At 35.1% G+C, this 72089-nt stretch overlaps 1 protein-coding gene across 1 annotated transcript; it reads right to left on the reverse strand.

The window, feature by feature from the left end:
• Nucleotides 1-2913: 2913 nt before the first annotated feature.
• Nucleotides 2914-26458, reverse strand: LOC149949802 (zinc carboxypeptidase-like). Its single transcript, XM_090169298.1, has 11 exons — nucleotides 26352-26458; nucleotides 22733-22808; nucleotides 22232-22368; nucleotides 21718-21805; nucleotides 21543-21644; nucleotides 20848-20952; nucleotides 20686-20781; nucleotides 19436-19538; nucleotides 14774-14979; nucleotides 7128-7212; nucleotides 2914-3523 (listed from the first exon to the last, which is right to left on the reverse strand). The coding sequence occupies exons 1-11, from the start codon at nucleotides 26456-26458 to the stop codon at nucleotides 3342-3344; spliced, it is 1287 nt and encodes a 428-aa protein (XP_090025424.1). The 3' UTR covers nucleotides 2914-3341.
• Between the last annotated feature and the right edge of the window lie 45631 nt (nucleotides 26459-72089).

Consider the following 72089-nt stretch of genomic DNA (forward strand, 5'->3'; position numbering starts at 1 on the left):
CTTAAACTACTGAGCACCAGATAGTCAATTCCCCTCTCTTTGATGGCCGAATTACTACCACGCTATGTAGATGACAATAAATACGACCCGTAACGCATTTTTTATGTGAAAATTCAATATAAATACCTTCAGAAACGAAATAAATGTTTATAATAGCTCATTTTGAGATCCACCCGGCCACCTGAATTAATGGCTTCAAAAGTCGTATGATGACTTAGGCCTAAGGTGGTGCCTTGGGTATTAGCCTAGCTGATTATTATTATTATTATTATTATTATTATTATTATTGATCATTTTTGAAAACGTTATAATTGTTAATAAGCCTTGGCTTCTAGTAATCAATTAAAAGATTAATAAATTAATAAATTCGATTGTGGGTGTATGAGACTCAAAACGCGAAGAAATTAGGCGTAATCTTGGCGTTTTAGCTTCACGTTTTTATTTTCCCGCTTAATATCGTTTTCCCTCTCAATTTAGAAAAATGAGAATCAATTTATTTGAAATTTAAAGTCTTGAATGGATTCTCACGGCCTTTTTTTAAATGGGACCAAGGCTTCCGAAATTAGAATTGAGGACTAGAAGCAGTTGCTTTTTTTGTGGAACTGATACGAGCCAGTTGCTGCTGGTTTTCGCAAATGGAAGTTTGTTTGTTAAATGAAACCCTTCCATTTATTTAGGCTTATCTATTTTGCGAAAAATCCATTTATTTATTATTATTGAAGATGAAAGGACAAGGATATTGTCAAAGATTTTCTTTTTATGCTTTATGTGAACCAATTTCGTTTATAAAATACAGGTAACAAAATGAAATTTAAAAAACAATTATTGGAGCGTAGTTCTCACTGCAGCGAATCGTTGGAAAAGCGATTGTCTCATCAAAGAGTATAAAAACTACGTAACCTAGAGATATAATGACGGTCGAAAGCAGTAAAGGAAGTTGTAGCATCCGGGGGGGAAGTCACTCAGTGAATTTGCACTTCAAATTTCGGTACCGCAGCGCCACTACGGCAGTTTTAAGTGGCAATCATTTTGATTTAGTTCAACATTCTTGAAAATTCCTTAAGGAATTGGTTACCTTTAGGACTTGGCAACGTTAGAGAACAAACGCCTTATTCTTCACTTTTTGAAAATAAACACCGAAACAACGAATCCACAAATTCTAACTAAAAAAATCACGAAACAGTAACCAATTACTGTCACTTTTTTGAATTGACAGATATTAGACAATTAAATATCCAAAATGCCAAATTTAGCACCTCCGCAACACCGTAACTGCCATTTTTCTCCGGTTTTATTATTTATTGTACTAAATACTGCCGTAGTGGCCCTGCGGTACCGGAATTTGAAGTGCAAATTCACTGAGTGCCTTCCCCCCCCCCGGTTGCTACAACTTCCTTTACTGCTTTCGACCGTCATTATATCTCTAGGTTACGTAGTTTTTATACTCTTTGGTCTCATCGTTAACCGCCATGGGCGCTTGCGTGAAATTGAATTGATAATTAGCCTTTTCAAGTTACATCGAGCCACATATGGCGGCCAACGTAAAAAGCTCATAAACTACTGGATTTTCGTCTGCTAAGCCGAAGATTAGTCATTTTTAAAGTACGAATCGCCTGCTTAACCGATGAAAATAGTGAAAATAAAATTTCGAACTCCCGAAACCGATTTTATACTTTTTAATTTGTATAAATTTACACTGGAGTTTGAATAGGGGAATCTATTATCATTGCCTATGTTATTAAGAAGTCCTGTGCAGGCCTCTAGATAAGGTTTTACATTTTAACGACCTGACGACTTATTTCTGCGCTACTTCTTCACGAAAGATGGCTATCTGATCTAATAAGCGAGTTTCAATAATATCTGACACATGCGCAGTTTGACGAAAAAGCAAATGAAGATGGTACTTGACCTCGTTGGCCTATGACGTCAGCTTAGGCTTCCCTGTATTGTGAAAAGTACCCTCCTAATAGTTATTTTCGATCCGATAGATGGCGGTGCGGTTATTGAAACTCGCTTTTAACTAGAATACATTTGATTTAGAAAAATTGACAAAACCGATTTGCTTTTAAGACTGTTTTCTTTTGACTTTAGATCCAAGATCAGGAAATTATATACGTGTACACTTGGAATGTCAAAGGGCCTGTTGCTACTGTTATAGAGTAATCTGGAGACACGGGGTTGTTTGAAATTTTTCATTGGCTGGCCACCGTAGCTAAGAAACTATTGCCGCAGAATAAAATGTCGTCCAAAAATAGGACTGACGGAATCCCGATTGGTTTTCAAACTGATCATTTTAAATGTTTATGCTATAGTTCCTCATAAATTCAGGTATTTAGATGGTTAAAAGGGATATATGAGGTAAGTTCAGTGGTGGACTGGGTCTAATATTATTGGTTGCCAGGAGACAAAGGGCCCCCAGGATTAACAACTATAACGCTATCATGTTTAAGGGGCCCACTTCATGAACGGTCCATGGGGCCCACTTGCTATCGGGCAGGTTTACCCTATGGCCAGTTCGCCACTGGGTAAGTTAACTCGAGCTAAGTAAGGCTTAATATATAATGGGCACCTTGTTTACAGTACCGTTTTAAGACCTTCGGAGGCCCTAGACACTAAGACCTTTGTAGGCCCTATTTCTATGAAGAAATGTTTTTAAGTTTTCATACTCATAAACTTTCGTAGGCCATGGGCAGAGTGCCTATTGTATAAAACAGCCCGGCATGCTTGTTTAGCGTACCACGGTCACGGTGCGAGCTGAAATCTATTCCATAAACTCACCTTTTTCCCATTTTTACTTTAACCTTTGCTCAGTAGCGGCCCCAGCAAGTTTTTTTGGTGGTGCGAGATCTCATTGCTTTAAACAAGTAAATACAAATATGACTTTGCGCTAATATTAATTTAACACTGGCACCCAAACTTTTTTTTTAATTCAGACTAAATAACTTGTAAATACTGTATAGCACAGCTTTACATTTACAATATTCCTTCTAATATTACTTGTAAACGCTACACAATATCGTGGAATCTTTCAACAATTAGCTTTATTTTTTACTTAATTTTAATTTAAGTGGTTTACATTGAGTAGGAAATAGTACTGCTAGAGCTAGAGTTTAAATCCGCTTGATGTGGGATAATTGTGCTTAAACGAGTGAGATTTTATCATTCGCCGTACTACGAGCTTCGATACCATCGCGAGCTCGTGCTACTGCCTATAGACTGTCTATAGATGGCACCACTGAGTAATGATAACAAAGTATGTAGGTAGATAATTTGCAGAACTTGTGATGTGATACTTTGATTACTAAAGCCGTCTACGTAACTCTAGCAGTATTATTTCAAACTCATTGAGGTAGAACCTGTAGGACGGCTGTGAGACCAGCCCACGTTTCGAGGGAAATGTTTCTTATTTTCTCAGGAGGCATGAGGAATCCTTCGTCACCTTCGTCAGGTAACTCCAGGATGAAGGCGTAAGGCGTCTGCAAAGTGTCGTACACCCAATCCACCGATGAACCAGAACTTTCGTCTGCAAATAAAATCAGCTATAATACTATTTGGACGTCATCTTGGGGGCCAAATTTCCAATTAAAAAAACACTTCATTTTCGTGGTTAAAATTTTATCATATTTTCAAGACAAACATTTGAAGGTCAAGATTGCCATTTTCAAGGTCGAATTTTCCATTTGGACACCTCTTTAAATCAAAACTGGGGCGAAGCACCCTTTGCAATAAGCAAAGTAGAGATTGAACCTACAATAAATTTCTGTCATAGCAAACGATATTTTGTAATTACACTAGTACACTCTTAAAAATAAAGGCGTTATAAAGGTGTTTAAGGGTGTTATAATGGTTTGAAAGGGGTGTGAAAATGGTGTATAGCCTCTTTTTAAGGAATGAAAAAGTCTCCAAAGGGTGTTATAAAGGAGTGCGATAGGTTTAAACACCATTATTACGCCTTTGTGGGAGTTACACTACACCCTTAGGGCAAAAGTAAGGTGATAAAAGAGAATATAATAAAGATGTTTTATCTTACAAAAAAGGTGTTTGGGGACACCTTTAAAAGCGCCCTTGTAAAGGATTACCTCTACACCCTATACTACGAATATCGAAACATAAATGGTATTAAAAGCACCTTTTAGGAAGGGGTAGTTACTCTTTTTATACCGTTAAAAACACCCTTTTGAATATCGAAGTGACACCCATAAATGCTTAGATTACACCGTTTATGTTCTAATTAACACCTTTTAAGATCTGAATTAACACCTCTCGATATCCCAATTAACACCGATTTGCCAAAGTGTTAATACGCCTTTTTAAGAGTAAATCACACCTTTAAGAGTGTAAATAAGCCCTTTTGTTAGAGTAAAATCACACGTTTAAAAGTGTTAATACTCCTTTTTTAAGAATTAAATAGCACCTTTTGAGGTGTTAATAGACCCTTTTGTTAGAGTTAAATAACACCTTTTAAAGTGTTAATACGCCCTTTTTAAGAGTTAAATAGCATCTTTAAAGGTGTTAATAGGCCCTTTTGTTAGAGTTAAATAACGCCTTTAAAAGTGTTAATACGCCCTTTTAAGGAGTTAAATAGCATCTTTAAAGGTGTTAATAAGCCCTTTTTAAGAGTTAAATAACACTTTTGAAAGTGTTAATGCACCCTTTTTAAGAGTTAAATCACACCTTTAAACGTGATAATACGCCCATTTGTAGAGTTAAATCACACATTTAATACTACGCGTTTAAGCACATCGTTAACTAGGGATTTTTCATATTTATTTATTAACTAAAACATGATGTAATTGTTACCATTTTACACGGTTAGGTGTAGTTAATCAGAATAAGGGGTTTTCTAGAAAGATAACGTTTCTGTCAAAAATGAATTAAATGACAATCAAAAATCGAATAATTGCACATATCTAGCTTTATAATGTGCATATTCATTAACGCATACTGAGCCAAAATGTTTAATTGAGTGTTTAAAATATATGTATTTTATTTAAATATATATATTTTGTAAATATTTGTGAATAATTATCTGTTTTTAAATGTTATTGGAATTTCAATTTATTTATTGTTTAATTTGCTTATTGGTATAAGCAAGAAGTGTTAAAACTTCATTAAAATGCGAATTAAAGAAGAAATAATGACCATTAAATATCGTGTTTTTGATTGATAGTGACCCCTATTATCACGTTAAGTCGAAAGTTTCTGTCCAGCCTGGGCCTTAAGCCCCATTTTCATGCTCGCTGGTAGCGGGTAAAAATCGACAAAATCCGCTTCCGCTACACACTTTTCAGTTTCCGCGTCGATCTGTTTCAAACAGATATTTTAGCTTTATTTTCACGCTTACGAGTGGCGGAAGCGAATTTTTACGATTTTTATCCGCTATCAGCGAGCATGAAAATGGGGCTTTAGTGTCAATTTTTTAGTTCTACAACGCCTGGGCCAATGAAATGATCCACAACCCCAAATTTCCCAATTGCGCAAAGCGTATCAACAGAATTTTATATAACAGAGCTGTTCCGAGATGATCAGCCATTACGCCTAAAGTAATTAATATCTTCATCGAGGGTGATTAGTTAAATAAAATACGATAAAGATATTTTTTCGTGCTTATGCTATCAATAAGTTTTTTATACATATTTTATCTCTCCGTCATTCGGTTTTTTAACAGATAAGAATCCTTTTTTACACGTTTGGTTTTCGGTATAAAACACCCGGGCATTATTGTTCTTTGTCGCAGTGTTATTTACGCCTTAGGTGTAGCCGGTTCGTTGAAGTATTGCTTTAGTAATACTGACATTTTTAAAAATTGTCTCGATCACGGCAAGTGCTGTAAACTTTAACAACTTTTTCGAATTAGTTTAATTGAGACCATGTGAAATGAAAAATTATATATTAATTTTAAAAGAAATAACAATTTGTATTCAACTACACTAGTTTTTGTGTTTTCACTGTTTCTATTGGTAAAATAGTATTTATTAGAAACACAATTTCTTTAACAATCTTTCAAGGGTGTTTTTCAAACCAATAAAAGGTGTTATTGAACACTTTAATACGGCATACTAAAACCATTGCAATTGTTAGTGAGCTATTAGGTGCAATGTACATTTTAAAAGGTCATTTAAACAGATTTATATGTTAATTTATTTATTAAAGGTGTGATTTTACTCTGTAAGGGGCATATTTACACCTTTAAAACAGTGATTTTACTCCTTAAATAGGCATATTTATCAATCTAAAGGTGTGACTAAAGTCTTACCAGCTGCAACTAAACTGTTTTAAAGTGTGCATTTACGCCATTGAAAGTGTGATTTTACTCTTTAAAAAGCCGTATTTACACCTGTAGATGTTATTTATCTCTTACCAAGTGCAATTTATCTGTTTTAAAGTGAGCATTTACACCTTTAAAAGAGTGATTTTACTTTTTAAAAGAACCTAATTACACCTCTGTAGGTGCGATTCAAATCTTATCAAGTGCAATTTTTATCTTTTAAAATGCGCATCTACGCCTTTTAAAGTGTGTAAATTTTTTATTTAAAGGTGTTCTATAACTCTTTAAAAGGGTTTTGAACTCCTTTTAAGGCATGATTTAATGGTCAAAGGTGCAAAATGACTCTTTAAAGGTGTATTTTCGTATCCCAAAAGGGTGTACATTAAGTATTTGGAAGGTGTCATATTTGTGGCGAAGAAAAAGGTGTTATGAAGCACCCGTATTTTTAAGAGTGTACCATCTCTATATTAACGAAAGACAGTTTCTAGAAATAAAGTCTAAATAATCTAGAGATGGTGCCACCTAGGAGCACCAAACACCGCAAGCCACACAAGGAGAATGCAACCCGTCAAAAGTGGTGGATTTTCTTGTGTACATTTTTCAGGGGCTAGACGATTTAGCACCTGCTGCCGTCGGAAGGGGAAAATTCGGAAATTGTCTTCCCCCCGCCTGTAAAACGTTCAGCGTAAAGGCTCGTGACGCTCGTCCAATGAAATTCGTACACAACCCTTCGTTAGCGTGTTTAAAGGCTAGCTGCGTTCTCCTTGTGTTTGTTGCTGCTAGGTGCCACGGTAGCGGGTTGACGTCATGATCTTGAAATGACAAGAAAGGTTAATTGATATCAGCACTGATTACTTACAAATGGTGGAAAAAATCGACCCAACTGTGTACTTCGTTCCAAAAGGATTAAACAAAGCGTTGGCACCCGTTTCGGCAAGCTTTTTCTGAAAATAGGTAATTATTAAGATAGCATTATTGTCATAAGTAACAGAACAATCTAAAAGACAATTGAGTAAATATTTTACAGTATCTTTTCTTGAGTCTATCGCGTTTGCCCGTTTGGTGATACTGTAATTGTACAACACCTAATACACGCCAGCATTGAGGGAATGTTCGGGAAACGTTGCATCCAACCGGTTTCATTTCTACGGATATTCTTATATACTTCTGGTACTACCATATTCTCAAACTAACTTTGATGTAATATAATTAACCCTTCTATAAATTCCCATAATTTCATTGGCCAATACTTTACAACGGCTATACATAGGTACCAAAGGCGGCGTAAGGGGGGGAGGGGGGCGGTCCGCCCCGGGTGCCAGGGTAGCTGGGGTGCCATTTACCTGTCAAAAAGTTCAGTTGGGTGGCGGGCCACAGCTAGACCGGGGTGGGCTAGGAGGCCGCCCCGCCGACGGAACATTTCCGCCCCGGGGATCCAGCCATCTTAACCCATACCAAAATAGGAGTCTTGTTTAAGAATGAAATAAGGATGCATTTGGATGACGTCTTATTTAACAAATAAATAAGTCAGCAAAAAATATCGTTACCCAAATTTATTTGTTACGTTTAAATATAACTTAATCAAGACTTATGTTAACCTAATAAATTTAATGAATTTGGGAGTAAATGTCTCACTTAAATAAGATTTAATTAAATTCTAAAAATGTCTTATTTTGACAGCATCAATTTCGTTTAGATGAAATTGAAATATCAGTTTATTTGAGACTGCAATAAATGTAATTTTAAGGTTAAATACAGCCTTAAAATTAAAAACATGAAGGCTCTTCAATTAGGTTTAATACTGCAGCCTTATTAACCACTAAAAATAAAAAACAAATACTGGGTATAATATTATCATTTGAAATATAAAATAGTTTTCAAAAAGCATTAACAATACAAAGTTTTACTAAATTAGAGGAGCAAGAACACTAACTGAACTCTTATATTTGTTTCATTTTTCCAGTTATAATTCTGTTTAAATGAAGTCTTAATAAGTTTTAAATAAAATCTATAATGAAAGTAAATTCAATATAATATGTATATCTGAAACATTAAGTTTAAAATAACTTAAATCAGTGGCGGCGCCAGGACGTTTTTATTAGTAGATTAATAATTTTTATCAGTTATGGGGCCCCTTTTATGTTTTATAGGGAATATAATCCCCAACAAATTAAGAAATTCAATCCTCAATCAACCACTAAGGAGCATGTATCAGAATTTGTAGCCCGGTGTACCGGTAAGATTGAAACCACACCACCGGAGGTCTATCATCAGAATGCCCTACGCCAGCGTCTACAAGTCCGGACAGGTGACAAAACCAGCATGGGCAGTAGAACCCAACTACTGATGGTCGCACCCTTGACGCAAGCCGTTCAACCCAGCAGAAGGTGCAGCAATGGTTCGACGAGCTCGCCACTTCGCACACAGCAGTGGGATTAAGAGCGGATGCTGTAGCAACGCCGGCCGACACCCTACCTATGAAGGAAGAGAGTCAAACCCTTTGGAAAGAGCTCCTTAAGGGGAACGACGAGCACACAGCAGCCCAAGTAACCCAACACAGCTGGCACCGGAGATCCCGGTGTGGCTCCAAAAAGCCGGGAAACAGGACCGCCGTGCCCGCATTTGGAGGCCCGCCGCCCCACAGCAGGCTACCCAATCTGCCGAGGCGGCCAGTTTGCCTGGACCCTCTCCGTTATCATGAGCCGAAGATCAGTATCCACCCCAAACCTGACCGAAGTCGGAGGTGGTGATAGGATCATTTGAACGGAGCTAACATCTCCCAGTGCGCCACCGCCTTTATGGGTTACAAGAGCCGGACCCCGACTCCCCGGTAAAGCCACCAGTTATTGCACACTCCGACCCCTAAGGAGCACCGAGAATGTCAAGATCGAGAATGTAATAATAATAAAGTGTCATTACAAATTTCAGATACGGGGTCCCTAAAGTCGATTTGTGGGCCTCTAATTAAATGAAAATAAGCTACTGCCTGCCGAACGTACCCACTGCGCAGCCACTGCCTTTAATTCGACTGAAAAAAGGTCTAAATACCTTAGATAAAACATAAAATGTGCAGTGTAAGTTATCCTTATTTAGAATAAAATTTGAGGCTCAAATTACACTTATTTCATTCTTAAATGATCCTGATTTTTAGTAAACATTCCGTTTTACTCAAGTCCTAAATAACATTTAAAATAGTACTGTCAAAAAAGTATATTCAGTATTAAATAAATCAGAAAAGTTAAGCTTAAAAATGGTCTTGAATTAGGTTTACAATACAGCATTTTTATAATTTAATTGAAGGCTCAAATAAGACTTATTTTATTCTTAAAAGTGTCTGAGGTTTAAGTACACATTCGGTTTTATTCAAGTCTTAAATAAGATTTGAAATGGTACTGTAGTAAAAGCTTATTCAGTATAAAATAAATCTCAAAAGCTAAGCTTAAAACAAGTCTTGAATTAAGTTAAAAAATGTCTAATTACACTCGATGAAAACTAAATCACGCAGTGTAACTTATTGTTATTCCAACTTTAGTAAATTCTTAATTTAAGATATACAATATAATATAAATTACATTGGTCGTAAGTTTCGTAACCAATATTAATATTGTTGGTTGTTGGAATCGAAATTTCGTTTCTGAATTAAACATTACATTAAAGTTCCGTCAAATCTATCTTTTATCAACTTTAATTCCCTTCGATTATGTTGCATGGTTCGCCCTTACCAAAACAGGAGACTTATTTTAGGCTGTAATAAGAATCAAATGGGATTTAAGAAAGAATGTAGTCTGAAAATAAAATTTCAACAAGTTATATTTTCAAATACCAATTTTGACACTCAAAAAGACTTAATTAGCTCTTTGTTTGTTTTAAATCAAGGGTAAAAGAAGACTTGTATAAGACTGGAAGAGGAGTATTTTAGGCGAGGGGTAAGACACTCTGCGAACTCGGTGTACACTGCCGTATCTTTGACAGTGCTAAATGGAACTCGCGATCTCTTGAAAATATGTACCTTTAACAGTGCTAAATGCACGAAATCGGTTTACAGATTATATGAGACTGTCTTACCCCTCGATTTTAGAAATACATAAATCTTAAGAACGAACATATAAACAAATCTTGAATTCGTTTCAAAAGTAAACTTAGGAACCTGGATGAAATAAATATATATAGTGTAAAATATCCTTATTTTAAACTTAAATAAGATTGGCATTACAGCGTTTTTAAAAATAAATTTAAAACTCAAATAAGACTTAAACATAAATCTCAAAAGATAAGATATGAAAGAGCCTTGAATTAGATTTAAAAATACAGCCTTAATAACATAAATTAAATACAAAAATGGAATGTAAAATATCCTTACTTAAACCTTGAAATATACTTTATATAAGATTGGCAGTACATTGTGTATAAAACTAACTTTGACGCTCAATTAATGAATTTAACAAAATGTTTCTCTTGGCACTTTCAACAAAAGTTGTTGGTTACAGCAATAGGCGCTAGTATAAAGTCGGATATGCTTGCTGAACTTGTTAAAATGGGACGACGAAATAGTACAGTTAAAGCCTATGGATGAATTCATAGGCTCTTTGGTGGGGAAGCTAATGGAAGCATAGTGGAAGGTAGTTTTTCCCATCAAAACAAGAAGGCCATTTTACTTTATAATATCGCCTATTGTTCTTCATTTTATGCCTTAGGATTTTCGTTAAGCTCTCGTGGCATAGACAAGGGGGGCTTCCGAGTCCCAACCCCCTTTGGGCATACCTTTGACTTAACTTAATGTTCATACCCTTTTTTACACCTATGAACCTTTACATTTATTGCATTTGCGTAAACCGTTTTGTGGGTAAATTCAAACCATTTATGATTTATTATTTAAAAGCAAAAATTGTAAAGCCGAAACGGTTTTCTTTCTAACCTAAAAAAAAATTCATAATGGACTTAACAATTTCTTATTGGTATAAATTAGCTCTAAATCGCGCAACTTAGTTCGTTCCTAGAAAACCGATTAATTTCAAGAAATTATTATTTGAATGTTTATTCGTATACACAGTGCCCCATACACAATTTGGTATAAAATCCAATAGTTTTTTATTTTATACTAAGGAATTCGAAACCAAAATATTAGTATTGTTTCCTTTAGGTTTATCGCTAAATAAGAAGATCAACGGCTTGAAGAGTGTGGTTTTATTGGCTCTATGTCCATTTTAATGTAGATTCTAAATGAGTATCGAATTTAGTAGGAAATAAATGTGCTTACAAGCCGTCAACATACACATTTATGGATTTGAAGCTAATATCTTGAAACATAATAAATTAAATTATTGTTTAAATGAAGGCCAGATTTGCTGTCATTTTTGCAATGTTAATTGAGACTAAAATATGCATTAGTTTTGCAGTTAAATTTGATCTTACAATGTGCATTATATAAGCAGTTTAAATTGATTCTTTCAAATGCATTTTTTTTCAGTTCAATTTGATCTTACAATGTGCATTATATAAGCAGTTTAAATTGATTCTTTCAAATGCATTTTTTTTCAGTTCAATTTGAAACCACCATATGCATTAGTTTTGCAGTTTAAATTGAGACTAACATATGCATTATTTTTGCAGTTTAAGTTGAGACTAAAATATGCATTGTTTTGCATAGAATTGAGACTAAAATATGCATTGTTTTGCATAGAATTGAGAATAAAATTAATATTATATTTGCAGCTAGTAATAAGTTTAAAATAACCCTAGTAATATACGCTTAAATTTAATCTTAAACATGCCTTCTTTTTCATCTTAAACAAGACTAAATTTTGAGGGGAAATATCAGACTTCAATTTAACTGAAATTAACCGTTATTAGGAGTCTTAAATAAGACTATCCCAGAGCTGAAATAAATCTTAAATTAGGTTCTATGTGGCAGTTTCAAAACAGGAATAATAATAATAATCATCAGCTAGGCTAATACCCTTGGCACCACCTTAGGCCTAAGTCATCAAGCGACTTTCAAAGCCATTAATTCCGGTGGCCGGGTTACAATGCGTAGGAGGGTGGTGGCAAGCCCTGAATGCCACGCGAGCCAACAGCTCCCAACACTAAATATTACCGTTAACCTCGACCAGGTTTTATGAAAGGGGAAACCGAAGAACCCGGGGAAAACCCCTTAAACCAAGTTTTAATTTTGCTAACTGGTTTGAAACTTAAACAAACCAAAATATAGCAATCTTAAATAAGTCTCGATTTTCACTCCAAATATGAATGTGTTAACTCTGAAGCCAGGATATATTTGGCAGCTTAAAAGGAGTCTGTTTTTATACTAAAAATTGCAACTTCGCTTTTGGTAAAGGTATTCACAAATAATTGAATTTTAAATCTAAGACTTAATAAAAACTTAATTATGGATGTATTTGGGAATGTGGCAGATTTAAAAACGTCTTAGCGAAGTTTGTTTAAACAAACTTATTTAATACTTAAATTCATATATATCGTGCAACCGAATGTAAATCTAAATTTAGAATAAAAGTATGTACGAATTACGTCTGACTTAAGGATGTATTTGGGACTGTGGCAGTCTTTTTTAAGATCAACAAATACAGTTTTAATTTTCGTAAGGGAAACCACCACTGATAGGTACAGTGGGATTCACTACGTGAATTGAGTATATTTAAAAATATAACGATATTATTAGGAATATTTACACAATCAATGAAAAAAACATACTTCACTGTAAGCAATGGTTTGTTTAAAAAAATAACCAATAAATGAGTACATTTTGGCACTAATATATATTTAACGTAGCAACTAGACTTACAGGTTTGTCTGTGAAATGAGAAAACTATTTTCTAACTTTATACTGTTTTACCAATGACCATGTTGAAACGATCTGCATCTTTATGGTGGCCCTTAATGGGTCAGAGTGTGCAATAACTGGTGGCTTTAACGAGAAGTCGGGGTCCGGCTCTTGTAACCCATAATGGTGGTGGCGCACTGGGATATGTTAGCTCTGATCAAATGGTCCTATCTCCACCTCCGACTTCGGTCAGGTATGGGCTGGAAACTAAGCTTCAGCTCAGGCTAACGGAGAGGGTCCAGGACAACTGGCTGCCTCGGCAGATTGGGTAGCCTGCTGTGGGGCGGCGGGTCTCCGTATGAGGGGCAGTGGTCATGTTTCCCGGCCTTTTGGAGCACCCCGGGATCTCCAGTGCCTGCTGTGCCCCTTTAGGAGCTCTTTCTGAAGGGTATGGCTATCTACCTACGTAGGTAGGGTGTCAGCTGGAGGTGCTATAGCATCCACTCTCTATCCCACAGCTGTGCGCGAAGGGAAAGTTGGTCGCCTCATTGCTGCGCCTTTTGTCGGTATGAGTGGCTTGCGTCGAGGGTGAGGCCATCAGTAGTAGGGTACTACTAGTCATGCTGGTTTTGTTACCTGTCCGTGCTTTTGGACGCTGGCGTAGGGCATTCTGATGGGACCACTGGTGTAGTAAGCTGTTTGATCGCTTGGAGCACCGGTATATCAATTTCTGACGACATGCATCCTCAGGGTCGAATTTTTCACCCACAAGAGTGGACGGGAGAGAAAACGTCACCAGCAAGCGCTTCAATCGAGTCGGAAGACATCAGTTGTAAGTAACCAATGATATAATGGGCTGATTCGATTTTTTCAAAGGGGGAGGGTGCTTACAGTTAGAGCATGAGGGTGATTGGCAGCAACACTAAAAATCTTCTCAACATAGTCATTCTCCCAAAGAAGAAGGCTTCGAGCTTAGAAAAGATAGCGCCATCTACTGTAATACCTGTTAACTAAATGTGTGAAGAAATAGCAGACGACTTTTCAATATGAATGTTTTTTAACTGAAACTTTTCGCTTTTAAGCCGCGTTCACAAAGACGTTAAAAATGGTAAATAGCTGAAGTTGAAAGCGTAAGGTAGAAGACGAAGTTAGAAATCAGCGGTTCATAAACCCGCCGAAAGTCTAAAGGGGAAAGAAATCTACTCAAGACGAGAGGGAAATCGGCGGTCAACCCGTATCTACTCCAGTTTGATATTTCGACCTTCGGCTGAAAATCGCGTGCCAGTTTTGGCCAATAGAGAAGCTGTTATGACGTCGTGTCGGTCATGTGATACACAAACACTGGTTTTCTCGAGAAAGAGTGGAGTCCGAGGCCCGAGGGAACGAAAGACTTTGTTTACCTCGTGGTTTCGGTGCGCTATGGCTGCCACCAATAAAACTGTGTTAGCGTGAGTAAAGGAATTCTTTGTGAACTGCTGACCTTGTGCAGAAGGAGAAAGAGAAAGGCTGAAGTCGGATGACCCCGCCGAAAGCTGAAAGCTCTTCCCCCTTTTACTTTAGAATTATCCTCAACAAAACGTCTTTGTGAACGCGGCTTTATATCTCAGAGGGTAGGCGGCGATACTTCTAACAAAAGATTAAACTACGCACGAAGCTTATAATGACGTAACAATCGTTATAGAAATTTTTGGATGATCCTATTGAACTAAATTGAAACGTTTTCTTACCAGATTTGGATGGTTGGCTGCCGGTGTCTCCGTGTATCCGTAAGGGAACATCCAAAGTTGGGAGAAACTGTGAAGCGAAGTGTACATTTTCAGTCTGCTTCCAAGGGTGTTTAAGGTGAAATCTTTAATTGCTCGCGTCTCCTTCTCAGAAAAAGTGAAATCTCCGCAATAGCCATCCGTGCAAGGATTGTGACTCGACCCTAATTCTGCATTGCAGCGAGAAAATAATAATAAAATGAGAAACGTGATTCGCGAGTCGCGACCGGAAACTATTGCTACGCCCTCCTTTGGTTGCGGTCGAAAACTAGATAGGTAGCGTATGAGCATTGAGCAAACGCTATTAGCGTTTGGCGGCCACTAGCGTTAGGACCTTTCATGGTTCGCGAATTACAGGGTTATGATGGATGAAATAGAAGCTCTATTAAGTACATATTTGCACTTTTTTATAATTCCACAATTGCAGAGGCTAGATCGTAGTCGTTACCTACTAAGATCGTAATGCCGCAGCGCCACCTAGTCTCGTTTCGGTCGCGAATATAAAAATTGGTATAACACTGAGCAATATTAGGAACAGATAACTTCCCACTCCCTACTAGTCCTGTTGAAATCGTTTCAATTTTCAATAAGCCTTTTCTACTACGTAAAAAAGTCATTAAAAATGTAGTGGGGAAAATTTCTGGGGCATCAATAGCTTACAGATTTTATGTGTCACAGTGCCGTAACTAGCTTTTCTGGAGCCCTGTGCAAAGGTCAACTTTTTGGCCACTTATTATTATGGGCAAATTACTAAGACAATCACAGAACGAATTGTGCAATGAAAATAATAAAGATCTAAAATTTTATGGCACAAGTTGATGTTTGACGGTGAGAATAATGATGGTTCTATGCATACATATTTTAAATAGTAATGTCATTTTAACCGAGCTCCAGGTCATTTGGCATCTATAAATATTTACATTTACTATTTTATTGCCCTTTATGGATATTTACTGAATTTAGTAAATATTAAAAGTTTATTGGCCGAGCGAGTGAGGTGTTAGGCTTAAATAATATTCATAATTGATTTTCAAGGGCCACACCGATGTTTAAAAATATCTCTTTAAAAATTCAGTAACTCCTCTTGAGTATTTTCGCACTTTTTCAGACTATTTCCAAAAGGAAACCTGAAGAGCAGATCACATCCTTGATTATTAGGACACCCTCACGTGACTAAATCATGATTAAATATAGTTAAAATCAAATCTTTAGCTTTGGCTGTACAAACAATGAAAATTATTAATACAATATTAAATTTTAAAGTAAAGAGGAAAAGGACACCTGCAACAGAGTGAGCTGCATCTCGGGGAACCTCTAAAACTCAAACGACAGCGTTCCACTTTAATAGCCATCGTGAGTTCCGTTCATTCAGTTTGCTTAAAGTCCATTGACATTTTTAGCATAGAAAAAATCCAAGATAACCATCAGCCGCGTAGAAATTGAATTTCACGGATTTAGTAATAAATGCGGCGAATTTTCAATTATTTTACTAGATCAAAGATAACTTTTTTGTTCGGAAATCGGGTCCTAGGCATAGATCGAATTACAATTTTTAAGGGGGAAAGACGACTTTAAAGGGGTAATATTCATCCGAGGTAAAGTGGTGATGGCGTTATTTGTTAGTAGATAGCGCTCTGATAGCAGTATGACGCCATAATTTTGATTTTCACGATTGGTTGAAAGTTTTCAGTTTTTAGTGGAGAACGGTTTTGTCGAGACTTAAAATACAAAATTATCTTCCCTGATTGGATAGTTTAAAATCGTATTATAGTGCCATCTATGACGGAGAGTGTTAACTTCTGTTAAAATTAATTGTTTATTTAAATTACAAAAATTCTATATTTTTAATAAGAATTTTAAGTACTATAATTTAGTAATTAATTAATAACTTTTTAAAAAAGTTTATTTTTCATAAACTTTATAGTGTCGCCATCTACCTCAAACATTATTAAATAGGAAGGTACCTCGAGTGGATTTAGCCCCTTTTTGCATGCTTCTATTTAGGCAATATGTGAATGCGTCTATAGTAGCGTACCTACAGTTTTTTGGCACTCTCACCCATAATACACCTGAAATGATAAGGGCCCTGTAACTTCAAGGGCCTGCTGTACCGTCGCTACACCACTGCCTAGGCCCTGTCCTAACAAATCAATCGGGTACCCAGTTACCGCTAGTTAACAAAACATAAAAAATACGACGATTAAGAGAAGTTTAATTGAATCAAAGGAAATAATCAAAGGCTTAATTATGTTTAATGCAGCTCTAGCCGAATTTACTGTTTTACCTGAACATTGTGAGTCGAAAATTACATGATATGTAATTGATCGCTTTAAAAGGAATATAATCTTAGGTATTTAGTGTGGAACACCAACATTTTCAACGTTGCCCGCTTCCTCTTATGGGTTTAGATATTTTGGAGCTACTTCTTCCATAAATAACGCGTTGAGGATATATTCCCTTTCAAATATTTGACAATGTTTGAATTTTCAATTTGGTCTCAAAACATTTAGCTTCAATATCCCGCTACTATAGGGCCCTAAGTTGCCCAGTTGATTTTCAGTGACGGCTAAATTTGTAATTTGAAAGGCGACCCAAAAATTTAACTAACATTTAAAACTTTAAAATTCCCTTAAAATAATTGAAATGCAGACGGTGACTCACCATATTAAGCTTTAAGAATAATAAAAATGAGGGGGCCTACTTATTTACAAATAATTTGGCGACATTACAGCTTCGAAAAAATAATTTTAAATATTTCTTTTTAACGTCGCACCCGCCTAGCTACGGCACTGATAACTCGTGTTAATTCGTGGAGAGTTGTCAGTCCTTAACCATGTTGTCATTGGCGAAAAAGCGTTCGGAGCAGTTTTTGGAACATTTTTAAGTAGAGGCATAAGTTAAAAATCATGTTTCATAAGTGTGTTAGTTAGTTAGTCGAATTAATGTGTGGGGTAGAATGGACTCTACAAACAAGCGCTTCAAGGAATCAAAATACGCAACTTAGAAACACATAAACATCTCTTTGAACGCGTCCCCATAACGACGAGGCGAAGAGTGCGTATTAGAACGACATACTGGAAATAGATGTGGGTAAAACATAATTATAAACTTATGTTTGTAATTCAATTTTCTTTTTCAATAATCAATTAAGCTATAGGGTCATTCCATGTGTAATCGACCAGTGATGCCACCATGGGTCAACCGATTTTGACGAAACCTACTACACCTTTTGAGGGGTCCAAAATAATAACCTTTGGAAAACATGAGTGAGTTTTATTTATTCGTTTTTGATTTATAGTACTTTGAAAAAAGCCTGAATTTTGAATTTCGACAAAGTGTTTTTTGATAGCTTTAGAATTATTTTTATATGTTAACTATGCTTAGAGCTACAATCGTAAAATTTTACATTGGCATACAGAAATGTCAGCCGAACATGATGGCGTTGCGATAAAAAGACTACAATAAGTAGTACTGCCACACTTAACTGCAAAACGCAAAATTTATTTTTTGGGGGGGTTCCTTCGATCACCCATACACAAAAAGGTGGAACATAAATATTTCTAATTAAGACATTTTAAGATAGCTTGTGCCTAGGGCTTTCGAAAAATATATACAGTATTTGTGGTTATATTTAGTACCTTAGGCGAAATTTTGAAAAATAACAATTGTTTTGATTTTTGAATTTTACATTTAATAAGGTACTACGAAATACAAAACATTTATAACTTTTCGAAAAGGTACTTGATCTTTTTCATTTATTGTGATGAAATATTTACATATTTAGTTGACTTTTTGTCAATTAATAGTGGTTGAGCTACTTTGCACAAAATACAGCTTAATGGTACATAGCATGTATCAGTCTTCTTGGGCCACGTCAACCGATTTTGGCGGTCTATTCTCATAAATTTAATTTGGCAGTCCATTTCTTCTGGGCATTTTTCTACAATTACTCCGATGAACCAATTTTGGTTCGGCTGACATTTCTGTACGCCACTGTAAAATTTCACGATTGTAGCTCTAAGCATAGTTAACATATAAAAATAATTCCAAAGCTATCAAAAAACACTTTGTCGAAATTCAAAATTCAGGCTTTTTTTCAAAGTACTATAAATCAAAAACGAATAAATAAAACTCACTCATATTTTACAAAGGTTATTATTTTGGACCCCTCAAAAGGTGTAGTAAGTTTCGTCAAAATCGGTTGACCCATGGTGGCATCACTGGTCGATTACACATGGAATGACCCTATAACCTAAGGTAGCACCTTATGGCCAAGTCATCAAGCGACTTTTAACGCCGGGTTACAATGGCAAACCCTTCATGCCACGCGAGCCAACAGCTCCCTACACTCACTATTACCGTTAGCCCGTATAAGCTTGTATGGCAAGGGGAAACCGAACAACTGGAGGGAAAACCCTTTAACGAGTGGAGACGAGGACTCAGAAATTCTACGCAGAAGCATTTGCTGAGAGTTTTCACCAAATTCCACAAGCTTGGATCGAGCCTGGCTCTACCAGCGTCGAGGCAAAAGGGCTAACCACTCCGTCGCCCCACTCAGCCCATGGAACAATTTCAGATTCTAATTTGGCCACTATTCTAGTTATCAAACGTACAATACGTTCTTACCACAAAAATATGGCGTTTGGAAATTTCTGTTGAGATCCACACCAACGCAATGATCGAACATCTCCCAAGTACTCTTAGACCTGTTTTTCCTCCACATTCTGTTCTACACGGAAATATTCAATTACAACCACAAAATGATAAAATATGTAAGCTTTCGCAACTATAAGTAACAAGTTTCACAACCTTAGAAATGTACAACTTCTAATAGAGAAATCGCTTTTAAATAATTAGATAACACGAAGAAACTGTAAATGTATTCACTTGGAAATGTCTAAGGATCATTTAGCACTGTGCTCGAAAACTAGCGGGCTTCAACTACTTCGTATGCAGTGCAGCATTTACTGAAGGTGGGGTCTTAGGTAGATTTTGGTGGGGCTTATGTAAGGAAAGCATAAAAACTCCAAACTCGCATGTCCCGAAGCTGAGCTGATGTCACGAGAATCCCTTGATTTCATCAGTGTTGGGGGCGTTCTGTTGGTGGGGGCCCATAGGTCAGTGTCTAGTAGGCCTAATCCTAAATCCGGCAATTGTCGTATGTAAGACGTCACGGTTTTTTTCTCCAAACTATTGGCTATCCATCGTCGCTAAGAAAACGGGCCACGGGAAGAAAATGATGGAGACTCACTCGGAAAAAAGACTTAGTCGAAAATGAATTTAAGAAACCTAGATTAGTTTTCACGCTGAAGATCTTAGTGATTTTGTCACGTTCCTCAGGAAAAAGGTGTAGTTTAAAATGTAAAATCACATTTTTAGATGATAAAAAAACACCAAAAAGGGAAGTGCACTTTTATTCGAGACAAGGTTTAATGTCAACTAGGATCCGAATCTAGCTTCGCTCTCGGCTGTAAACCACGCCCGTTTTCTATATAAACTAGCTATTTTATCCGGAGAAATTGCCTGCTCTCCATCCGTTTACCGATACTACCCGTGTCCCATGTGCACTGATACTAAATGGTCCCTGTTAAGGATTCTGTGTTCTACGTCTACCGATACTAAATGGTTCCTGTTTAGGATATTGTGTTCCACGTATATCGATACTAACTAGTTCCTGTAGAATACTATCTGTGTACCATGGGAATTTTTACTAAATGATCGCTGTACGGATATTAACTGGTCCGTGTAATGATACTAACTGTGTTCCACGTATATCGATACTAACTAGTTCCTGTAGAATACTATCTGTGTACCATGGGAATTTTTACTAAATGAACGCTGTACGGATATTAACTGGTCCGTGTAATGATACTAACTGTGTCCCACGAGTACTGATATCCATCCGGATTGACCACTGGTAGAATATAGAAATCGTACTTGCTGAGCAGCTGCGAATTTTCGGTCCTGGTGAGCTGAGATAACAATAGCACTCTGGTTTAAAAATGTCTCGATTAAAAGTAATGCTTTGGATGTCGCACTTGGTCGATGATGTGGAGACAGACTGCCGTAGAAATCCACTCTCGGGCGTGAATTCCACATTCGTACACAATGGCTGGTTTCAGCCCAGCATTATTTCCAGATATCTGAACCATGACCAAACATCATTTTATTGTAAAGAAAATAGTCATTTAACTGTTGGGAAACTGACATTCTCGAGACCATAGACTAGAATCACTGCACTATCCGGTAATCGCAAGGAAAACGGGCAAGCTAGAAGGGTGCCATGAGAGTGGAATCGCTACTAATCCATGCAGGAGTGCGCCATCTATTGAAAAAATTGAAACTTGAAATAGAAGATCCCACTAAGAATTCTGGTGATTCCACTCTAATGGCCGCCTTCTAACTCGTACATCTCACCACAATCTATTTCTGTGGTCGAGACGATCCACGGATATCATGGTGGATATCATGGTGAAATTCTATCCCGGTACGAAAAAGGGGGGGGGGATAAAATGCATGTGCTTCAATCGTCAATCTTATTAAGCCAGGCGCTCACGGCTCTTCGTAACGTCTCTGTTCTACCTTTTATAAGCCTTCTTAATAACGGAGAAAATGCCTTGTGGAAGGCAGGACATTTACTAAACGGAGAGCCAGTGGGTGCCTAGCCTTAGGCCACCAATGTCTTAACATTCTGCCGCAGTAGAAACAAATACACATCTAGTGTTGACTTAACTGATACTCCGCAAATGGTGCGGTTTTCGGAGGTAGTCCCGAGAGACAATTCGGTGACAGATGAAGGCTGCTTCTTAGCCAAATCGCCCAAATACTCTTTTATCTACGTGAATTGTTATTGAAATTAAACTAATTGTAATTAATTAAGTGTAATTTGTCTAAAATCGTAATATTACTTCGTTGTAGTCGTGGTACTCTTCAAGGTTGAAGGTGTGGGGATCTCCATTGTACTTGGAAAATTTCATCTTTTGTTTGTCGATTGCCCTGAAGGTAATTACTTTTTAATTATATCATAAGTAACGTAATAAAGATAAGTATTATATTTCCTATTCTCCCTACGCCTGTTTTTTAACGAAAGTCAGTTTCGCCAATGACATTACAAATCATTACGTGGGTAAGGACTAGGAACTCTCCGCCAGCTCTTACTAGTCTTTGGAAGTGCCATTTAACCGTGACCCAGAAATTGAAAAGATCAGCCAAGGTTTATTGAAATTTAAAACGCTTTCAACAGTAAAAATCGTTTACTTTGGCCAAATATTGATATATAATTAATTCTGAGCACAAAATATACTTTTTTAAATACTCGCTTTGGCGGACTATCATTAACTGGAACGGTTCAGTGTCAATTTATTATAATATATTACTTATGGCTATAACATATATGAAAGGTTTTTTTCCCCATTCAATTACATTTGGATGTCGTTGATTGTAACTTTCATGTTTATATTCTTTTGATGAATGACATCCCGAAGTTTATCTTTCTGCTCTGGACCAATTCGCACTAACGTAGTTCTATTGATTCTGAAAAGTTCGCTCCACACATCAATCTGAAACATTCAAGATCTTAATATCCAAAATATACAGGATTTTTAAATTTGATTAAAAAGTATGTACTCGCATTTAGCTCTTGTCAACAAAATATTCGACAAATTAGGCAGAATTTAACCCTTGTCAACACAATATTCGACAAATTAGGCAGCAATTAACCATTGTCAAAAAATATTCGACAAATTAGGCAGCAATTAACCATTGTCAACAAAATATTCGACAAATTAGGCAGCATTTAGCCCTTGCCAACAAAATATTCGACAGATTAGGCAGCATTTAACCCTTGTCAACAAAATATTCGACAAATTAGGCAGCATTTAGCCCTTGTCAACAAAATAGTCGACAAATTAAGCCTTAATTTACCTTGTGTTCTCGGCAAACGTTCTCAATGTAAGATTTTTCCTCTGTATTGCTCACTCGAATGGCCCAAACTTCGTGTCTATTTGGATAATGAGGAAGATTTTTACTCCAACCATTTTAAAGACACACACACTATGCTCAGTTACATATTAAGAAAGGAAAAAAATATCTAGTACATTTGGCGGAAAGATACTAGAATGAATTTCTGATTAAATCGGCGGCGGGAATTTCGAATTTCGCCTATTTTCTGTTGAATTCCTAAATGTGTCTATGCGTGTTATATTAATTCATTTCAGAAATGTCGATTTCGTAAATTTCAAAGGGATAATTATTTTTAAGCTTCATTACATCGTATTTTATGTATTATGCTTCTAAACAAACATCAAATCGCACGTTTATGTACGTCAACTTGGTTATTTCGACATTACCCGTACTATACTTACCCTGGACTCACTAAACGGAATTAATTTAGGTATGCCTCACTTTTATACAGTACTGAAAATAAATTATTATAACGGTTTTTAAATTCAATGTAATTAATTAATAACCACTTTGAAATATAATCAATAGACGGAATTTTCGCAAATTATATAACGCGCGCAGATATACTTAGAAATACACTCGTTAATAGTCCAAATTCTAAATTCCCGCCGTCGATTTACCGGAAATTCGTTAAAGTATTTTCCCTCCAATTGTTAGCATAGGACACTTTGCTGTTTCTATTTTGAAAATTCGTGCGACAGATTTTCGGAGGAACGTGTTAATTATAACGTGCTACCATGCGTGCATTTAACGCCGTCATGAAATAGAAACGGGAGAGCCCCCTTGTTTTGTAGGGCGCCATCTTCAGCTTACAAGGAGAGTACCCGAGGTGTTAATTGCCGATTTGGTTCAAAGTCGGGGTGAAGTGTAGTACAGCGGCCTCATCGAATTTGATATTAATTTTAGTTGCGCCTGATAGACCTTGTCACGTAGATGTCGAGGGTATTTTTTATTTTGGCCGCAAATGATTATTTAATTGTTTAACTTAATTTTTTAATTTTAAAAATTTCACATTTTCATTGAATTTTATATTAATTTTGGTTGCGCCTGATAGACCTTGTCACGTAGATGCCGAGGGTAATTTTTATTTTGGCCGCAAATGATTATTTAATTGTTTAACTTAATTTTTTAATTTTAAAAATTTCACATTTTCATTGAATTTTATATTAATTTTGGTTGCGCCTGATAGACCTTATCACGTAGACGCCGAGAGTAATTTTTATTTTGGCCGCAAATGATTATTTAATTTTTTAATGTAATTTTAAATTTCTAATTTTTGGGTATTTGCACGTGTTTTGTTGTACTTATTTCCGTCGTGTGTTCGCCGGCAACACAGTTTCGGTGTCCTAATGAATTCCACGTGATATTCCCTTTTTGTATAAAATCAATTACAGTTTTTGTTCATTTTCTCGGTGTTTTCTATTATTGGGCCACTTTGTTTCTGATTGAGATTAAAAGTATATACTTGATGCGTAAGGCTTGGTACTGTCCTCTAGGTCGCGTTATAGATGGCCCATCGCTTTTTTTAGTATGGGGTTGGGGAGGCGCTGCGCGCCCCCAGCGCTTGAGCGAAGCGAGTGCGCGGCGCCGTCAGGCGCCAATACGGGGAGTTTAGTAACGTCTTTTACGTGTTTTGGAAGTAATTATCTTCGTCGGGTTGTCGCCTACACCACGGCTTGTTACTGTTTGTTTAGGTTTCCACTCTACTAACTTTTTAACATTAAGTTAATTAATTTAATTATCATTTTCGACCCAAAAACCAAAGTTTCGTAATCAACGCGTCAAGTGCTACATTCTCCGCCACCCAAAAATACAAAAACACGGTAATTTCCTACAATTAGTACATTTTTAACATTAAGCTAATTAATTTAATTATCATTTGCGGCCCAAAAAAATTAGTTTCGTAATCTACGCGTCAAGTGCTACATTCTCCGCCACCCAAAAATTCAAAAACATGGTAATTCCCTAAAATTAGTACATTTTTAACATTAAGTTAATTAATTTAATTATCATTTGCGGCCCAAAAAAAATTAGTTTCGTAATCTACGCGTCAAGTGCTACATTCTCCGCCACCCACAAATACAAAAACACGGTAATTCCCTAAAATTAGTACATTTTTAACATTAAGTTAATTAATTTAATTATCATTTGCGGCCCAAAAAAAATTAGTTTCGTAATCTACGCGTCAAGTGCTACATTCTCCGCCACCCACAAATACAAAAACACGGTAATTCCCTAAAATTAGTACATTTCTAACATTAAGTTAATTAATTTAATTATCATTTGCGGCCCCAAAAAAAATTAGTTTCGTAATCTACGCGTCAAGTGCTACATTCTCCACCAAAAAAAAACACGAAATTACATGAGGCCGCTGTAGTGCAATTTTGCCCAAAGTCGGGCGTTATGTAGACCTATATGAGATATGAAATTTCTCAAAAGGAGACATTGCACTAACTATTCCATTGGCCATGACAACCGAATTTTTTTTGGATCACTTAAAACAAAAAAATCTCCATTTAAAAAAGCGTGGGATTATTTTGGTTTTAAAAATTTCAAAATCACGAAATTGGTAATTCGGACCACAGTTAGGTAAATTTCATTAAGTTTGGGAAAATTGGAATATTTTTGTGGTAAAATTGTAACAATTTTTGTGTTAAATAAAGAAAAAATCTTATTTTTGTTTTAAGTGGTCAAAAACATTTTCGGTTGCCATGGCCGATCGAATGGTTAATGCAACTCTCCATTTAGGAACTTTCATATCTCATATAGGTCTACATAACGCCCGACTTTGAACAAAATCGGCAAAAAACACCTCGGGTAGTTTCCTTGTTAGTCGAAGTAAAACTCTTTCTTATTTGTGGTTATATTTTTAACAATTTCAATATTTGTTATATACTTAAATAAAACTATATTTCAGATTATATTATAATGCTTACTACGTTACCTGAGTTTAAAAACATTTTACTTGGAAAACTAAAATTTATGGAAAATAGCAGTACACTAGAGTTTCCACCTACTGTAAATTACTATTATACCAGACTAGCGCCGTCTCTAGGTTCGTTGCTGAATCCATGATGGCACCAAGATTCTAGCTTTCGCAGCTTGTTTCCCAGGTTATTTTACATGGTGTTTCAAAAGGTTATGCAAATATTTTACGGAGTTGTAGGGGCTGAGTTGAGAAGTATGCCTGTTTTTTTCCCAATTTTCCTACGATGAGTTAAAAGAGTGCCAGAGAGCTTCAAAGTGTGGCTTTTTAGCCCCTGGAAATAGGATGAAACCAGCGCAAAACCAAGCAGCAGGGACTTTAAATACTGTTTAAGTTATCTTTTTACGCTGGTTACCTTGATTGGTTTACAAAACCCTTTTTTGCCTATCACACGAACCCAAACCTTCGCATTTCCCTGCTGCTTGGTTTTGCGCTTGTTGCAGCCTACTTCCAGGGGCTAGTCTGTTAAAATTGGTAATAATAAACATGGAACTTTATACTCCGTTGAAGGGATAAATTGTATTCAACCAGTAAATGTAACATTTATAACAAAAAAATTGTAATTGCAAAATATTGGAAATAATTGGAATTTACCCTTGATAGTCTTCCGAAGTGCTACACTGATGCGTCATAAATAATAGAATAAATTGCAGTAAGACTTTAGAAACACGAAACTGTGCCATTTTGCATTTACACTTCATTTAATCTGACGAGGAGAATGGTTTTCGTTTAGCATAGGGAATAACTAGCACGATTTGCTATCGCGATGTTATCACCACTAACAGTGTGAACTAAGCATAAGGCACAAAGATATTAAATGACTGGATAATTAAGACTATATAAAAAAACATTCATTACGGAAAGTTAAAGTAAATAAAAACCACATATGGACTATAATGAAGTTAAATACGCGAAACGGTAAGAAAAAAGGTAAACTCAACCCTCCTACGCATCGTAACCCGGTCACCTGAATTATAGACTTTAAAAGTCGCTTGATGACTTAGGCTTAAGGTGGTGCCTTGGGTATTAGTATAGCCATGAATTTATTCATTTTACCCATGAATATAGAACTGAACCTTATCTGTATGGTGCTATCCCGATCCGGTAGAAGGCAGGGCTTACGAAGCTATGCCGCTACTACGTCAAATTGTTTAGCCAATTAAAAGCTAGAGGAAATGACGGACATCTCCATGGAAGAGTAGGGGTTCAAAAATTAAGTGGCTCTGCCGAACGGCCTAGCACAAATACAGGTCTCAAAGGCGGGGAAATCATTTCCCCGCCTTAAAATTTTCGTCGATTTGAAAAGTAGATTACGAGTGAAATAATTAAGGGAAAATTATGAAAGTAGTCTTAAATCAAACCTGGAAACTTACTAACAATCATATGAAAAATCCATAGTTGAATACAAACACTAAAATTATTAAAAAGTCTCCGACTTGCAACACAGTTAGGAAAACAAAGTCCCGTAGGAAAAGCATTGGGGAGAAAAACCAATTTCCACGAAAATTCGTCGGCAGAGCCACTTAATTTTTGAACCCCTACTCTTCTATGGAGATGTCCGCTACTATTGACTGAAGGCAGTATCAGTCACGTGCTTCCTCCATGGTATATCCGTCAGGTGTAAGAGGGGCGGAGCTTATAGTTCCGCCTCTTTCCGACAGAGATAGAAACATATCTAGAGCGGTTCTAGATTCATGGGTAAAATGAATAAATTCATGGTATAGCTGATTATTATTATTATTATTTTTATTAAAATCAATAAATTGATCTTCGGGAAAAAAAAACAAATTAAAATGGAATGAAAATAGGCAGAATTTCCACGATAGACCGGTTTCGACCTAGTTGGAGCTCATTAGTAAAGCGCAGGGAATCTGGCTTGGGACTTAACCGTAATCAGAAGCTATGCTACGTTTTTATGGAAAACCACTTGGGTAGATTCCAGGCGATACAACTTCAGGAAAACCCTGAGAATAAGGCTGTAGTTTTTAGCCTGGCGCATCATAAACAGGGTTGCCACTTTATTGATTTTTTTCTAATAAAAATCAAATCAATCGATTTTTTTATTTAAATGGGATTTCTTTGATTTTATTGAATTTTTTTTACAATAAATGGCTCTTCTCCTGTATAATTAACGGATATTTTACTTTTATGAGCTTATTTTAATTAAATAAAATCTTAATTGAACTTAATTACTTTTTAATATTTTAGTTTGCTCAGATTTTCTATGTATTTAAAATATATTGTATGATTTGAATCAATGATTTTTCAAAAAATCAGTGGATTGAAATCTTGAATTAAATCATGATTTAAATCAGTCAACCTTGATCATAGATCATAATTATTCTTAGTTCGGTTACTAAACCAAGTCGGAGCTGAGAGGCTCAGTGGCGTATCTAGCATGGGTGACACCCGGGGCGGATATCATGGTGTGCTACGTACTAGTCTCTAGTTTGTGCAAGTTTTTATTTTTTTCCCGGTTGGGTGTCACCGCCAAATCACGTAAAAATGGGTGGCACCCGGGACGGACGCCCCCCACCCCCCTAGCTACGCCACTGGAGAGGCTCACTGTGTCAGTGTCTAAAAAGAAGAAAAAGAGTTGTTATAATGTTACTTATGTTATAACACATTGCGCTAGATCTTAGTAAATATCTTACTTTCATTGTATATTCTCCATTAGATATTTGGATTGCTCCGTCTGCTCCTGGAGCGATGTCCGGCAGGGCAACCGAGAGCCGATAGCATAGAGTAAACCACGCACATAGAGTGGAAGGCCTTCCACTCTATGTGAGTGGTTTACTCTATAGCCGGCTATCAGCGAAACTTGTTAACACTTTCCTTACGCAACGTCTTGTTTTCGAGGCGTGAACTAAACAAGTTGGCCTAAAGGTCATTTACAATATCTGGATAAAAAAATAAGATTATACTCTATAAAATGTAAAAACAACACCATCGCTCTATGGACTTTATTTATTCACGCCTAATTTCTTGTTCCATGTTGATCTGAAGACAGTGACGTAGCAACGGAACTGGGTAAAAGCAAAAGTGACATAATTCCCTAAAGTGTGACAATCCTTTCGTATGTTAAAGGTTTAATGAATGCTCGACTCGAGATCGACCACATAAAAGACTATTTATTGTCGCCTTTCTGGATCTGTTTTTAGTCTATGATACTATATTGTAGGTAAATGGTGATAGCATCTGGACAGAACGACGAAAAATCAAAAAATACACTAACTTTGACCAGTGCTACTTAGTTCCTCCGTTATTTGTTGGATTTAACTTCCTTCCCTCCCCAAGGCATACTTTCCCTTCTCCCCTCACAACTTGTATTTCGCTCGTAACATTCATTCAGAGTAGAACCGATTGTCACACTTTTGGTAATTTTGTCACTTTTGGTAAAAGTAGTTTATTAGAAAATTTATCTACAACAGAAAAACATGAAATTGATTGAAATATTTGAACAATTCTAGAACACAATTGACCTTCAAAGAAGCTTCTATTCTTTAATAATTTACTGGAATATATTTTGTGAAGTGTATCTAATGTAGAAAGAAATGCACAAGAATAAGTTGCCTACAAGGCTCTATTGCCCTTTGACTATAAGAAGGAAGATATAATCAAGATATTATATATTTAGACACTTAGAATGTCTAAGAAATGCCTGTGGAAATGGGTAGGTCTTAAATATAAGACGTTACTCGTAATTTCCAATTAATTGACTGGCCGCTGCCGAATAAAAAAATGGAGGACGTTCACTCTGACAATATGTAGATCAGAAAATGGATTTAAGAAACCCCGATTCGTTCTCTCATCGAAGTTGTTGGATAATTTAAAATGTTAGATGGTTAAAAAAGTACAAATTAGGTGAGTGGCCGTATATTAGCGCCGAGGCTTAATGTCAAATCGGCCCCGAAAGTTAAGCACGGGGCTGGAAAATGAAAGCAGGCTTAAAACGTAAAAAATTAAGGGTGTTGCTCTAAATTTTGAAAAATATAAATTTTATACTAAATTAATAATAATTAAAATTTGGGGTGTCACACAGAGATCCTATACAGCTATATAGGATTTCTGATTTTGAACTACTAATTGGCGCTAACAGGCTGAAATGGAGAAATTTTAAAGTAGCTAAAACCTATATAACTTTTTCCCAAGTTGAAATTTGTTTTACAATTTTTACACATAGCATCGCTTCGAATATAGTTTTCAGATATAAACCAGTAAGTAACTCTTAGTTTCCCCCCAAAAGGTTTAATTATGAGCCATCTGACAAAAAATAAAAGCATTGGAATCGAAACTCGGGGGATTATTATTTCATGTATAAAGGTTAATGTAAACTTGTTTCCCTGTAAACGATTTATGAATGGGTCTTTTTCGCGTATGTAAATGTTCGTGGATGCTAAAATTATCAATTATGTAAGTCTGGCTATATTGACTTAACTGATACTCCGCAAATGGTGGGCTTTTCGAAGGTAGTCGGGCCGTCCGGAGCTCAAGTTCGGTGACAGATGAAGGATTTTTTTTCGCCAAATCGCCCAAATACTGTTTGATATAAGGTACATAGAATTACAATTAGACCAACTTCAATCATAGTTGAGTAGGTTAGTAGGCTCCTCCTCTTAAACGACAATAAAATTGGCCCAGTATATCATTGGTTCACTAAAGCAAACGCCTTCTGACGCTATTGAATTATTTATTTTTAGTGGCGCAAGCCTAGAGCTCCGCGAAACAGTTCAATTAACCGCTAAAGTTTTGATTAACCATAAAAATTACGATTAACTGTTTATCCATGGATATTATCCACGGCTATATAGCAATTTAACATGTAAAATAATCGGTTTTTTTCGGATAATTTTCGTTTGTGGATAAAAATAAATAAAGTGATTATTTCTTATCTAAACGCCGAGCTCTACGCAAGCCTAAATCACTACGAAACATTTTATTTAAAGTCGAAAACCGTTTTATAAATTTATCAAGCGGTTTTTTTGCAACAAATTTTCTAAGTTTGTATTCCTTCACTTCTGAGCGACTGAAGCGACTGTGGCGCCATCTTTTGAAACTTTAACGAACATTAACTCCTCCGAATTCAGTCTGAGCAGCACCTCGCGCGATTGTACTAACCTTTCTAAATTGGTTTTTACGTCTTCCAAGTGGCTCTGCGGGTAGGGTATTCCTATCAAAACAAAATGGCGCTGATTTTATAGAAATTCATATTGACACAGAAACGGAAACCGGTGCGTTTAAACTTATTTGGTGGTTTATTGTAAATGTTTTTCTTTTTAATTAGGGCCTCTGTTAATTTCTAAAACGAAAAAAGTAAACAACTTGAAACGTTTGGCACTTCTTTAAAGGGCATATAACCTTCAACGTATTTCTTACGCAACTAACCACTACATAGTGCCAAACATTTCCAACGCCATAGGAGGGAGTGGATAAAATTGGATCCTTTTAGCCGGGCCACAGAAATACTGGGTTCATTATTAAATACAAATACAGGGTGTTTCAATAAACTCTATCAGGCCATTATTCTCTTAACAAAATGGGTTTTGGAATTTGACAAATAATAAATATACAGATACGCCCCAAAAACTTTAATTTGGGTAGTACCAAACTCATTGAAAAATATAATATTTCAAAAGAACCTATTTTAGTTGTAACTTTCAGAGTATGCTCTACAACTTTCTCATTAAAACATTTTGTCCGGTGAAAAAATAAATTGTCAAAGACTACGAAATGGTTTCCGATTTTTGAAATTGACAAGTTATAGAGTTTCCTAACCAATAAACATACCCTAAAATTTTCTAGAGGAAATAGGTTTTGAGACAAATGGCACGATCAAGCGAATTTGTTAAAAATCATAATATTACTTCATAATAATCATGGTATTCTTTGAAGTTGAAGATTTGAAGATCTCCATTGTACTTGGAAGATTTTTTCTTTTGTTTGTCGATAGCCCTGAAGAAAATGGTTTTTCTTTAACTAACTAGAAAATATGCCAGGTCAATTTTTCCAAACATTTGCACGTTGTTGATGGAAACTTTCATCGTGATATTCTTTTGACAACTGCCTTTCAAGAGTTTATCTTTCTGCTCTGGGCGAATGCACACTAATACCGTCTTGTTGATTCTGAAAGGTTGACTCCAAACATTAATCTGAAACATTTGAGGTACAGAATGTGAGATTATATGAACAAATGTAATTAAATTAACTGGAATCTAATTCTAAATAAAATTGATCTGTATTGACCTATTGTGAAATACTTAAAAATTGAGTTAGGTATGGAATACAAATTTAATATTACGCTTTTTATATTTTCAAACACAATAAAGGTTATTTTTGACGTTCTAGAAGCTCCTATTAGATTTATTCAAAATTTACCGATGCTGCGCTTAAGCCTAATCTTTAGGTTGTCCATGTTAGGTCTCTGGAATAGGTTACCCGTGTTGAATCTATGGTAAAGGTTACCCATGTTGTAGATACAGGTAGACACAAATTAGGACCCAACTGTTAAAATGGTTTTCTCCCGAGCTCTTCGGTTTCCCCTCCCATAAAAACTTGTTGAGATTAATGGTAATAGTTACCCCGGTAGCAAAATAAAGTGTCGAATACGTGTATATCAGAAGTAAATATAACGGAACAAGCAAACGTGACCAGAATGTCGACCATGTCACCATAGTAGAAGGAAAGTGAGGGTGTGGCATCGATCCCAAGTTCAGGTTTAGGTTCGGGATCGAGATCCGGGATCGAGATCCGGGATTTAAGGGGTAAAATGGGGGTAAAATCGTCGAAAAGTCAATGTATTTATGATATTTCTCGCGACGATTTGTTTTTTCGTATATCAACATATTGTGTTCAGGCCAGCTTGTTCATTTATCTCAAATTTCAAGAGTACCCTTATATGGTACTTGAACGTATATCTTATCAAGTTTTATCGTACGTAATAAGATGAAATGATGTAAAAAGTGATAACCTAGGAGAAAGCACGCGTGCGCGGATTACCCGGGAGGCGCGGTTAATTTGAATTTAAGAGTGTTTTGACGTCATGGAATATTTGTTGTTAAAGTAGAATGGAAGTATTTTTAAACTTCATTTTATTATGTCGAGTGATTCAATACTTTAAAGAGATACACTGTTATATAAGACGCGTGTGGCATTGGGTAGTGGGGGTTTTTCCGGGAACTTTCCCGCATACGAGTGCGTTTACCGCGTATATTTCCGTATAAGGGCGTTTTCCGCGTAGTTTTTCCGCGAATGAGCACGTTTTTCGACACCGGCGCGTTTTCACGTAGCTTTCTGCATTAGGGATCTTGTTTCTTGGTATGTTGTTGAAAACTCAGAAAAATTTGAGATATACTGATAACATATTACTCTGATTGACGGGAATTCTCGTCACTGCTTATCGAATGTATAACACCTTTTAAGGAAAATAAATTTTTGAGACAAGGCTGCCATCTATAGAAGCGTTTTACAGTTCATTGAAAAATCTAATTTTTTTTAAATCATCATCTCGTTCGTAATTGCCTTTCTATCTCTTCAATTATAAAAGTATATCCTAATTAATTCTATATTTTTAACATTAACAAGTCTCCAAATTATACCAACTTTTAACCAATTTTCCCCAATTGTACTAATTTTTAACAGAATTTCCTAAATTATTCAAATTTTTACCATAAGCCAACTTAATTTCAAAACTATTGTCTATTTATGAAAATTGAGTTTTGTACGTATTTGGAATCGTTTAATTTTTATCCCTAAAATGGGTGATTTGTAGGAAATTTATATTATTTTTATTGGCTTTACGATATTTCAAGTTAATTTATAACATTTATAAATGAGTTTAATTAAATTAATAATTAAGTTTCGTTCGTATATTGAATCGGTATTTATTTATAATAATTTTTTCACCTAGATTATTTTTTTTTATCCCCCACACTCTCGATCCAGCTCCCTACTATACGTGTCCATTTATAAAATCAAAATTGAACCGTCATGAATAATCCATATAAACGTAAAAGACGCGGACGTCTTGAAGTCCAAGTTTCGTTTCCACTGAAATAGAAACAACAAGAGGAAAGGGTCTTTCTGGTGACCTAACTTTTAACATTGTTGGGCGTTTTATATTTATTGTGTTCTGTTACTTATAGTCATATGGATTTCCATTCATTCGAGGAAGTTAGTGAAATAGTGGAAGAGTATAATAGGACGTGGTTAGATATGCAAGAAATAAAAGAGAATTTGGACGAAATGGAAAAGCATTTAAAAAAGTGGGAATTGAAGTTAGAAGAAGCTTGTCAAAGGGAAGTTGTACTGAGAAATAAAGTTAAAGATATAAAACCAAATACAATTGGATTGAAAATATTGCAAGATAGTTGGAAGGGAGCAGAGAAGTAAAGGGATAATATTGTATGTCATTGATTGGCTTAAGACCTGTTATATAAAATATAAAATAAAATATAAAATAAAATATGAAATAAAATAAAATGAAATAAAATAAAAAAATATAAAAATATTAAAATATTAAAATTACTAATTTTTAACAGAATTTCCTAAATTATTCTAATTTTTGCCATAAGCCAATTTAATTTTAAAACTATTGTCTATTTACGAAAATTGAGTTTTGTTGATATTTTGAATAGTTTCATTTTTATCCCTGCTTAAAAGTTATTATAATTGGGGATATTTTGTTAAAAGTTAGAATAATTTGTGAGATTCTTTTAAAAAAAACTGCATAGTTTTGGTTATTTTCAAACAAAAATAGAAAATTAAAGCCTGCTTTTTGATTTTGGATACCTCGGAGCTTAATAACAACGCTAATCACTTGCATCTTGTAAAAAACAGTAACCTGAGATTAGAATTAAAATTTGCCAAACCGTTACCGGAGCCGATTTCCATTCTAATTTACGCTGAGTTTCTTTAAGTATTTTTTCAATCCTTATACCTATATTTACATATTGGAATTGTTACAAAAGGTTCTTTTAAACGTAACTTAGTACATTAATTTATTTTGGAAGTTCAAAACGTATTAAGAGCCCTTCAAAGTACTATAAAAGGATTTCATTTACAAACTAAATTAATATTTTCTTCAAACTTTCAATTCGTTATAATTTGAATTTAAAAGAAAACATCATGGATTATAGGTGCGTAATCTACTATTAGACCGAACGGATTAAAAAATACTTAAAGTAAGTGGTTTTACTGATAAACTCTAAAGGAATTTAACTTTAAAGGGTATCTTAGATTATTGTTTTTAATTGTATTCAAGTTCAACACGTATAAAGAGTCCTTCAAAGTACTATAAAAGGATTTCATTTACAAACTAAATTAATATTTTCTTCAAACTTTCAATTCGTTATAATTTGAATTTAAATGAAAACATCATGGATTATAGGTGCGTAATCTACTATTACACCGAACGGATTAAAAAATACTGAAAGTAAAAGGTTTTACTGATAAACTCTAAAGGAATATAACTTTAAAGGGTATCTTAGATTATTGTTTTTAATTTTATTCAAGTTCAAAACGTATAAAGAGTCCTTCAAAGTACTTTAAAAGGATTTTATTTACGTACTAAATCCATATTTTTTTTTTAATCTTAGAAGTTAGTTTTTATGAAATACTTACTAATACCTGAAAAATTGACTTTAGAGTGGATAAGATTTGTAAATATCATTTGAAACTAATAATTTTCACGCTTTATTTAAATCAAGCAATTACATTTTTAAAAATGAAAGAAGTTAAACAATATATCAAGGTATTACACGTAATCTTATCATTTCAGGGTAATTAAAGCAAATTGAAGCTGTACCACACGGTCTTCGCTCCGATAAACGAAGGTATGCTCTATCCAAATGCTTACAGATGGAATATTAAATTAAAATTGTTTATAATATTTGATAAAAAAGTACACTGGTTGTTTGCGAAAACATCTGCCACCTTTAATTACTATAAATATTATTTATTAAACAGATATTACAAACATTATTATTTATTTTAATTTTCTATTCAGAACTGTTTTATATACAACTTACTTATCTCTTAATCATAGTTTCGTACCTTTGGAAAAATTATAAATATTGTAAATTTGTGCAGAAATTATCTCCAAATGGCTATGGACAGAATATTTTACCCGACGAAGAATTGTACACTAACTCATATACAAATTACGACGTTAAACCGAATTAAAATTTGTAAAATATTGTAAATATTTTAAGTCAATAAAGAAATTAAGAAATGTTTTAAAAAATAAGATATCTTCTATTTTCTACCTTTTATTTTCTACCTTTTATTTCAATAAAAGTTACCGCGGGTGGGTCTGAGCGGAGCGCGGTGGGATCCCCTGAAAGTTTTTATTATGTTTGATTATGTCAATGTGTTTATCTCCCTGATAAGAAAATTCTACTTTCAAAAATCTATAAATGTAAACTTTAATCGTGTCCATTGTTTAAATCACAATTGAACCGTCATATTACTATAAACCATATAAACGTAGAAACCGAACGTTTACGCGTCATAGTGGAAGAGAGCATAGAACTTGAAAGATAAAGTAGAAAATAAAAGGTAGAAAATAGAAGATATCTTATTTTTTAAAACATTTCTTAATTTCTTTATTGACTTAAAATATTTACAATATTTTACAAATTTTAATTCGGTTTAACGCCGTAAATTGTATATGAGTTAGTGTACAATTCCTCGTCGGGTAAAATATTCTGTCCATAGCCATTTGGAGATAATTTCTGCACAAATTTACAATATTTATAATTTTTCCAAAGGTACGAAACTATGATTAAGAGATAAGTAAGTTGTATATAAAACAGTTCTGAATAGAAAATTAAAATAAATAATAATGTTTTTAATATCTGTTTAATAAATAATATTTATAGTAATTAAAGGGGGCAGATGTTTTCGCAAACAACCAGTGTACTTTTTTATCAAATATTATAAACAATTTTAATTTAATATTCATCTGTATGCATTTGGATAGAGCATACCTTCGTTTATCGGAGCGAAGATCATGTGGTACAGCTTAAATTTGCTTTAATTACATTGAAATTATAAGATTACGATTATTCGTTCTACAGCTGAACAGAAAATGATATAGCGAACGAATTTTCCAGATTTCTTTTGAACCTCCATCCGTAAATGCTACAAGAAAAACCTCGTCCTGCACCATAAGAAAGAAAAATGGGGAATAGGATTTAGTTTTGGTTATCGTTTTGTTTATACTGTAATAGCTACAATACTAAGATGAATACAAAATTTAAAATAATAAAGAGTCGAGATACTTCATGACTAAAGTTTTAAAATTTATTTACAATTAAAAAAATTACAATTAAAATAAATTTTAAAACTTTAGTCATGAAGTATCTCGACTCTTTATTATTTTAAATTTTGTAATTATAACGCCATGACTTTAAATAGATTTAAAATCAATGATAATACTAAGATGACTTTTCGATAAAGGATTAGTTTTGCAGAACTTTTTATATTATCGCGTTTTGATCCTTATTACCGTATGGATTTCAACACAATTGAAGAATATAAAACACAATGCAAATAATTTAATTCTTTTAACTGATAATACTGATTTGAAAACCTTGATGTAATTTTATTTATAAGCTGTGGGTTTTTATGCTATATAATTTCAAATGCAGGTATTGTTTAAAGTACAAATGCATAATTTAATGTATCAGGTTTTGTATTTTTGTGTTTATTGATAATATAAATACCGATAAGAGTATGCAACTAAATATTACATTTATGTATTGGTAAGCCTTAAAGGTACTTGTATCTTTTTAACTAAGAACCCTATGTAAATAATGTAACCATATTAATAGTTAATTAATAAATTATAAAAATAATAACGCTTTCTGTGCTTTAAGAAATATGTTTACTTTCTTCATATATTAAGCTATTTCAAATACCATAATGAGTTCAAGTACATACCATAAATATAATAAAGCAATTAAAATTTTAATAACACATGATACTTTTAGTATTTTGTTTATTATTTTCCATTGCCGCCGTTAGATGTCACCAAAGCATCTATTTAAATAAATTTATCCCTTGTTAAAAAAACTTTGTTTTCTAGATTTGAGGTTTGCTTTTAAGCATCACTGTAATTAAGAAAGAAATATAATAACATAATGCAACTATGTTTTTTTACCTGAGTATAATACCTTGATATATTGTTTAACTTCTTTCATTTGTAAAAATGTAATTGCTTGACTTAAATTATTAGTTTCAAATGATATTTACAAATTTTATCCACTCTTAAGTCAATTTTTCAGGTATAAGTAAGTATTTCATACAAACTAACTTCTAAGTTTGAAAAAAAATATGGATTTAGTACGTAAATAAAATATTTTTAAAGTACTTTGAAGGACTCTTTATACGTTTTGAACTTGAATAAAATTAAAAACAATAATCTAAGATACCCTTTAAAGTTAAATTCCTTTAGAGTTTATCAGTAAAACCTTTTACTTTCAGTATTTTTTAATCCGTTCGGTCTAATAGTAGATTACGCACCTATAATCCATGATGTTTTCATTTAAATTCAAATTATAACGAATTGAAAGTTTGAAGAAAATATTAATTTAGTTTGTAAATGAAATCCTTTTATAGTACTTTGAAGGACTCTTTATACGTGTTGAACTTGAATACAATTAAAAACAATAATCTAAGATACCCTTTAAAGTTAAATTCCTTTAGAGTTTATCATTAAAACCACTTACTTTAAGTATTTTTTAATCCGTTCGGTCTAATAGTAGATTACGCACCTATAATCCATGATGTTTTCTTTTAAATTCAAATTATAACGAATTGAAAGTTTGAAGAAAATATTAATTTAGTTTGTAAATGAAATCCTTTTATAGTACTTTGAAGGGCTCTTAATACGTTTTGAACTTTCAAAATAAATTAATGTATTAAGTTACGTTTAAAAGAACCTTTTGTAACAATTCCAATATGTAAATATAAGTATAAGGATTGAAAAAAATACTTAAAGAAACTCAGCGTAAATTAGAATGGAAATCGGCTCCGGTAACGGTTTGGCAAATTTTAATTCTAATCTCAGGTTACTGTTTTTTACAAGATGCAAGTGAAGAAAATATTAATTTAGTTTGTAAATGAAATCCTTTTATAGTACTTTGAAGGGCTCTTAATGCGTTTTGAACTTCCAAAATAAATTAATGTACTAAGTTACGTTTAAAAGAACCTTTTGTAACAATTCCAATATGTAAATATAGGTATAAGGATTGAAAAAATACTTAAAGAAACTCAGCGTAAATTAGAATGGAAATCGGCTCCGGTAACGGTTTGGCAAATTTTAATTCTAATCTCAGGTTACTGTTTTTTACAAGATGCAAGTGATTAGCGTTGTTATTAAGCTCCGAGGTATCCAAAATCAAAAAGCAGGCTTTAATTTTCTATTTTTGTTTGAAAATAACCAAAACTATGCAGTTTTTTTAAAAGAATCTCACAAATTATTCTAACTTTTAACAAAATATCCCCAATTATAATAACTTTTAACCAGGGATAAAAATGAAACTATTCAAAATATCAACAAAACTCAATTTTCGTAAATAGACAATAGTTTTAAAATTAAATTGGCTTATGGCAAAAATTAGAATAATTTAGGAAATTCTGTTAAAAATTAGTAATTTTAATATTTTAATATTTTTATATTTTTTTATTTTATTTCATATTTTATTTTATATTTTATTTTATATTTTATATAACAGGTCTTAAGCCAATCAATGACATACAATATTATCCCTTTACTTCTCTGCTCCCTTCCAACTATCTTGCAATATTTTCAATCCAATTGTATTTGGTTTTATATCTTTAACTTTATTTCTCAGTACAACTTCCCTTTGACAAGCTTCTTCTAACTTCAATTCCCACTTTTTTAAATGCTTTTCCATTTCGTCCAAATTCTCTTTTATTTCTTGCATATCTAACCACGTCCTATTATACTCTTCCACTATTTCACTAACTTCCTCGAATGAATGGAAATCCATATGACTATAAGTAACAGAACACAATAAATATAAAACGTCCAACAATGTTAAAAGTTAGGTCACCAGAAAGACCCTTTCCTCTTGTTGTTTCTATTTCAGTGGAAACGAAACTTGGACTTCAAGACGCCAGCGTCTTTTACGTTTATATGGATTATTCATGACGGTTCAATTTTGATTTTATAAATGGACACGTATAGTAGGGAGCTGGATCGAGAGTGTGGGGGATAAAAAAAATAATCTAGGTGAAAAAATTATTATAAATAAATACCGATTCAATATACGAACGAAACTTAATTATTAATTTAATTAAACTCATTTATAAATGTTATAAATAACTTGAAATATCGTAAAGCCAATAAAAATAATATAAATTTCCTACAAATCACCCATTTTAGGGATAAAAATTAAACGATTCCAAATACGTACAATCTCAATTTTCATAAATAGACAATAGTTTTGAAATTAAGTTGGCTTATGGTAAAAATTAGAATAATTTAGGAAATTCTGTTAAAAATTAGTACAATTGGGGAAAATTGGTTAAAAGTTGGTATAATTTGGAGACTTGTTAATGTTAAAAATATAGAATTAATTAGGATATACTTTTAAAATTGAAGAGATAGAAAGGCAATTACGAACGAGATGATGATTTAAAAAAAATTAGATTTTTCAATGAACTGTAAAACGCTTCTATAGATGGCAGCCTTGTCTCAAAAATTTATTTTCCTTAAAAGGTGTTATACATTCGATAAGCAGTGACGAGAATTCCCGTCAATCAGAGTAATATGTTATCAGTATATCTCAAATTTTTCTGAGTTTTCATCAACATACCAAGAAACAAGATCCCTAATGCAGAAAGCTACGTGAAAACGCGCCGGTGTCGAAAAACGTGCTCATTCGCGGAAAAACTACGCGGAAAACGCCCTTATACGGAAATATACGCGGTAAACGCACTCGTATGCGGGAAAGTTCCCGGAAAAACCCCCACTACCCAATGCCACACGCGTCTTATATAACAGTTTATCTCTTTAAAGTATTGAATCACTCGACATAATAAAATGAAGTTTAAAAATACTTCCATTCTACTTTAACAACGAATATTCCATGACGTCAAAACACTCTTAAATTCAAATTAACCGCGCCTCCCGGGTAATCCGCGCACGCGTGCTTTCTCCTAGGTTATCACTTTTTACATCATTTCATCTTATTACGTATGATAAAACTTGATAAGATATACGTTCAAGTGTCTTTCGCGATAAGCAGAGATAAATGAACAAGCTGGCCTGGACACAATATGTTGATATACGAAAAAACAAATTGTCGCGAGAAATATCGGAAATACATTGACTTTTCGATGATTTTACCCCCATTTCACCCCTTAAATCCCGGATCTCGATCCCGAACCTAAACCTGAACCTGGGATCGATGCCACACCCTCACTTTCCTTCTACTCACCATGCTTTACGTGTGCAGACACGTTGCAGTATGGTTTTGTCACGTGATGAAACTCAGGTCGATCACGTTTTCTATAAAGCATCATTAACGTGTAGAAACACCTGTATAGTACCTTTCCTTTAAAGCCTTCTACACGTTGGAAATGCCTATCCTTTGACGTGTGTGGATATATCTGCTGTATGTTGTTAAACGGACGCATTTCACGTTTCATTCAACATCCTTTACACGTTGGAAATCCAGCCTCTTGTACGTTGTAAAACGGAGTCTTTACACGTACGCAATCCCGCTCGCTACACGTGTGTTAATGGGATAGGTTTACGTTCTCAAAATAGCCCTGCACACGTTTCTTTTAACGTCCTTCATACGTTGGATATCCCGCCACTTTGACGTGTTTCGATATGCCTGGTGTATGTTATCAAACTGACTCTTTACACGTTGGCAATACCGCTCCGTACATGGGTGTTAAAAGGCTTGTTGTACGTTGTTAAACTGACCTTTAACACGTTGGCAATCCGGCTCTTTACACGTGTGTCAGTACGCTTGTGTTTCGTTGTCAACCTAGCCCTGTACACGTTTCCTTTAACGTTCTTTCCACGTTGGAAACCCCGAACTTAAAACGTGTATCGATATGACTATTGCACGTTCTCAAACTTACCATTTACACTTTAGAAATCCCGCTCCTTACACGTGTGTCAGTACGCTTGTGTTTCGTTGTCAAACTAGCCCTGTACACGTTTCCTTTAACGTCCTTTACACGTTGAAAACCCCGCCCTTTTAACGTGTGTCGAAATGCCTGTTGTACGTTGTCAAACCTAACCTTTACACGTTTCCAAAAACATCTGATAAATGATAACAGACAACTTTCATACTTGTTAACCAATTTAATTTTCATTTTCATTTTTTTGGAACAAGTTAAAGAGAAAAAACTATTCATTTATTTTATCTTGTTCGGCCCCCTTTTTAGCAAGTCTGGCGAGTGCCTGTTTCAGCCATCCCTTTATTACACCTTCGATTTCGGACTCTTTTGAAATCCGATGTTGGCTCGTACAGCACCTTAAAATTAGGTAGGTAATTATTAATATCCAAAAATCCTTTTACATATTGTTCTTCCGTTACTTATATGTGGAAAAGTTGATCACATTACAATTATCATTGCATATTTTAAAATATATAAAAATGCAAAACCATTTAACAATTTGTGCTTAAAAATGTCTATCTTTTCAAAATTCAGTGATCACGCGCAGCCGCTTTATATAATATTTTACAATAAAAATAGCTCGTGCGTATTGGAACGAGCTCTGAGCAATAATTAAAAAAATGCAGGCGTTTCTAACGAAATGGCAGCACGTGATCACAAAAGAGAAGGAGATATGTTATATGGTAGTGCCTATTTGTCTAGGAGAAACAAACACAAGGAGAACGCAGCTAGCCTTTAAACACGCTAAGGCAGTGTTGTGTACAAATTTCATTGGATGAGCTGAACGTTTTACGGAAATGGGGAAGACAATTTTAACTTTTCCCCTTCCGACGGGAGCAGGCGCTAAAGCGTCTAACCAATGAAAAATGTACACAATAAAATGTATAACTTTTGACGGGTGGCGTTCTCCTGATGTTTGTTGCTCCTAGCTATTCGTAAAGTCAAAGGCTGCCTAGTTCCCTAATGTTGTGCAGCGCCCCCTTCATATAAAAACGCTTAGAAGACACAAAGGTGGAGAAAACTATACCAAAGATGAGAAAAAAAGAGCGCATAAATCGTGTAATATTAACTTAAAAAAAGAATCCCAATTTTCGTTAGCCACTCGGTCTACATTTACTCTCGTCACCTCGCGCCTATGTTTTAGTTCCGTTCAAAACACATTTTCCTTTCGTCGTGTCCTCTGGCTTAGTAAAATGTGTTGAAATTCTATCAGAAACGTACTCTTTTCGATGTCCCTCGAAATGAAAGCAAACTTTACCGGTGTTAAAAAATTATTCTTCGTGAACGTCTAAGTATTCTCGACGTTGACGTTGAAATTTCTATAGGGTTTTGCTTCACCTCTCTAAAACCACGGTCACACGAGAGCCTAAACCCACTAAATAACTAGATAAGTACCGGTTTCAGTCATCGTGAGATCAAAACAGGTTACTACGTTGTCAGTTCCAAACCGATTTCTGCGCGCTAGTTACGGAGAGTAAAGAACTCGCTTACAACTTTTTACGATTAAGCAGGACACACGAAGAAGAAAAAGTGATTAAACGATACTCCAGAAATGGTACCAACTCCATTGGACTACAGTCCATGCTTAATATTACGTCGTCATGTATCCCGCTGTAGCAAACTATGTTCAATCCCAATGAATTAACATTAAAAACCACCAACGTTCAAACAATTATGAATAAACAAGCGAGACTACGTAGAAATAACCGTTAATTTATAGGAAAAAAACGATTTACTAGTTGTTATATAAGGCTCGTGTGAACTCTTCAGTGAACTAGCATTAATGTTTTAGCAACTAGTTTAAAATGTACTAACGAATCGGTTTCGGCAGTCGTGTGACCTTGGTTTAATTATGGCAAGTTACTATTTACTTTATTCAACATAATTTCATATCGCAGCTGGGTTAGTTAGTTAATCCATAGCTGGTTTACAAAACGTTATGTTAGGCCTTTACTCCATGACAACACATTCACGGTTACAATTCATTATATAAAAACATAAAAATCGTACCCAAATACTTTATATTAGGTATAAAGATGAACAAGAACTTTATTGAACGTTCTTCGTTAACCGCTGGTTATTTATCAAAAGCAGATATTTTAGCAAGTTATTCATACGTAAATTTACGGCCGTATTCTGCATGACCCCGCAAGTAAGAAGGGAACGCCTATCTTGCTTCGGCCCTACCATTCGACGAGAGCTCACTGATTTCCCTCTTCTTTCCCCTCTTGCTTGGCCAATTGAAGGGCTGCTTTAGTGTGACGTATTACTTGTTTTGAATTCCAAACTTCCGGTTAAAATTTTCGGACATTTTTAATATCATTTGTAAAGTGAATTTTGCCGAAACTGCAATGGGAGTTATTGCTGCTGTCTTGGGAATTGAAGCGATAGGCTTAGCGGAAGAAGTAGAAATTTTTAACGAAGGTAGCAGAGAATTGAGAATGTTGAGCTAAGCGCATCATTGGAGAAGCAGGTATTTAATGTGTACGTTACAATCGTTGAACATAAGGTTTTAATTGGCGTTTTTTTTACAGTTAAGGATCTTTTCAACGTGTTTTTTTCTAGTAACCACGAAACTGGGCTACGTTCAGTAACGCTCATCAACACATGCGGCTTTCCGGTACAAAATTATAAAATTGAAGAGCCAATGGTACAAAATCTTTTTGTAAATTATGATTACATTATTAATTTGGAAATACAAATATTTTTATTTGAAGATGCGTACTACCGAATGAACTCTGCGCACATCAATAATACACATTCGCATGTATATTTGGGTGATATCTTTGCACGTTGGCTTAGTGTCCTAACCCACAAGGGCTGGGGCTTAAAAATACGTCAATACGAATGATATTTACCGTAATGTTTTTTATTTACTGTTAGGGCCGATGTGTCGATGGAATATAATTTTATCCTGCTGTCTCTTGCATAATTTTTCGAACTTTGAAACATTTCGCCCGTCCTGTTACAATTGGCAAGAATATTTTTCAATCAAGAGCACTAAACTCAGTTAATTCATTAGCATTATACTTAAAGGTGATATTTACTTTATCACAATTGCTTTTTACTTAAAATTTTTCCCTACTCCAGAAGCTTCATTAATCTTCCAAACGTCTCACTTTCTCTGGATCCAGTCAGATTGAAAAGGCTGATTATTATTAACAATTATCTCCTCGCATCATTACCACTATTAATATATTGCCGATTTTTCACAGAAAGCCCCTATTCAGATGTAAATACTACAAGGCACGACACTTATGCAATAATATGTACAAGTGTTTTCTTTTAAGTGGTTCATTTTTAAGTATGTCTGGATATTATCCGCCACCAGTTTCTAGCATCAGTTTTTAGGTTGTTCCATTATTTTAATTTCAGATGAGAAAATTTTGGGAGCTAGCAAAGCAGATTAACCAAGAGTGCAACTGTTTCCCATCGATTATTCTGCTTAAAGTTATGAGCACTGCTTTTATGCCGCTGAAGCTCTTCACATTTGGGTTCCTTAAGATGGGGAATAGAGGCTTCCACTTCCTCAACAGTACTTGAAGGGTCTTCATCACCCATTTTTAAACACTTACGAAAATATTTCACAAAACCGAATTGAGTCAAATATTTATTTCACAAATTTCTACACATTTTCCAAACAATACAAAAACTTTTATTATTTATTTTTGTGATTGGGAGAAAAAAACCTGTAGGGATGGCAAATGGGTGAGCAGTTATTTCCATAAGTGGATTTAAGTGCCATCACTATTTGAAAACAGCCAATTATAGCAACATTAAAGGTGTAATTATCAACACCGCCTACATTTGGCTGTTGGATTTAAGCTCCAGCCGCTTAGTAGCTACTGATAATACAATCACTAGTTCGCTACTCCTACAGGTTCCTATTTCGATATGGCTTATAGATGCATAATTTTATATGACCTACAGGTTCATATTTCTTGCTAGAATTTAATTCCATAAAGTAAACGAACTAAAGAATCTTCATCACTTGTTGGTAACTTCACGAAGCTCTTCTTCCGTTTTCTCCGCGTAACTGAGTGGTCAAAGTTGGCAGTACTTTTCTGTAAATTTTATTCAATAAATTGTACACTAAAGCTGAATATGTAATAAAAATATTGTAAAAAATAATTATATTTTTAGTCTGTTTTAATTTCAAACAAGATTCAGATTACTATGGAAGGCTATTTTTAATTATTGTTATTATCCTAAAAGATGTTGTTCTAAAGTTAATGAAATTTAAAGTAGATGGCGTTGTTTCAGGGCTATTACTTTTTGGTTTGTAAGAAGATGGCATTACAAAAGTTTGGAATAAAAAATGAAAAATAGATGGCATTGCAAATTATCTTCCCTAAAATAACAGTAGATGACACTGTACGCTTAATTTTGGGGTAGAGGGCGTTTTAACGTTATTTCCGGGACATGGGTCATCAAGAGTCACGTCACACTAGTGACGTCGCTGCAGCCCTTCAATTGGCCAAGCAAGAGGGGAAAGAAGAGGGAAATGAGTGAGCTCTCGTAGAATGGTAGGGCCGAAGCAAATAGGCGTTTCCCTTCTTACTTGCGGGGTCATGCAGAATACGGCCGTTAGTTGAAGAGACAAATGACTAATGACGAGCAGATTCAGAAGCATAGTCAGGGTTACCAGCCACGGACTGATTTTTTTCCGCGAATGTAGATAGAACCAGAGATCCTGGCAGTTATAGAGATGCAAAACTCCCTATACCCTAAGCAAACCAGTTTTTTAAAATTTTTACCGATCGCAGCGACGCCTGTACGTGGGGAGTAATCGCAAAGATCCTAGGATTGTTACCGTTGTTTACAATTTTTGCGTCTCTCGGCTTGAAACGGGCGCTTAATTCCGGCCGAAGGGCGGCGCTGATGCTTGCATTTTTTTGTCAGGTTTTCGGCGGAGTTTCGCATCTCTATAACTGCCAGGATCTCTGATAGAACACCGCAATAAAGGAAGCAAACTGGCGACTTTAAGAAAAATATAATTTTTACATGATTGTGCGTATAGTCCATAGAAATCAGAAGGTAACTAGTACGATTTTTGAAATGGCGTAATGCCCGCCGATTAGAACCTCAGTTTTGTCTTTACTGAAACTTGGCGGAATGAGCAGATGGAGTCATCCTCTCCCTAAATTGCAAAATTAAAGTAAGACGTCACTATGTCGGCCATCCTCATAAGTAGTAGTAGCTTTTTCGTTAAAATGAACGTGGCAAACCTGTTTGAAATAAATGGGCTACCCAAGACTAAATATAATTGGACAGAAAACTTTTGATTTTTCAAAACGTTTGTTTTCGTACGAGCTTCAGTGCATAGTCCATAAAAAGCCAGTTATTCTTTTGTTGTGTGGGTGCAGTTTTTTACCTCTCCGAGGGGACTTTGTACCCTAGGAGGGGTTATACAACCACCGTGTCTGTCTGTGGGTCGGTCTGTCAGGCCTGCGAACGCGTTCGCATTTTCGGGGCAAAGGGTAATCACTGCGTACGCAGTTTCTTAGAATCAGGGAAAAGGTTTTTCCAAAAGCGACCTCTTTTTGTCATTGGGTGTAGTATAATTTTTTAAACGGCCGGGATTCGAACACGAGCCCTCTTGCACGTCAGGTGAGTATTCTACCGCAGAACCACGGATAAAGTTACGCTTCATTGAAAATTAAAAACTCTTCCGAGGATAGGTATATTTTGGCTTGCCAACTTGTTTTTAAGTAAAAGCGCAGCTAAAACAACGGCAGATGATTAACGCCATCTACAGATCAGTTAATGAAATTCCACAATGTTAAATGCCTACCACTTTACTTGTAACAGTGATTGTTTTTACCTCTCCGAGGGGACAAAGTCCCCTAGGAGGGGTTATACAACGACCGTGTCTGTCTGTGGGTCTGTGGGTGGGTCTGTCTGTCTGTCAGGACTGCGAACGCGTTCGCATTTTCGGTGCAAAGTGTAATCACTGCGTACGCAGTTTCTCAAAGGGTTGGCAAAACCACCGTGTGACGGTGAGCGTTAACGGATGCATTTGCGGTTTGGTTTGGATGGTGTTTTTTCGCTCACCGTCGTGACGGTTTGGTGTATTACGTTTTTGTAATGTTTATGCGTAGGTTGTGAGTGTTGAATTTGCTGTGTTTGTGTTCTGATGGTTGTGCATGTTGAGTCTGTTGTGTTTATATGGGCGTTTTCTCTCCAACTTCTTCTTAATGACTTTGGGACGGACCGAGTGCTGAGTGTAATGCTACCTCTCAACGTTAAATGGCAGGGTTTCCACCAGTTGTACACGGTATTCGTCTTAGTATCAATTTGCGATCGCATCGGGCGGGATTTGAACCCGAGACCTCCTGATTGACAGGCGGACGTTCTACCACAGAACCACCGACACTTGTTACGCCTTATTGAAAATTAGACCTTCAGCTTTATCGGAAGCGTATTTAATAGAGTAGGAAATTTTGGTTTAATTGAAATAGAATTGAAATTGAAATTATTGCATCGAAGAAATTCTAATTTAGCGTTTCTCTATTGATTAAAAACAAATGCGCCACCCAGGTTTCGAACCCAGACCATTCGGCTTGGCAGTCGAGCGCTCTACCACAGAACCACCGATAGCTGCTTAGATTCACTGAAATTAAGACCGGCATCGTAAGCATAATAGGTAATAAAGTCTTTTTTTATTAATGAATTTATGAAGGCCTAATCTGGTATTTTTTAAAGGTTAAATCTTGTTTTAGCGCAGTCAGCCGAGATTAGAGGGTTAAAGGGTAGACCCTGTGGGTGGTCCACTTTCTTAACGACCTATATATAGTTCTGTTAATTCAAAGGAGATAATTTAACGTTAATTGCTTTAAGAGGTGGCGGTTAGTCAAGTGGCTCTCTGTGCTTTGTTGATGGTAAGGTTTTTGCTTCTTGTAAATACATTTGGTGTGGATATTTGGATATCTACGATTTCTAACGCAGTCAATGATTTCTTGGGTGTGCGAGTCATTATATGATATTGGAAATTGGACGGCATTGGTCTTTTTCATGTGGTATGCGTCACAACGTCAACAGGAAGTGAACGAGTCGTCCACTACCAGATATCTACGGTATCTTCATCAAGGGCGAGTGTTGAAATAAAATGAGCGTTAAAGATGCGGCAAGTATTTCGTAAGCGAGTAATTCCAAAAAGCCTCTGTAGATATTTCTTTCATTAAAATTTGCTTCGTATTATATTTAACTGATAAACTTGTTCTGTAAAAGGGTTTAATTCAATTGTGCATTGTTATAGTACGTCTAACTTACTGTTGTAACTACTTAACTTATGATATTCTGAATAAATTAAAATTGGTCGTTTCGTCTCAATTATTTTAATTATAATTAAAATTTTATACCGGGCGGGATAGAAATGGGTTAATATTTTTAACAAATAACTCTAAATTGCGGAGATATATCTTTAAGGGTTATCTCGAGAAATTAATACCACTAGGGACAATTCTTCCGAGGAGAGGTATATTTTGGCTTGCCAACTTGTTTACCTTAACGCACAAATAGACGACCGGAGGTGTACCTCACCGATTTTGTTTAGTCTCGAGAAAGTATAGTAGACCTTAACGTAACTTGACAATTCCTAAACAGAAAAGTTATGCTGGGTTTCGTTCTCAACACGTATTAACGGATCCCAACGTGCAAAATGAACTAGAAAGGGGCGTTTTTGAAACGTGCGTATTAACACTAAATTAACCACGTGGTCTCGAAAACCTATTCGGAACGTTTTTAATTCGTTTCAAAACACACGATTTACGCCGAGTGTATAAGTTTAAATTTTAAACGTTCTGCACACGTATATACGGATCCCAACAGCGAATCGTGCAAAATGAAACTGGAAAACGCATAAAATAATAGCGTGTTTAACCCGTTTCATATTACCAGTGTTCTAGAAATATACAATATAACTACATCAACACGTTTTTTAAAGTATATTAATTTCGTGTTTCAATTTACTTACTTTTTACGTTATTAACACCATTTAATCAAGGAAAACCATTATCGTGATTCAATGTACCTAAAAAAAATGTTATCAACACATGTATTTATTGTAAACTTCACGTCGTGTAGACTTACACCTTTATTCAACGTAAGAAAAACGTTTTCGTTGAGTCAAACACGTATTGCACACCAAAATTACCATATTTCGACATTATTTCAACGTGCTTTTGCTACCGAGGTAGAAGCGATTCGTGTAAAATTAAATTTAAACGTACGTTTTTGATACGTCTGTATTAACACTTAATTCATCTCGTGGTTTCAAACCCCAGTTCTGGGAGTTTTGAATTCGTTTAAGGACACGCTATTAACAAGGAGTGTATAAGCATTAATTGTCAACGTTTTCAACACGTATATATGGACACCAAAAGCGATTCGTGCAAAATTAAACTTAAAAAGGGGCTTTTCACACGTTTATTTCCATAAAAACAATTAATCGTTTGAGTATACTAAAAAACTACGTTAATAACACGTGTATTTATTGTAAACTTTACTTCGTGTAATATCACACCAAGATTCAACGTATGCAAAACGTTGATATTGGGTTGAACACGTATTATACAGTGGCGTAGCTGAGAACTCAGAGGCCCCCTTTTTAAATTTTTTATGGTTAGCGGGGCCCTCCCGAAGCTCGAGGCCCCCCTTGAAGCTCGAGGCCCCCCCGCACCGCGGGCCCTGCGGACCATCAGCTACGCCACTGGTATTATATACCACAATTACCATTTTTACACCTTATTTCAACGTACGTTTTCTACCGGGGATTGACCCATACAAAAATACATCAGATCCTTTTTGGTTGGTTAACAAGGTTGTCGAATAATTTAAAGGGAATATTACCTCTAGTACTTCTATCTCTCTAGAGTGTTAGGGCTTATCATCGATTATCATTACTTTATCGCAACCGAGATAAAAAATTACGAAAGAACAGAAATCGGGTTATCATTATTTACGTTCAGATATACTTTCAGATCAGTTAAACGCAATAAAAGTCGCTAGATGAGTTGGGCCTAGGGTGGTGCCTAGCTGATTATTCAGCTCAAAACTGATCTGAATTCATTGTAAACCAACAAAAAGAGCTGATTTCAGATGTCACACAGTTATCCCTTTTATAATTATAATAATCATAATAATAATCAGCTAGGCTAATACCCAAGGCACCACCTTAAGCCTAACTCATCAGGCGACTTTTGAAGCCATTAATTCAGGTGGCCGGGTTACAATGCGTAGGAGGGTGGTTGCAAGCCCTTCATGCCACGCGAGCCAACAGCTCCCTACACTACCCCGGTAGAAAACGTACGTTGAAATAAGGTGTAAAAATGGTAATTGTGGTATATAATACGTGTTCAACCCAATATCAACGTTTTGCATACGTTGAATCTTGGTGTGATATTACACGAAGTAAAGTTTACAATAAATACACGTGTTATTAACGTAAAAAAGGGCTCGGCGCCACTAAAGTGACAAACATAGTTCCCCCGATCGCGGATCGCCCTATGGACAAAAAGGTTCGGGCAGTGAAAATATTTTACTAAAACTCGAAAATAATAAAACATAAATATCAATACATCCGTATTAGTATTATCCAAATTATCATTTTGCTTTCCTGAGTCCGGCGGCTACTAACGTAATAATAACCGTGAGTTAGAAGTCCGTCTGACAATTGGATACTCTGTAGTTGCCTCTGTATGTAGATCATGTAGCGCTAGGTATCCCTACCTATACCTGATCAATAATACTAATTCGAAATTTGGAATAACTTAACACTACATTTGTTGAACAAAGACTCTGGCCCGGGGAACCACGTCACTTTCTCTATTGGGGTGAGCGATATAATTATTAACGTTGTCTATGTGATTTATTAATGATAAATTAAGGTCAGTTATGGTGTCTAGGGGTAACCTTAAAATATAAATTACATCTGGTTGAGATTTGCCATGAAAATAAAACGTTTAATAATCACACTAAAACAGTTAAAATAAAATAAAAGCATTGCCAATACAAACTAGATTACTATAGACATCAACATGCCACTCAATTATACTCGTGATCAGCGTACTTTTATGGTCGAGTTATTTGATGGTGAAGCCAATCGTAACGCGCATAGGGTTAGTGAATTGTTCACCGTTCGATATCCAGATAGAAGACCAAGACACAACACCGCTCTTGGAGCTGTTCGTGACTTTCAGACTTACGGACACATCAATCCCAGATTTCGTAGACCACACTCTTAAAAATAAAGGCGTAAAAAAGGTTTCTTAAAGGAGTATTTTGTAGTTCGATTCCTTATTTGGAGTAAATTTACTCCTTTGCAGTATTTAAATAGGTGTACTTTTTAATTTACTCCTTTTCATTTTCGCAATATCGGTTTAAAGGAGTAACAACAGCTCTTTTTGAGGTGTAAAATGACACCGTTAGGAGCACGAAATTACCCCTTTATTGGGTAAACAATTAAACCTTTAAAGATATTAAACAATTCCTTTAGATGTGTAAAATGACACCGTTAGCGATGCAAAAAAAACACCGTTAGCCGTTATAAACAAGTTGGCAAGCCAAAATATACCTCTCCTCGGAAGTATGGTCCCTAGTGGTATTAATTTCTCGATACGACCCCCAAAGATATCTCCGCAATTCAGAGTTATTTACGAAAAACGTATTCTCGGTTCAAACCCTGCCCGGTGTAAAATTTTAATTTTAATTTAAATAATTGAGACGAAACAAACGAGTTAATTTATTCAGAATATTATAAATTAAGTAGTTACAACAGCGAGTTAGATTCACTAAAACAATGCACAATTGAATTTAACCCTTTTTACAGTACATGTTTATCAGTTGAATATAATACTAAGCAAATTTTAATGAAAGAAACATCTACAGATGGTATTTGTATTTTTCTCGCTTACGAAATACTTGCCGCATCTTTAACGCTCATTTTATTTCAACTTCCAGTTGACGTTGTGACACATACCGCATGAAAAAGACCAATGCCGTCCAATTTCCAATATCATATAATGACTCGCACACCCAAGAAATCATTGACTGCGTTAGAAATCGTAGATATCCAAATATCCACACCAAATATATTTACAAGAAGCAAAAACCTTACCATCAACAAAGCACAGAGAGCCACTTGACTAACCGCCAGCTCTTAAAGCAATTAACGTTAAATTATCTCCTTTGAATTAACACAACTATATATAGGTCGTTAAGAACACCCGTAAATAAATAACAAAAAAAACTAACAAAGTGGACCACCCACAGGGTCTACCCTTTAACCCTCTAATCTCGGCTGACTGCGCTAAAACAAGATTTAACCTTTAAAAAAAAACAGATTAGGCCTTCATAAATTCATTAATAAAAAAAGACTTTAATACCTATTATGCTTACGATGTCTGTCTTAATTTCAGTGGATATAAGCAGTTATCGGTGGTTCTGTGGTAGAGCGCTCGACTGCCAAGCCGAATGGTCTGGGTTCGAAACCTGGGTGGCGCATTTGTTTTTAATCAATAGAGAAACGCTAAATTAGAATTTCTTCGATGCAATAATTTCAATTTCAATTCTATTTCAATTAAACCAAAATTTCGTACTCTATTAAATACGCTTCCGATAAAGCTGAAGGTCTAATTTTCAATAAGGCGTAACAAGTGTCGGTGGTTCTGTGGTAGAACGTCCGCCTGTCAATCAGGAGGTCTCGGGTTCAAATCCCGCCCGATGCGATCGCAAATTGATACTAAGATGAATACCGTGTACAACTGGTGGAAACCCTGCCATTGGACGTTGAGAGGTAGCATTACACTCAGCACTCGGTCCGTCCCAAAGTCATTAAGAATAAGTTGGAGAGAAAACGCCCATATAAACACAACAGACTCAACATGCACAACACAACAAGTTCAACACTCACAACCTACGCATAAACATTACACGACGGTGAGCGAAAAAACACCATCCAAACCAAACCGCAAATGCATCCGTTAACGCTCACCGTCACACGGTGGTTTTGCCAACCCTTTGAGAAACTGCGTACGCAGTGATTACACTTTGCACCGAAAATGCGAACGCGTTCGCAGGCCTGACAGACCCACAGACCGACCCACAGACCCACAGACCCACAGACAGACACGGTCGTTGTATAACCCCTCCTAGGGGACTTTGTCCCCTCGGAGAGGTAAAAACCCTTTAAGCGGTATGTACTGACCTCGATAGCGGTGTAAAATGACACCGTTAGCAGTATTAAATAACCCAGTTCGGGGTATGACGAATCACTCTTAAAAAAGGTATTCAAATGGTATACAAATAGGGTTTTACTTCATTAAAATTCTTAAAACGGTTTTGTTTGTCTGGAATATGAAGTAACAAGGGTGTACTGTGAAAAACAGTTTTAATTCCGTAAATATTCATTAAAGCTAATTTCCTTAATGGCTTACAAAAGGAGTGTTCAGTGGTGGCTTAAGTAGGGGGCGAGAGGGGCGATCCGCCCCGGGAACCAGGGTAGCTAGGGGTGCCATGCTTGAGGGGGGGGGTGCGAATCAGAACATTTGAACTTGAAAAATGTTTTTGGGCTGGGGGGGGGTGCAAAACGTAGGGTCCACGAGAACATTTGCACGGCCCCCCTGTGGGGGTATCACGAAACATTTCCGCCCCGGGTACCAAGCCTTCTTAAGCCGGGTGTGTTTTTCTTCAAATAAGATGTTCCTCTCTTCAAGGTTTTTCATATGTTAAGTTTTGAAGCATGTTTAAGTGTGGTAAAAGCATACATCGGCGGCTCCGGCCCTCAGTCTGCAATCCTAAACCTGCGATTGCTATCCTAAGGTGGCGACCTTAAAATTTAAATTATAGAAATTGAGACCCAAGGAGATTTGATATTTCTACGGAGACTAGAGGCGTCGTTATGGTAGGCTAGACTTGCCAGTGGAAACTGGTGACCAACAATTTCCGACCTATGATTAAAGATATATTTTTTCGCTACATACATATTTCAAATAACACGCAAGTTTTCCAAAGAGTCACCCTCCTTTTACGAAATGTTTTGTCGAATTGAGATGAGGGAAAAACGTATAAACATTATATTTATCTAGAAAATTGAACGTTTCACGTACTAGTTTAGCCACAGCGACACCTATCTTCCAAATTTCCAATGGCAAGGTACCTTATTTCCAAAACTAGGTATCTCAAAAGTGGCGGTATTGGGTTCTGTCGCTTAGGAATGTAAACGCCGTAAAGCTTGAAAGGTCCTATTTTTAGATGGCCCGAACTGAGTGACATCGTCGTATTTTTAATAAAGGCCGTTAAACTCAAAAACAGTTCCGTTGCCGTATTTTCCTGCTCATGTTTAGAGCAGTGTTTTGGGTGTCGTTGGAGTTTTTTTTTGTAAAAACACGTAACTAATTTCTAAGACCAGAAACCACGTCACTAATTGCTTAGAAAAAATTACTCATTTTGGAGCCAACACTACGTAACTCATTGTTTTAATTTCTCTTTGAGTTACGTCCTTCGAATTAGATATACTGATCGAAAAAGAGGTGTTTTATTTATAACATGAAAGTTCAGCAGAGGCTCAGTGTTTTTATTCGAAACTGGGTTTCTCTTGGAAATAAAATATTTTATATCATCATAGTAGTAACCAACTTTGGGTGGAAGTATGAAGCATGATAAATCGAGTAACAACAGAGTGGCAGAGTGCACCTATGGGGGACCGGGATTAGTTACCTTCCAAAATATTTTGGAGTTAGCAAAGCTTATTTCAGTTGGAAATATCGAAAATTCAACGTCTAATCGTTTTTTTCTTCGGCGCGTACCTTGGTTTATCCAAATTTAATAAAAAGATAAGGAAAATTGTTTTTGGCCTCAGAGGAGTACTCAAAATTCAGGGGCCCATCAAAGAAGTTCGAGGGGATGCCAATCGGAGCGTTTGTAAACGCTCTAAAGGATCGAGGAGGGTGCAAATCACGAGAACTTGTGAAATGTGTTCAGGGCTCGGGGGGGGGGGGGGGGTTAAAATCGAAGTGACCGTGAGTAACTTAAAGCTTGGCGTTTGGATAAAAGTTTAACCTATTGTTTTAGTCTTATCCATAAACTACAATTATCCGAAAATAAATTATTTTTCATGTTAAATCGTTTGTTATCCATGGATAATATCTATAAATAAACATTTGACCAAAATATTTACAATGAACCGAAATGTTGTCGGTTAGTTTATCTGTTACATCGAGCTCGAAAGTTACTTTGCCCAAACCCTAGAGTACCTCTGAACGGCCCTGCAAAGAGTTAAATGTTATAATACCGAAACATCAAATGACTACTAAATTAAATAAGATTTAGTACTTTGAATCTGAATACAAAATTTAACTAAATAATGTGTTTTTAAAAATAATTTGAATTTGTAAGGCAACCATTTCTTAATGAAATATAAAATATGTCTTCAATTTTGTATTTATCCAGCATATTGCAATTGGGAATTTTTTCGGCTTCTACTACGCGCCATTCAATAGACTCACTTTCAGATACACGGTAACAGTGTAGTCCTTTACAGAATGTCTCAGTTGTTAATAAATGTCCAATAACCAACAAAACGCCGTTAACCGAAAATATGTTTAATTTCTAAGAACAATGGTTGGTCTGCGTCAGTAATTTCGTAAATAAAAGTATTTCCGATAGCGATTGTGATTCCGTCGTAGACCGCACGCCTAACGGAGTATAGCTTATCCGGTAAATTGGGGTTCATTTGTTCTTGTAGTTCAAGTGGTAGAGTTTCTTTATCAACCATGGCTCCCGCTGACGTTTCTTCAATACATGGTCGTTTTTCACATAACCAATTATAACATTGATAAAATTGGTGTCGATGTGCTAAAGTTTTCGTTATATTTTTAAAGTTTCTACTAACTTGAGATATAGCCTTAAAGTAAGAGTGTTTACTCTCAAATCTAATGCATGATATATGACGCAAAGGGCCGAATTTTTTAATACAAGTGACATAATGTATTAGGTAATGAAACTTTGGTGTCAAGAAATTTGATCCATATAAATTCTTCGTATTAATTAAAAAATTGGCTATTCGAAGTTCCAGATCAGGTAGTAAATCAACTGGAATTGTTTGCGCAAATATAACATCACAAATGGCTCTTAGCTCCAAATATAATATCCAATTTTCGTTTTCTTCAGACACCAACTCGATAAAAATCAATGGTAACAATCGAAACAAGGAAAATAATTCAGTCGCTGTACCTTTTAATTGACTATTACCAATTATCGCATTGCGCGTTTGCGTTTGAGGTCTGTTTTTCTCCGTTTTTCCGTAAGGAAACTGACTAATTTTTGTATTAAACCATTCGATGTCGTGGCCATTTAAATTAATTAAAGTGTTGAGAACTCGTTGCAATATTTTTGGAATCACACCTTCTTGCGAGTCACGCGTAATATCAACTGGAAGTTGTTTCGTGATATCGAAATACTTTAAATTCAAAAGAGGGCCCTTCTCTCTCGTCGAAGGCCGAACACTCTAAATGGTAGTTATGCATTTCTTTGGACCTTAATACGACATCCGTTTCGTGAACCAAGCTGCCAATTTCTTCTCGGTCGATCATACAAAACCGACATATTCGACCATGTGTAAAGTAACTAATTAATCCGGCTAATTTGTGTAAACCTAAGTTATCTCCCGAAAAAATGCTCACAAATCCTTTAATAAAACGATTCAGACTTTTTACGTAAATACCAATGTTTTTTAATTTCTCAAGATCGAATAATAGTGGTTGAAATAGTTCATCCCACCCATAATCATCAACGTCTTTGGATTTGGCGAGTAATACTAAATGAATGTCGCTTAGTTTTATACGATGCCGGTTTTTACGATTTAAAAGAGAGAAGTAACACCCAATGACTTTTTGTTTACCTCTTTTCGAGCCAATCATATTTAATACCTCGAATTCATCGGTATACAGCTGGAGTTGTATGGTACTTGGGTCCATTCCGTGTTGACTAATTTGTTTAGAAATATCTCCTTGCAAAAAATGTGCTATTACGCCCAGGGTTGGCCGATTTAAATCAACTTGATTTAAATCACGATTTAAATCGCGATTTTAATCAATGATTTAAATAAATTTTTATATAGTATTTTTGAAAAAGAAAAACCTGGCCAATTGCTATAATTTAGGTTTAAATATAATCTTTCTTGTACTTCTCCCTAATGTTGCATTGGATTCTACCTGTGGGTGGAGATTCTGCCGAATTTTTTTTGTAAAGTACCAAAATAGGATTTAAAAAATAAAAACTTATCTATGATTATTAGCTTAAATTTAATAAATTCATTATACATATATATATATAGATTAAGTCTTTAAAAATTAAAACATAGTGGTTTTAGGTAAAATTATGATACTTAATTACATAAAACTTTGAAATTTTAATTAAAATCAAAAAATCAAAAAAATCAATAAAAATCTGATTTAAATCAAAAAAATCGATTTATTTGATTTTTTCTAAAAAAATCAAAAAATTGCCAACCCTGATTACGCCGCCAGGGATTTCATTAGGTTTAATGTGACGAGAAAATTCTTCGGGTTGAGCGTAAATATTTTTCAACACTTGAATAATCGGCACATAGTGGAAATGACTTTTTTTGGGTTTATCGAGGCTACTGGCGAAAGTAAATTGTTGGGCATGAACCATATTTCATTCCGAAGTGCAGTAATTTGTAAGTTTATAATTACTATTTACACTTAAAAATGCATCGTGAAAATATTTCGTTGGCTGGAACAAATCTTTTTCATCGAATACTACATTTTTTTCTTTCAGTAGCTCAGCTATTTTTGAGCATTGACTATTTAAAATATTTATAGAAAAATCGAATAAATCATTTGTCAAATTGTCAATAACTGTACGTGGAAGTAAATGACTTTCCCGGTACTTCAAAATCAACTTAACAATTGTCTCTCTAATTTCTGGGGGCTTCAAAATATAATTTATGGGTTTTTCAAACGTTGAATTGTCGTAGTCCATATTCAAATTATCGTTTCGCTCATTCTCATTAGATTCAATAGATTCATTGGATTCATTGAAGATATTTACTTGGTCAGTTTCTTTATCCTTAAGTAAAATGTCTTTATGGTGTCTGTAAACATGTTTTCTATAACTCTCGGCATTCTTAAAGCTTCTACTGCATTGTTCACTGTCCAAACTACACGTAATTTGAAAATTCGGTTCGTTTCCGTGTAAATTTTTCATATGAGCAATTAACAAAGTGCACCTCGGAGTAAAAAAACACACCTACTACACTTGTAAAAATTTTCTGAAGCCATATTTTCGTTTAAGACTTTTTGGGATTGATGTAAAGAATTACGAAAACTGTATAATTAATAATTTAGATATTTCGCTGCTCACACGGTATATAAAAATTCTGATTTATAAAAATTTTACATATTCCTTATATTTTTCTAAACGTTAAGCACTATTGACCGCGCATGACACTACGCGATACCCATTTTTCTTGCAAAGCGTAATTTTTTACGACGCCGCGAAAAATTGTATTGTTTTTTGGAGTCCGCTATCTGCTATGCGATTAATCGAAATACGTATTAAAGCGAATTCAACGCCCCCAGACCCGTGGAATTACAAGATTGCGCCACCAGCCTCGGCAAACCGGTAATAATTAGTATATACAAAAAGATATCGTCCTAGGCAGTTGAAGAGAGAGTAGCGACTTGAAGTTTTACTAAAGCCCTATTTTCGTGAAGAACGGGATTTTGGGATTGATGAAAAGAAAGGCTAACCGATCTTATGACTTAAACCTTACACTATTCACATACTATACGGTTAGACATTTCACTTACTTAACTTATTACTTAATTTTACCATTATTCACCGCCCACGACTCTACATGAACCCGATTTTGTTGTTTACCAAGCAGCCATACAAAAGAAAACCGTCCAGGGTAGTTGTAGACAAAGTAGCGACATTTAGAAATCTATAGTCTACAGCGGTATGTCGAAAATTTTCGTAGCTTTCGCTTTTCGCCAGGGGAAATGACCGGGGGTGACAAGGTCACACTAAATATACTACCGGTCGTTGATTGCGGTGAAACACGGGTTCGGTCAACAGGCGAAAAACAACGAACAGCCGCAGCATATCTGGCTTTACTAGCTCTTAGAGCTAGTATTTCTTTCGGTGTCGGGTTTTAACTCCATTCGAATAACAATATTGTAGAATTGCTTGAAAGTATGCCGATTACGTGTTTAATATGCTATGGAAATAGCAAAAAGAAAATACGAATTTTTAACGAGAATCCAAATTTAGATACATTAAAAGATTGTATTTCAAAGGACCCATCTTTTTCCGATATTAATACGGATAAAGTTATATTTCAGGTAAGAAAAATATTTTGTTTAAACTATTCACGGTACTATCGAAAAAGTAAACAGTTAACAATATAATATCTCGAAATCGAAATTATATATTTATTGATTAATAATTATTTTGAAATATACCGAGAAAGAAACACTGATAACCCCTTTCTTATCAAACAATATATTTGAACTTTATAGGGTTGTAAAAACACAAAGTTTGTCTTTATGTCATCCCCCCGCCTTTGATTTTTATTATTCAACGTATTTTATCATAAGTAACATACTATCCATAAGTATGGCAATACGCAAAAGTCACAGCGAAACTAGTTTTCACGGGTTAGTTAAGCACAGAAACATCTATTAGAAAGATGGTGAGGGAAGTTCCAGGAGTGCAGATCCGTACATGTTCCGGGGGGAGGGGGGCACGACCCTAGCGCCCTCTCCCAGGTTACGGCCCTGCCTAAAGCGCACACTCGTAATATTATCAAAGTTAAAGCAGGGACGTAGTAGCTACGTTTAAACAAGAAGGCCAAGTTATTTATAGAAACATCTATTGAAATATAAGCTCGGCTCTAACGAGGACTATAATATGGCTTAAAACGTCTATTTTGAATAATTGTTTAAAACCACCGATAACTAATTTGAAAAACCGATGCCGACATATCCTAGCCTTAAAGGCACTATATCACCGAAAAAAAATCGGTATTGACCTCACTTGTTTTCTAAAAAGTGATTCCATATTTACGCTCTGCATAGTGGCGACCTCGTATTTTTGCGGGAGTTTTCAAAATTACTTTCAAGGTTAGGCGGGGGGGGGAGATCGGCCGGTTTTGAAAAGGGGACAGCATGTCTTGAAGATACAGGAACCGAGATATCGAGAAGTGTTCCATCCAAAGGGGGATGAACTGCTGGAGGGTAGAAACGAAAATTCGGCTATGAAAGTTTTCGACGGTCGCGCAGACCCGAGCAAAGAGGGACCCCTAGAGAGATATTTCTTTTTTTAGTTCCCTGGACCGAACAAAGAGCAACTCAAGTCTCTTCCCTCGTCTAAATTCATTTCGAGGATTTTTTAAAACTAGAGTAACCTATAGAGTAAGAACAGAAATACATGAACTGGTAAGAATGCTTCCGCAAATGCGAGATTGATAAATACATTTTGTTTACTGTATATAAAACATAGGTGAAATCCAAGGTTCTTACAAGCGGCAAATCCTCCGTGTTGATTTTATTTTATAAAAATTTAAAAAATAGAATTGCGTTTTCAATGGAGTAAATAAGGCTTACATTGGTAAAATAATAATTAATTTTATTGAAAAATAACACTTTACACTTGTTTACAAAGCGAAAGGGGAAGCCACTGGAAGAAAGGCGTTCAATAAAAATAACTTTTATAGACACTCGCTACATGGCCCCGAAACTGGTCCTGGTAAATGAATAAAATAGTACTCCAATCAAGAAATAAAAATTTATTTTAAAAAAATTAGAAAATATACCTCAAAACAACAATTATCAATAATAAAATATTTCATTGAAAAACCAATTCAAAAATATTCCCTAGGAAACCTCAATATCCTAAGAAAGCTCATCAGAAATATAAATTGAATTTCATAAAAATACAAATTAAAAATCAAAATGTTATAGAAATACGAATAAAAAATTAAGACAAATCCAAAAACAATATTACAACGTAAATGACTTATTTAATCAATCTACTAAAACTATAAAAACAAAACTACCTGTTTCAAATGAAGTAAGCTATAACCGTACTTCCACGTATAACAACCAAAAACAATATTACACAGCCTCAAGCGCATACTCCACCAAGCTCGCGCCTTTATGAACACATCGAGGTAATCCTATCACCAACACCCGTTTCAGAGGGAAATTATAATTACGTTTCCCCCTCTTAGGGGCAACGAAATAAAAAAGACAGGAAGTAGTGAGGGGTGCGAACCTTTCACTACGGAGGGCCTGTAAAAAGGGAATTGCCTGGGATTGGGAAATTCCAAATGTTTCCACTTGAGTTCATACCAAAGACTATATAAACGCTTCGCTTACTAGACAGGCGTGTTCTATGGCTCAACTTGCATACCGATTGTGGCTCCATCTCGACGCTGGTCAGAATTTTCCCCTAGCTTGAGCTGTGTTACTAGTGGCGCCGCGGGTTCAAATATTAACCCAGCTTTTACAGTGCTACAGAGGTGTTAACAGGTTTTTCCTAGGAACACGCCTGTCTAGTAAACGAAGCGTATATATAGTCTTTGGTTTATTCGATGTTTTTCGAAAAGGTCATATCGGTAACGTGGTATTTCTAGAAATATTATCAGATCTGTCCCACGTTTCAGTGGCGTAGCCAGGATTTTGTTTCGGGGGGGGGGGGGGGCACGTCATTGAAAAAAAAAATATTTGTACGTACGACCATACGTTTCTATGTGCCCCCCCCCCTGACTACGCCACTGCCACGATTTGATATTTTTTGGCGAGTCTATAACCATGGATAAAATGGAAATTATGCCTTTGGATATGGTCAATATATTAGATGGGGAATTAATCCCGTGCAAATGTAGGAATTCGTGTAGCAGAGCCGCTACTCGAGACAAAAAACAATGTTGCCATACATACGGGAGGGGGCACACCCCCCTCCGAAATCCAATCCTGGCTACGACGCTGGCTTAAGTTGTTTAGTGTTAGCGTAAATTTCAAATGCAAATACCTAATCTTTGCTATCTATACTATATTCCTAAGTGTCTTCTGTCTGTCTGTCTGTCTTGCGTCTGTTTCTCTATAGACGTCCGAGCCGTTCAACCTAGGACCTCCAATTTCCTCACAGCTATTCCTATGGCGCAAACGCAGCGAGTCGCGCAATTTTCATCGATTTCCAATTAAGTGAATTAATTAAATCATGCATTTTTTCCCCTGGAACGGTGCCGTGAATCCTGCAACCTACATATCACACCTATACAACCAATATTTTTCTGCCTAAGTCAATTTAGCGGCTGCGCTGGGAGGGGGGAAGGGTTTGGTTTATGACTCAGTCTTCACGGGATTTTAGTTCTAGCTGGGGCCCGGCCAAAACAGTCTTCACGGGATTTTAGTTCTAGCTGGGGCCCGGCCAAAACAGTCTTCACGGGATTTTAGTTCTAGCTGGGGCCCGGCCGAAACAGTCAATAATATTGTTAAAACAATCGTCACGCCTGTAAAATATTTTAATCATTGTACTTTACAACTTCATGCCTCAAATTAAAATCTAGATTTATGTTTGGCTAAAACGTCTTTTTTAAACGGGATTTGTTCTTGTAAACTTATATGTTTACAAATATAACGATCGGTCTCATCCATTAGTTTTTAATCAGAAATATTACCCTGAAATGAAAAAAAGTACATAGCATCTAACTTTAATATAAAAAAGTGTTATAATATTAAGTGTTTAGTAACCATATAATTCTTTTTGGCGTCAAACACCATCTCCGTCAATGAATCAATATAAGAATAGGTTTTTGCTTCATACAATTTTCCAATATTGTATGATTTCGATATTTTGCTCCAAAACATTCTGTATTGAAGTTCGCCAGATTTCGAACGGGCTTGCGGTCTATTTGAATGTAACTATCCCACCTAAGCAAAATCATTGAAATTGTATTATTTTTGAAAAATACATATTTTGACAGAACCACGGGCCAATACTGCTACCATCTGTACGGAAAATCAATACGGAGATTTAGGGCCCTGTAGCTCTCAGTTATGGTCACCTTTCTGACTGCAGTTTTTTTATAGTTACGCCAAGTTACGTAACACCGATATTACTCTATTATATCTTGGATTAATAATATAAGCTAAGCGTTAGCTTCTATTATTAATCCAAGATTATATTAATAAATTAGTAAGGGCGAGAAAACCGCATCTTCCTCTTTCCCTACGGGCCACCCGTAATATTTATAACTCTGATCACATATTAAAACTTAAATATTGTGAACAAATTAAAACTTGAATATCATGAGCAAATTAAAACTTCAATATTGTGAACAAATTAAAACTTTAATATTGTGAACAAATTAAAACTTTAATATTGTGAACAAATTAAAACTTTAATATTGTGAACAAATTAAAACTTTAATATTGTGAACAAATTAAAACTTTAATATTGTGAACGAACTATAACATTAATATTGAAAACATATTAAACTTTAATATTGTGAACAAATTTAAACTTTAATATAGTTATAGTAGGGATTGAATTGAAATTTAAGAAATCAACGAACTGATTTGCCTCGTAAATAAAAGTTTTGGACTTACCATTTATCAAAGAAATATTTTATAAACTGCATATTTGTGAAAGATAATTAGTTTCTGTCCGTTGACCAACGCTAAAACTCTTCGAGTCCTAAATTCACTTCATATTGCTTATTTTTTTCGCTTTTCTCCATTTTTCGGCGGACAGTATTTATAAGCTTCTTACACTGTTCTACTCAATCAAGCAAACTTTCAAAAACTCTGTCAAAATTCATGGTATGACCCTACCCTTTCAATTTTCGCCACGACCCCCCCCCCCTCCGTATCTCGCCCATTAATTCTCGACCTGACAAATAGGATTGAAATATACAGCCTACAGCTATCGGCCCAAGTAGAGACTAGCCACCCGCCGGGGTTCGAAATAGAAAAGCCCATTTGCGGGTTCCATATTGAACATCCTTTTTTCGATGTTCTACCCGGAAAACCAAAATGGACTCTTCTATCTTCGCCACATAGCAAACATTACCCGTCAAATACGAACAAAACTTCAGGAGGTCCGTTTCTACCCTGGCGCCATCTATTTCAAAAAATGGAACTTCAAGAAAGTTTTTTTTTTAAATAGGTCGTGATATAGTCCCTTTAATATATAGTTAAAGAAAACCTCTAGCAAATTTCAGTTTTCTAACACGAGTATCTTTAGAGTTATCAGCTCTCGAACTTCGCGTTCGACACGTTATCAACTTAACGAACTTCTTGTTTATCATCTAGCATTTCTCGGCTTCCTATTGGTCAAATCCGATCAATTTAAAGCTATATGTACTAAAAAAGTCACGTGGAACACTTTTCTAATTGGAACCAACTTCGTAACACTTACGGTTCTCGAGTTAGTTTTTGGATGACCTTGAATACATGGTTCAAGGTCATCGAAATTTTCGCAGTATGTTTCAACCTACATCTTGTATACGAATTTAAAATTTCAAAATCGTACCTAAAACAGATTTTGAGATATTCGCCCTGGTTCATTTTTTAGTGGACACCCTGTATTTAATGCAACTGCTAATTGTTGTTATTGTCTTTAAGAATTTAGATAACGATTATAACATGTACATTGATATGGAAGCATCATCATTAATCTATGACAAGATGGTTATAAAAGTTTATGACAAAATAGTCCTAGCACCAAAAGTAAAATTTACAAAATATTTTAGCCTTTCAAGTATTTAAAAATTTCTATTTTTAACAATTTATTTAAGTTAGGAGAAACGGCTGATATCTTTGAACCTTTATCGAAAAAACATAAATCTAACTGCGATGGCATTTGCCCAGACGTGATTAATGAGGTTATTTATATATTGTATCTTTGTTTTTTATTTTGAGAATTAAGTTTATTTACTATTTATAGAACATGTCTCAGAGAGAGGAAACGGACATTGCTAATCATTTAAATTCAAATGATGACACCCACAATACTTGGTAATACTAACATATAAAGGGATAATGAAATCAGAAAATAAAGTACCTTCAGTATACTCAGCTTTCAAAAACACATCTTTTCCCAATTTACAGTCATTAGAAAAAATTTTAACTAAAAATTTAAAAAAAGAAAAACTACACCAAAAAAAGCAGACGCTGCCAACGCGAAATCGCCGTGTGTTTTCAAAACCCCACACTTAGTTCGGACGCCCAATGAGAGGCAACGTTTTAATTAGGTGCGGGGTTTTCAAAACATATGGCGGTTAAGCGTTGGCAGCGTCTGCTTTTGTTGGTGTTGTTTTCCTTTTTTTTTTAAATTTGAGTTTACATTTTTCTAATGACTGTAAATTGGAGAAAGATGTATTTTTGGAAGACGAATAGATTGAAGGTACTTTATTTTCCGATTGCACTATCCATTTAATAGTTTGGTAATTAATAATTGTAATAAATACAATATAATAAATATACAAAATAATATATACAATTCTTAATCGATTCTACTAAATTTTAATATTTACAATTTGTAATTGATTCAACTCAATTTACAATGGTTTTGAAACAATTTCAAAAGTAAACGTAACTGTTATTCGCGGTTTCGGGCATATAAAACACTGTAGTATAGACTTCACAAAACCCAATCAGCTATGAGAATTCAGTCTACCTGCCTATAGTCGCTATGAACCATTATGTTTTGAAACTTCAGAAGACTAAGTTCGCGCTAGGCCAGAAAATTAAATTTATCGAACGCATTTTAATATTACTCTTTTGTTCAATTTGTAGAAATTGATTTTTAACTGTATTAAATTGAATAAATTAAAATAAATGTTTATAATTTTTACAATTCACAAAAACAATTACACTTAAGGTGTTTAAATTTGTAGAATTTAAGTTTTCACTAAATTATTTAAAATGTATATAGTAGAAACCGTTTGGTGCTGAGGACGGCCCGTAAACTTTGAAGAAGGAACATAGGCAATTCCAAGACCCTATTCCATACGTAAATATCTAGGAGGAGTGCGGTTATACTCTTGATTGATTTTTTGTACAGGCGATCTTAGCGGAAGGTTTTACTAAATCGCAATTAAACCTATTTTTGCGAATATTTAATTTAAAATTTGAGTGTGAAATGTTTTTTAACTTTTTTGGAATTAAAATTTAAAGTAAAAAGCCTCAGTCTACGTAATAGGGTTTACATTAAAGGTTGTTGGGTAGACAGTTAAAAACTCGAGCTATTTCGAGACTTTAATTTATTTAACACATAAACAATAAAATCTATTTATTTTAAAGGGCGGTATATCGACAAAATAGTTTTTTGGTTTATATATCATACACGTTTAAATTAAATATAAAAGTTGTTAAATTTTATTACCCATTCATTTGAATTGAATCATATCACATTAAATTATATAATTAATAGTGCAGATCATAAATATACAAAAGCTAATATAATTTCTATTTTTCGAAATTAATAGTGAAGTTGGTGGAAAAATAGAATATCTTCGAAAAAGTGAAATTAAATGCAGAGGTCAATTTTACGTGACCTACAAATTGCCTTCATTGCCAATGGCGGAGAAAGACTTTTACGAAACACTGCCAGAAGAAGAGAAGCAAACAGAGGATAGAGAAATTAACAATATTATAGTTTATGATCTTATAGATCAACAATCTTTGTACGTATAAGCCGCTTTCTATTGAATAATTATTAATGTGAAATTAATTGCGTTAACAGGTACCCACCATCTCATGTAATTGTTGCTGCGAAATTGTGCCATGCGTTTCCACACCTCGGTTCTATGGTAAAAACCAACATTTATTAATTTACTTAAAGTGTTTTGAATTTCAAAGACATTCGTTTTATAGAAAAAATGGCACGCAAAGATAAGAAACAAGTTTAAAAACACAAGAAAAAGAACTAAAAATGATCCAGAAGTCCTTAAAAATAGAAAGACGCATGGAAAACCTAGTAATCCGAAACGGTTGAATCCTTCAAATGATTTTGTGACAAGCTGCGCAAATAACTCTGATGAAAATATTGAAAATTGGTCAAATAGTGGTTCTAAATGAAGAATATCTAAGTGAGTTTCAAATCAGTTTCGATCCTTCTTCCAGTGGGCAAATCAATGTTTCTCCGGATCGTTTAAATATCCAACAAAAAGATGTAAGTCAATATAATGAGAGAAATATTTAAGAACCACCATCGACTGATGGCGCCACTAGGTACTAGAGGGCTAGCCCTTTCAACCGATGAGAAAGCGGGAAAAGGTTATACTTTAATCTTAACTCCCTTTTTTGTTTTTAATAGATAAGCCCTTAGTCCCTAGTTGATATAAATCGAATAGTGCTCCTGACAATTTTCCCTTTTAAGAATGTATTAAATACTAATATTTATATTTATTTTATAGCCATCCTGCATACTCGAAGACGAGAGAAGCTTACAAAAACACATGAAATATATGGTGGACGAGCTAAAGAAAAATACAATAGATTTTAGGATCATAAATTTCAAAATGAGCAAAACGCTTGAAGAACGAAAAAGCAAAATTCAAGATGGCGCCTCTGTAGAATCAATTATAAACGAATATCCCGCCCTTAAAAATATTCAGCAGGTCAATTTACTCATTTTAATCACGGCTTCGCACATTTTTATAACCATAAACATATAAGTATTTTGTGTACGCAATTTTGTAACCATGGTTAACTTAATATTTGTTCAAAAATCAAGAGACTGAAACTTCATGGTTTCCCATCTACTTTTATTAAAGCGCTCCTTTTCAACCGTACAAATAACACTGGCTTCGAAACGTACCGTCTGCTTAATTAAATTTGATTTCAAACCATGAAGTACAATCTCTTGAATTTAAAGTGTAAATATTGTTACTTCACAAAATACGAGACTTTTCGAGGCGTTCATTCTTATAGTTAAGAATATTCCTAAAGTATTAATTCGTATATATTTATTTCTAAATGCAGTTCAATCTGGAATTTGAAAGACTTTACCACAAAAACCCGGAAATAGAGTTTCAAAATTTTTTAAGTAGAAACACCGATAAAAAATGGAAAATGGCCCCGCAATCGGTCAAGGATTTTAAAATAAAGATGGAAAATGACGTAAACCAGACAACTGACGTGGAAACGAAAAGGAGTAGGCCTATGTTTCTCAATTTACTATTAAACTGAACTTCTAATTATCTTCAGACAATTGTTCATAACTAAATTTGTTTATAGGAAAGAAAATGGCTGGATCGTTGCTATTAGTTCCAAGTTTGGTGAAAGAAAAACATTTCAAAATCTTCTTAAATGAAAAAGAAATCCGCGATCTACCGAACGATCCAATGATAGTATATTCACACAATTCAATTTTAAAAAGTACAAAATTCATTTTATACGTGGACCGGGTAATGGTTTTAGGGGTGAACGATTTGTACCTCGGAACCATTGCCTGGTTTTCCGCGTATTGGATTTTTAACATGAAATATTCATCTGTGTTAAACAAAACACTAAGTTTTTTTGAAGCGGTATTAGATTTCAAAAAATCTAAAAGGATTAAAGCTGTTAAAGCTGTTAAAGATTTGTTGGTGGAATTTAAAATTTAGTGTTTCATAAAACAAAATAATGATATAAATGCCTTGTTTTATTTATTTTACATACTCCGCTAACGGGGTCAGTCGCCTCCGCTAACGGGATCGTTTGATACTGGAATGTGAGTTTTTTTACCCGAATACCGAATGGTTTTAATCCGATAATGGGGTCTTGCGACTACAATAAACAGGTCGAATGACCCCGCTAAAAGCGTCAATTAACTCCGCTAACTCCCCGCCTATAGAATCGTTTTAAACCGTTGACGTGCTCTTGTAACGCCGATAACGTGATCGTTTGACTCCGATAAAGTGGTCGTTTGACTCCGATAAAGTGGTCGTTTGACTCCGATAAAGTGGTCGTTTGACTCCGATAAAGTGGTCGTTTGACTCCGATAAAGTGGTCGTTTGACTCCGATAAAGTGGTCGTTTGACTCCGATAAAGTGGTCGTTTGACTCCGATAAAGTGGTTGTTTGACTCCGATAATGGGGTCTTGTGACGAGATTGTAATTCTCCTCGTACAGGAACGGGAGCTGCGGCTTCCGAAAGAGAGGCAGGCGCTGCCGATTCCTAAACGAGCATTATGAGTTCTTAAGCGATTTACTCAAGAAAAGACGGTAGCTATTACATTACAATATCACCATGGCGACTTAAATACTACACTGGACTCTGGAGCGGGTGCTTCGTTTATGAGTCTAGCCCAGTATCGAAAGTTACATGGAAAAAATGAAAGAGATAATCCCATCCCTACTGTGTGATTTCATTTAAGGTTGATTTGATAGTTCTGTTGAATTTTCTGTGGAAATCAGATTCGTTTTAAATGGCTTGAGACAAGAATATAACAGAAAAGATCACTTATGTTATTTGTCTTGTGTATTTCTTTGACCTGCCAAAGAATTACTTCGGCCTTTCTTAAGTTTCACCAATTCCTAATTATATTTAATTCATAAAACTATTAAAAAGTTTTGTTATTTATTATCTGATTTTATTTAGTAAAATGGTACGCAAATGTATTAGTTGCCGACAGTTCATTAATGGAACTGATGCATTCAATCGGGAAAAAGTTCCTAGTAACTATGAATAATTATCTTTTGCAGGATTGGAAAAACTTTTTTATACCAAAATAAGTGTTTTTTTGTGAACCATTGGGTTTTTTTTTAAAGATTTGGGGATTATTTTGAAAAACCTTTTCGCCACCCACATGAGTCTAGGTAGCGCCTATGATCTAGCGTCTGCTACAGGTAATTTAAAAATTCATAATTATGATTTTTTTCTTAAATTAACTTATCAAAATATAAGAAAACTATGTAAAACTTATATTGAAATGGGTGTATGATTATTCGTAAAATAAAATTAAAAAATATCGATGAGGAAAAACTAATATATCGTGTGCTTCTGCCACTACCTATCTAGGTTCCAATGGAGAACCAATGGGAGCGTAGCTGTAGTTTTTGATCGCGAATTATTTTGGTCTTCAAAACTGACAAATGTGACCGTTAAATGTGAATATTTTCTTCGCCTTTAATTAGATTTGTAATTCCCAATAATGGTGACGATTTTATTTTTAGTTAATTGGGAGTCTGGAGATAGGCATTGCGGTTTTGTGAGGAGTAAAGGCACCATTCACTCGAATAAAGCATTTTTGGAAGACCGATTCAAAAAGTGAGAATATAAATTTGAGACATACTAAGTAAAAGCTTGTAAACATCCTAAAGGGAGATGGGGTGTTTAAAATTTAATACTGATTATTCTAGGCCTAATTTCTAATCCACTTTTTATTTCTTAAGTTACCCGTTCATGAAGAACTGTTATTTAGTGTGACCATAAGTAACAACGTAACTGTAAGAATGAGACTGCCTATGATTTAAGGCTAATTGTATATAACACTGACGCTTTTGCTACAAAAACTATATTTTAAACATATTAGGGGTTTGTGCTGAACTAAGCTTGATTATTCTGAAAATCATGGTCCAGATAACTTAAACTATTGGTCGCTAATTGTGGTTATGTTAATTTGGGTGTGACTAAATAAAAAACTGATTTCTTTATTTTTAATTTTTAATTTCTCTTTATAATGATTACTTTAGAGTTCAAATAAGAAAGAAAAATTTTCAACCATGGGAACATTAAAATCTGAATTTTATTCGTTGAGAGGCTGGATCGAAGAAAATATAAAAGGCAGGGTTATATTAGTAACACCATTCCCAAATCCGCTCGCCTCGCTGCATGTTTTGAATGCATATTTTAAAATGGAGCATGGAATCTTTGTTTTCCCCAAGTAACTAATTGGCCTTTTTCATTATCTCAACTTAATGTATAAATGTTAAATATCTAATACAGATCAAAATGTTACAATTATCAAGGCAAGTGATTACATTTCGAAAAATAGAGTAGAAGATAATTTAGTCAGGTAATATTTTTTTTCACAAGTTAATATCCTGGGTATTGGTATAAGTATTTAATATTATTTAATAAGGATGCAACTTTTGAAGTATATATTATCAATCAGAATGACAATAGTAATAATTACAATCAGCTAAGT

Source organism: Leiobunum rupestre, chromosome 3 (assembly GCF_980474605.1).
Source record: "Leiobunum rupestre chromosome 3, qqLeiRupe1.1.hap1, whole genome shotgun sequence".
In the NCBI taxonomy this organism is placed as follows: Eukaryota; Metazoa; Arthropoda; class Arachnida; order Opiliones; family Sclerosomatidae; genus Leiobunum; species Leiobunum rupestre.

Bases quoted from the DNA above. Each gene is read 5' to 3' on its own strand.
- LOC149949802 (XM_090169298.1), bottom strand. From the start codon at position 26,458: ATGAAGTGTAAATGCAAAATGGCACAGTTTCGTGTTTCTAAAGTCTTA. The intron at 7,213-14,773 runs GTAAGAAAACGT...ACCTATTTTCAG, and splicing joins CAGCCAACCATCCAAATCTG to AAAAAGCTTGCCGAAACGGG. The intron at 3,524-7,127 runs GTAAGTAATCAG...TTTTATTTGCAG, and splicing joins GTCGATTTTTTCCACCATTT to ACGAAAGTTCTGGTTCATCG.